This window comes from Zosterops lateralis (genome assembly GCF_965231275.1).
Source record: "Zosterops lateralis genome assembly, chromosome: 3".
In the NCBI taxonomy this organism is placed as follows: domain Eukaryota; kingdom Metazoa; phylum Chordata; class Aves; order Passeriformes; family Zosteropidae; genus Zosterops; species Zosterops lateralis.
This window is the reverse complement of record NC_139764.1, coordinates 80,803,627-80,859,007: the sequence shown is the minus strand read 5'-3', so window position 1 is coordinate 80,859,007 and position 55,381 is coordinate 80,803,627. Positions and strand designations below refer to the sequence as shown.

General features: G+C 39.4%; 1 protein-coding gene across 1 annotated transcript; it reads left to right on the top strand.

Annotated features, from left to right (window-relative positions):
- Window positions 1-9,360: 9,360 nt before the first annotated feature.
- TTK (TTK protein kinase) lies at window positions 9,361-37,081 on the top strand. Its single transcript, XM_083858122.1, has 22 exons — window positions 9,361-9,564; window positions 11,152-11,296; window positions 11,571-11,796; window positions 15,916-16,022; window positions 19,636-19,779; window positions 22,920-23,028; window positions 23,144-23,219; window positions 23,302-23,399; window positions 23,940-24,039; window positions 24,745-24,868; window positions 26,202-26,383; window positions 26,504-26,640; window positions 28,053-28,179; window positions 29,264-29,356; window positions 31,068-31,225; window positions 31,311-31,462; window positions 32,626-32,750; window positions 33,068-33,148; window positions 34,407-34,583; window positions 34,910-35,000; window positions 35,236-35,333; window positions 36,413-37,081. The coding sequence occupies exons 2-22, from the start codon at window positions 11,152-11,154 to the stop codon at window positions 36,500-36,502; spliced, it is 2,640 nt and encodes an 879-aa protein (XP_083714248.1). The 5' UTR covers window positions 9,361-9,564; the 3' UTR covers window positions 36,503-37,081.
- Window positions 37,082-55,381: the final 18,300 nt, after the last annotated feature.

The following is a 55,381-nucleotide window of genomic DNA, read 5'->3' as shown; positions in this document are numbered from 1 at the left end:
TTAGTGGTCAGCATTATTTACAGTTTTAAAGATCAAACCTCAGATTTAAAATTTCACTAAGGAATTGAATAGCACCCAGTGTAACAAGTTTGATAGGTTTTATTGCAGTTAATCTATATTACCTGACATTTTTAGAAATATTCAAGAATGCACTAATATAAAGTGTTCTGCAGTAAACATGGGAATTGTACCATGCTTAGCTTCTATAAAATGGACACTCAAAAGGGAATTTCTGACAGATAAATACACATGTATATATATTTTTCTTCTGTTCTTTTTACATGGACGTTCAACAGAACCTATGGATCCAGCATGACCTAAAGCTGTGAACCTGCACAAGCAGCATTTTACAATTTCTCAACTCTGTTCTTTTCTAGTTATTTCCAGCCCACATGAATCTGTAATTCAGTTTGGTCATAAATTAAATAAGCTGCTGAACAGCACCAGCTGGATCTGATGAAATCAGTGTGTACAGATAGGTATTATCCTCCTACTGGAGGTACCACAACTCTCATATCATCACGGATTTCCTGTGTGGCCTCATACATGCATTATAATGGCCAGATAACAGAACAAAACATAGAACAACTCCAGCTGAAAAGTCGTCCATGGAAGATTACTAATTATCAAGTGGGCAGGTAAGCAATCATCTTGTTTGTTGTATTCAGTGTCAGCCTGGTTTACAGAATCCCCTGAGAGAAGTCCTGAGGGCAAAGGAGCCCAGGATGGTTGGACATTCTTCAAGGAGGAACTCTTATAGGCGTAGGAGCATGTGCCAAAAGATGAGCCAGCAGGTAAGTCTGGCCTGGCAGAACAGAGAGCTTTGGCTGGAACTCAGGGTAAAAAAGAGAGTGGATCACCTTTGAAAGAAGGAGCAGGCAGCCTAGGAAACACTATAGGGATGTCACAGGGTTATGCAGGGAGAAAATTAGAAAGCCAGAGCCCAGTTACAAGAACTTAATCTGGCTACTGACATAAAAGACAATAAAAAATGTTTCTATAAATATACCAACAAAAGGAGGGCTGAAGAGAGTATCAAAGAATCTCACAGAATGGACAAAGTTGGAAGCAACCACAGTGAATCATCTCATCCAACCTCTCTGCTCAAGAAGGGTCGTCCTAGAGCACTTTACACAGGATTGCATCCAGATGGATCCTGAGCATCTCTGGTGAAGGAGACTCCACAACCTCTCTGGGCAATGTGTTCTGGTGGTAGTCATCCACACAGTGAAGAAGTTCTTCCTCATGTTTTCCATCCTCTACTAGATGCAGGGGGAACACAGTGACAAGGGCTAAGGAAAAGCCTGAGGTACTAAATGACTCCTTTGCTTCAGTCTGCAAGAGTAAAACCAGTTGTTCTCTTGGTACCTAGCCCCCTGAGCTGGAACACAGGGACCAGGAGCAGAATGATGCCCTGTAATCCAAGGGGAAACAGCAACCTGCTACACCAAACAGGCACTCACAAGTCTATAGGGCCAGATGGGATCCACACAAGGATACTGAGGGAGCTGGCAGAGGTGCTCACCAAGCCACTTGCAGTAATTTAATTTATTTATTATCCATGTACTCCAGGTGTTCTGGAGTTCCAGTGCAGTCTGAATCACTCTGTGGCAGATGGTAGGGCTGTGTTTCCACTCCCAGAACAGTCGATCTCAGGTGTACTGGATGCCCCCCGAGCAGTGTCTTGCACTCTGCTCCCAAAGCACTGAGAAAAACACATTAGCAATGTCAATTGTGAAATGCTTGTTGGCTGCTTTTGACTCCAGTTTGTGTGGAAGTTCCAGCATGTCCAGTATGGCAGCACTGAGTGGTGACATGATAGTCTATTGTTTGCCTCCTTTCTCTGTTAGACTTTCACATTGTCCATATGGGACTATTAAAGGGTGAGTCCCACTGATCACTCCTTGGCTCAAGGAGTCATTTTATGAATCAACTCATGGATGGGAATCAGGGAGTCTCAGTTGGTGTGATAATACACTGCCAATACACTGCAGTGGTAGGAATCAGCACCTGCTGCTCTTCAGCCTTCAGCAATGCCACAACAGAAGGTTCCTCTGAGAGACCTGGCAAGGTTGACAGCTGCTTAATTTCCTCCTTCTCCAAGGCAGCTATACTGAAAGCCCACCAACACTCTTTTAGATCTTGAAAACACCCTCTCCAGAGATGTCTACAGGGCAGATGCATGGAAGCCTCTGGGCCAGTCACAGAGGGGAGGGTTTGCCACTCATTCTCAGTTAGACTTAATTCAACTTTCAATACAGATACTGTGATCTCCCATTACTCCGGAAATACAAGTAATCTGATAGTATTAGGGTACACTGTGCACTGGTATTTACTAGAGCCTGTAGATCTGATGTACCAGGTCATTGGGATCCACATAGTCCAGTAAACCAGGCTGTCCCCTTCTTTCACCTGTTTGCAGGCAGGGCTCCTCTAGTATGGTCATAGACATCTCCGTTGACTTGTAAAATCAGAATTAATTTCTACAGGATCAGAAGTAAGACCAACCCTTCCACTCTGACTGGGGGACTGCCCACTGAAGACTGAAGCAGCAATTTTCCTGGAAGAATCCCCATTTGTGATTGCTTTTCTCTGCAACCCATGTATCCATGCCTCTAGAGTTAAGGTAGATTTTCCATCCCATTCCCTCATGTCCTCTTTGTGGTCTCGCAGGTAAAACCACAGCATATCTTGTGGTGTACACCCTCTATATCCTCCCTCTTGAGCAAAAGAATGCTCATGGCTAATAGCTGAGATACTGGTCTTTACAGGTGAGGAGTAGGACCTATCCTCTTTTTGTTGCTGGAACTCCTGGAGCAGCTTTTCCCACTTTTGGACAGGTTTCTAACAGCCAAGATATAAGTTCATAGGAAGGAAGAAAGATTTTCTTCATATTGCTGGAGTTGGTGAGCCACTTAATCTATCATGGGCGCCTCTTTGTCTTTCCAGATAATTACTGCCAATGAGGTGGCATATGCAGATAGTGCATTCTGTAGAAATTTCTGCCACATGGGTCATGTACATTAGATTTCATCTTGAGCTGTGGGTGACTGTATATTGTTTGCGTCAGAATAAATAATCTCTAGCATGGCTAGTTCCTGAAGGTACTGGATACTTGTCCTCATGGTGGTCCACTTGTCTTTCTTGAAGGGATTCCTTTCCTTCATGCCTGAGGAATCACCTCCACCACAGGCTGAGACTTGTGTTCCCCTTTCCATCTGCCTTATCAATACTCCCTTTACCTAGAAAGTGATCCCAGCTGCTTGACTTTCTTACCCTCTAACTCCAGGCTACTAGATCCATTATCCCAGCATTGGAGAAGCCAAGTGACAATGTGCTCATCTGGATGATGGCCGAAATCTTTTCACACATCCTGTGGATCATCATGGAGGATCAAGGGATTACCTCTTGTTCTGCTTCTTCCTCCTGTTCTTTTGGCAACCCTGCTTTGTCCTTTACTAAGTGAACTTTCATGTCCATTTCTTCTTGTGTACAGGAACAACTGACACTAGCATGGGTTTGTTCTTAAGTTCAGCTGCAAGTGCCTGTCGAGGGAGTTGGATTAGCCGTGGTGTCTGTACCCAGGGCTGGGGTAACCACAGTGCCTGTTGTTTTCTTCTCTGACCCAGGGACTTTTTCTTCCCTGTGGAGTGCTGAATAGTGATGAACAGTGCTTGGTAGGTAAAAAAATTATCATAATTAATAGTTTCCAATAGATGGCTCCCAAAGTACAGTGGTGACGGTGACACTGAGTACAAATACTAGATTTGTTTCATGACCAGCAATTCTGCCATACTGTAACCCAGTCTTACAGCAATGTAATACAAGTACAGCAATGTGATAACTTTAGCCCAGTTCCCATGGGTGAGATACTTCAAGTAAGGTATAACAGCACAACTGAAAGAACAAGCATGCCAACTTTGAGAGCAAATAAATCAACATTGTGCCCAGTGACTGTTAAACTAATATAAAAAATGCTTATAATAAAATTGTTCTAACACATTCTAGTCAGATTTTGTCACTATCTCAAGACATCATGTCCCATATTGGGAGCTAAAAAGAACTGTTAAGGACTGTTATAGTTTAACCACAGCATCTCCCACCGCTTCCCACCCCACCACTGGTGATATGAGGAGGAGAATCAGGAAAAAAAAAGGTAAAACCCATGCATTTAACTGATATATGTACAGTTAAATAATTTAAGTAAAATGAAATAAAAATAACAATATCATTTTAATGCAAAAAAGGAGACAAAAATAAACCAGAGAGAAATAAAACCTAAGAGGACAAAATGATGCACAATACAATTTCTCACCACCTGCTGACCAATGCCTGTCCCATCCCTGAGCAGAGATGAAGCCCTTCCAGACAACTCCTCCCAGTTTATATACATGGCATGATGTTCCCAGATATGGGATATCCCTTTGGCCAGTTCAGCTCAGCTGTCCTGCTCATGCTCCCTCCCAGCTTTTTGTGCACTCCTTACTGGCAAAGTATGAGAAACTGAAAAGACCTGTACTTAGGGTAGGCACTACTGAGCAACGCACGAAACATCAGGGTGCCATCTACACAATTCTTCTACTAAAACCAAAACACAGCACTTTACCACCTATTAAAAAAAGAATTAACTCTATCCCAGCCAAAATGAGGACAATGTGGCACTTAGGGACATGACTGAGTATTGCACCTGCCTTTCTCTGTCTCAGTCTCCTTCATACAGAACCCACCTCTAATTCCTTTTTCTCTATTGGTCCCAGTTTTGATAAATCTACATTTACATCTAGTGTGGTTGGCACTGTTACCCAAGTGATCTCATACTTCTGTGGTGGCGGTATTCTTGATGTGCTGATGTAGGTGCTCTTTGTGGTGTATGATCCTGCTACATGAAAGATTACCTTTTCAAAATATTCCACTTAAAATACCTGGCTGTCCCTCACACAACTCCTCCATAACAACATGTGAGATCCAGCCCACCTTCACAGTTTGATCTATAGCTTTCATCAGCTGCTTACAATGTTATGCTGAGCAATTTTTCATTACATTCTCTGTATTTCCACCTCCCTTCAGTCAGCCTAACCTCCATCCAGGCTGCAGTCAAGAGCCCAATCATTTGCTTGCAGCCATAACACCATCCTTGTATCAAGTTAATCAGCAAAAATTTAAAACCACCAATATAATACACACATCACTGTTACAGACAATCCCTGAAGCATCCTTCCTGACATGAACAGCTTGAACACTTTTTATTGACACTTGCTTTTTGAATCTGTTGATTAGGCAGTTTCTACATCAGTATTTTGCATGCATGAAAAACTGTGCATTTTATAGACCTCCAGCAGAAACTGGAATCAGACAACACAAAGAAACCCCAAAGAGCAGTGGTTCTCATTATTTTATTGATTGAATATACCCATCAATATAGAAAAAAAGTTTACTTTCCAAGTCCAGTCACAAAGAATGCGTCCAATCCGTAACTGAAGAAATGCCATGGGATGAGATCCACCGATACACAAAAACAACAAAAAAATTACACATAAATCTCAAAGTAGTCAGTAGTGACAAATAGGTAGTAGGTCATGGAAACGTAACATGTAGAAGGACTGGGAATACTAGACATCTGGTGATTATTTCTGCTGCTCAAAATGTTAGTAGTTGTTACTTACTCATTGCTTTCAGAACAACTTAGTTGTTGAGGTGACTCTGTCATCTAGAATGTTTGTTGGCTTCTTTTTATGGACATCCATAGGTTGTAGCAATGCATTGCGAGTCAGGAATAGTCCAGATACTATCAGTAGATGGTGTCCATGAAATACTCAGCAAAGCTTTCTCCAAATGCACTTTCCACCAAATCAGCTACACTGAATGTCAGTCAACAGTTGCAACCAAAGACCTACCATCTTTTTCTTTCATATATACCCTTCATAGGCTTCAGACATTAAACCTCAAATACCAAATTGAGAGGATCAGCTAGTAACTGCCAAATTTTCAAGAGGAAGCCCTCTCTCTTACATCTATTGCAGAAAACACCATAGTGTGGTAAAAAGATTTTACCAACATTTGAAAAATCCTTCCTGACTCACCTGCACCTTTGCTACATTTAGATTTGCAATACCATTATCCAAACTGATATGAAACCCTACCATGTGATGAGGTATTTAAAACAGTCAAACAAGATTCTTCTGACAGTGACTCTTTACAGAAGACTGACCTCTCTCTGCTTTTGGTGGTTATCCAGTCTAGTACTTTTTTGAGCAATTCACAATTCACTTATTCATTCAAAGTGGAATTACCTTTAAGTGGAGACTTCAGTTCATATACCTCTTAAATTCCCTATGTATCTATGATTTTATATTAAATAACATGAGAAGCATAAACATTTAAAAGCAAATGAAGACTGGTTCTACCAACCATCCAAAACCCATGCACATTTTATGCTTTGCTGAAGAATACTAAATGGAGGTTCCTTTATTTTTTTTTTTTTCTATGAGTATTACAACCTTTCTTTCTCTGACTCTTTTTCTCTCGTTTGTTTGGGGTTTTTTTTCCCTCCAAGATCTATCCCATCTTCTTTGTCCTATTTATTTTGGTTTTGCAAGGAATCTATAGAGTATCAACACCTACAGAAATTAAATGACAGCTCCTTATGGCATTATTCACTTACTAAAAGAATACAGCTTTTCTCTCCTTTAACACCCATCAAAACTCCTGCTAATAAAATAATCTACCTCTGTGTCCCTCAAGAGAAGCCAGATTCAGGGCAGATTTGTGCAACTTGTGCTGTTTCTTTACATTTCCACTAGATTACGATTCTGGTGGAATGCAAGACCACCAACCCACCAAAAATGTGCATACGCAAGGAGGAGTGAGGCAATGCCAAAAATATTATCTCACTTAGCCTTAGCTGAGAATTAGAATTGCTCTTTATTTAGTAGAGAAACACAGGGACCTCCACGGGATCACTCATTACATTCTAAAAAAAGTGTTTGGACTAAATTTCCCTGTTGAAATCTTTGTGTTGAGTGTTGACTGAGCCTGTATCACTAGATTAGATGAGATGAGATACTTAAAATGTAAATACATAAAGAAGAATGAGATAAATTTCAATGAAAGGCCAGTGTAGGTATCTTATTATTAGGTATCATGTGTGACGTCTAGGGCAAGCAAAAGATCAGCAACTTACCAAATCAGTAAGACATAAATACACATCTGATTTTTATAATGGGCTATCAATCTTGAAAATATAATAAGCATAATATTGAATACATTATAAGCACCCGAAGAACCATACAGCTGCAAAGAACACAAATTACTGCCTACACCCAAAAGGCAAACCGAGAGGCCGAACTGTTCTGCTTAGTACTACAATCCAAGAAGGGGACAGCCCGGAGAAGGAGCTGCTTTCAGCAGCCTCAGGCACACTGCAGGTACGGGATCGGCTTATGAAGGACCCTCGGAAGGAAAGGAAGCGGGAAGATGTAATCTTAAGGAGCTGGTCAGGACACACAGCCCGGCTATTCCGTTACAGCGAAATGAAGCTGCAAACTATAACCGGCTATGGCCAAACGAGGAAAGCATTTTCTGACAGATAGTTTAAAGAAGACAGCGCTACCCCACCGCCCTACTCCGCACCCGTAACTACAAGCGAGCCGCGGCCTCCCCAACGCGCCTGCGCACCCGCCCCTCCGCTCGGCCCCGCAGGGCGCTGGGACCTGCGGCCGCCGCGCACGGCCCAGACACCGGCCAATGGGCGGGCGTCCTGCCCGTGTTTCCCTGCTGCGACCAATCAGCGCTCGCTTCCTCTCGCCTTCCGGCCAATGGGAAGGGCGCTCTTGGGGCGTCTCTCACATTCAAACCGGGGCAGCGCGCGAAGGCGCTCGGTGGGAGCCGCGTCCCGGCCCCGCAGCGGCGGCGGCCTCGGTGAGGCCTCGGTCAGGGCGATCGGGGGCGGGTCAGGGCGGCCTCGGTCAGGGCGATCGGGGTGGGGGGTCAGGGCGATCGGGGAGGGGGTCAGGGCGGTCGGGCGGGGGTCAGGGTCAGAGGTCAGGGCGGCCTCGGTCAGGGCAGCCGGGCTGGGCCGGGAACGACAGCGAGCGTGAGGGCAGCGGGCCGGGGAGCAGCGGAGTGAGGGGGCCGGGGGGCAGCGGCAGTGCCGGCCGGCGGTGAGGCCGAGGCGGAGCTGGGCCGGGCTCCTCGGTAGCTCCGGGGCTGCGGCTGCGCTGGCCTTCCGCCCTGAGGGCGAGGAAACTTGGTTGTGTTTTCTCACCTCCCTCGCCGCCTCACGGTCTTTGTTTATGCCACATTGCCTCAGCTGCTCCGCTGCTGTTCAGTCTCTCTCTTACTTAGGCCTATTTTGCATCTTGGACTCTTATCCTTTCTGTGTCTTACGTTAGAATTGAATATTCTTCTATTTTTTTTTCCTCGCTAGTGTTGCTATGTTTTCTAAATCGACGGCACTTTTTCTTAGTGTTGAGAGTTTTTGTTTTCCTTTTAAAAACTCCCTGATTTAGGACTTGTGAACAAGACAGAAGAAAGATTATACACTTTTATACATTGTATTTTTTAAAGCTTGGGTAGGTACTTCAGAAACAGGTGTCATTTTACCTCTCCTCCATAGAGGACATAAACAGAACAAGTAGTGTAATACAGCAATTACAGTATTTCAAAACTGGATGCTGTTACTTATTATCAGTGAATATTTTTGAGTGTGTTAGACTTGGAATCTTACCACCAACCTGTGCTGCCACTTTGTCCATTTACTGCTCTCAAGTCTCTGTCCTTTGGCTCCTTGTTTAGTGGGCCTGTATGAGGGGTTGAAGTTACTTCAACTACTACTCTTTATATAGAGGTAGCTCTTCCTGATCTTTGCATTATGTGTTTTCCTGTCCCTAACCTTCTCTCCTGTGGGCATTTCTAGCTCTCAGGTGTGCTGCAGTGTAGCTGTTGTAGTTATAACCTCAGAAACTATTCGGTGCCTCTGTAACGTATTCGCTGCTGTCAGACTTTAAATATATATACACACACACACTCTGGGGGAATTCATGGCAGATGGTTTCTTTAAGAGTAATTGTGCAGTAGGTTAAGAAAAAATGAACCTCTCAATCCTTGCTTGTGGTTGAACGTTGGCATGAGTAGAAAGATTGCTACTAAATCATGACAATATGTGGATGAATATACCTTTAGTGTACTTTTTAGTCTCTGAATGTCAGAGCAAGCTGACACATTTGGAAGTGCTTGTCCCCATTCAGAAAGTTGTCTTTGAGCTTTTATCTTCTGTTTTTATTACTAACTGGGAATAGTTTTATTGATTTTGATGAAAACTGTATTTCTGGGATATGAAGAGTAGGAAAGCTTACAGGGTAAGCTTTCAATGTTTAACCTATCTATTTTTGATATACAGGAACTTCAGGATGGAGAACATCATTTCTTGCCTTTGGGTTCTTGGCATCATCTGAGGCAGTCTGGGCCTCATCCATCTTAGCTTTTTGACAAGGCATATCCATTCTTCAGGAGAGTTTTTCTCCATTACACATTGAACCTTGAACAGTTAAACAGCACACCAGAAATGTAAGTTTGATGTGTATTGTTGAGACTTAAGATCAAACTTAGGCAGAAATTTATTTTTCTGTTTGTCTGCTGCATTTGGGAAGTTACCACTGCAAGAAGAATAATGAACCTTTAACACTGGTGAGGAAAGTATAAAAACTGTGTTTAAGAAATCCAAAATCCACCTGGGAATTATTAGCAGTTACAGTTGTAATGAAATATTGTGGTATTTCTGAACATGAGGTGATTTTCTTTTGGTTGTCTCAGTGCTCCAGGTTCTGGAGAAGCTGACTTCATCCATACTTTGAGGGAGTGGGTACAGTTGAAAATCAGATCTCTGAGTGTTCTCAGCCATAAAGAGGTGATTTGGAGTATCTGATTTTGTGTAGCCCCTTCTACAGTATTTTTAAAAGGCAAAACTGCAGTGCATACTAAAATTTTCCTTATGAAGTAAGTAAGTATTATCTGTAGAATGGCACATGAACAGTATTTGCTATGGTAATCCTCTATGTAACTTTTAGCAGTGTGAGCCCCAAAAGATGGGACAGTTTACAGATCCACTCTCAGAACAGCCTAAATTGGCTCTGAGGGAGAAACAGTTATTAAAGCAAATTCCAAACAAGCATGGAAGTTAAAATCTATTCAGTGTACATTTTTGAATGTAAATGAGGGGGGGGTCCTTTATTTGCAGCTTTTTGTAAATTTGTTATACACAAGTATAAGAGGAACAAAGACCAACATTTCACTGTAAAACTAAATTTAGTCTTTCTTTGAACCTATTAATCTTTCTGGAGTGCATTACATTCCCTGTTTCTGGCCCCAACTTCACAATAATTAGGACATTAAATCCCCTGAAAATGCACTAAATTCACCACAGTTTTTACTAGAATTCTCATGTTCATCAGATGCATGGAACATTGACATGGGAAAAACCGTTGTAGCCAGAAAAAGAAGAAAACCTTAGGGGTGGTTTTAGTTTATTTTAGCAGTCTTGCTCTGCTCAGATTGTCTAGATTCTTGTCTCTTATGTGTTATCTCAGCTGGTGATAAACTGTCAGAACATTGAGGATTTGGCAGAGGTTTCTTATAAGAAGTCTTTGACTCTCTAAACCTCCTTTCAGAAACTGAAAAATAGGTGTCACTTGTCTTTGTCCATTGAACAGAGGAGAATGTGAATCCTTTCCTGCTTAGCCCACTGTGAGAACTAATTGCCATAACCTGTGGCAAGGAGCTTGGATTAACACTGTGTGCTAAACTAAAGCCAGCCTAATTATGAGTACAGAATGTGATTTAATGCAACAGACTGGAAGCTATTTCAGGCAACACATCCTACTCCCCATTTTATTCCAATGCTGAATATACCTTATTGGAAAGGGCTACTGTGAAGCATGGATTAGGATTTGGGTGCATCAGTTAAATACCAGTTCATTTTATTTGTCCAAGTTGTCTTCTGCAAAGTTTCCTTGTATAACTATATTGACAAAGGCTTAATAGAATATTACATAATGTGGTCGAGTCTCAAGTTCCAAATTATGCATGAGAGGCTTTCCCATGGTAATTCCAATCAAAGTGATCTACAACATTGGTTTTTAAACTTGTGCCTTGCAGATGGAGGAGACAGACCTAAGTGAAAGAGGATTGCCACAGATTACATCAATCATGAATAGAGTCAGAAACCTGAAAAACAAATACAGAAATGAAGAGAATATCACAGATGAATTTAATTATACCAAAATCTCAGCTGATACAACAGGTATTTGGTTTTGTTCTATTTGGTTTTATTCTATTGCCACTTACGTAAAAGATCTTAGCCTAGACTGAGTGAAAGAACCATTAACTGAAGGGATTTCAAGTTTTAGTGTTTCTTCAATATTAATGACCACAAAGTTAATTTCATTTCTCCTTATTTCTTAGCTCTGTTGCTTTAATCTTGTCTAAAAATAGTCAATAACTGTCTTGCACAAAAGAAAGTGTTTTCTCCTGTACATGTTTGCTGCTGTTTTAATCAATCATCTTGTTTTTGTCAGATAACTCTGGAACTGTCAATCAAATAATAATGACAACAAATAGTCCAGAAGATTGGCTATGTTTTTTGCTTAAGCTAGAGAAGAAGGGTGTTCCTCAGATGGATATTAGCCTACTCAATAGACTCATTGGTCGTTACAGTCAAGCAGTGGCTGCATTACCTGCAGAAAAGTATAGTCAAGATGAGAGCTATGCTCGCATCCTTGTGAGGTTTGCTGAGTTGAAAGCGTAAGTATAAATTTTCAACTGTTTTTTAATTAAGATAAGAATACCTCGTTTCATTAGTGTTTTCTGCAACAAATTGTCATTTTGAGTGTGATGTTTTCTTTTTGGTTCCTTGAAGGTGAGTAGCTTTGCTTAGTCACCTTATCTGCTGTTTCCACAATACTTGCATTTTTTGTGTATGCTAATAAACATGATGGTTTAGAGCTATTTGATTTAGAGATGTTAACACACTACATCTTTTCATGGTTCTCTATGTAAGGTACAAGGGAGAGTAGCATGAGTTCCTTTTTTGAGCTTATTTTAGTATGCTTTTTCTCTTACTAGAAAAGACTCATCACAAGTTGATTGAATTAGCTGCCTTAGGATAGGAAGAATGTCTCAGAACATCATTCTTTGAAAATTAGTTTTGATTGTGGTCATTTATTGTTTTATTCAGTACAAATCTGAGCAGTGTGGTTCTTCAGATGTGTTCAGACATAATTTGGGGCAGGGTTGGTTATAATTAGAATTTTTAAAGAGGGGATTCTTTTGTCACTTGAAATATCATAAGAGCAAATATTTTGGTTAAGAGCTGTATTTAAACAATGCAGCAGTCTAATAATTAGAGCTGAGTGGGTGATCTTCCAGTGAACATAGCAAATCTTTTTCATGTATGTTCTTCCCCTGTTTGACTTTTTGGCATATGGTTTCATCTTGCAGTATGATAAATGTCTGCTTCTCTGTACTGCCATTTGCATGGATCTTGCTGCATCACTGGTACTAAAAGCATACAGTGGAAGTAATCTGTTGAATCTCCTGTTGAGAAACAGGAGTGAATAATGACCCTGTGAATCTTTAGTATCTTGAAGAGGGAAGGTGTTTTTGTATAAGTAGAGTAAAGAATCTCTTCCAGAAAATTTAAAGATCCATTGCAAGATGGTGTTCTTATTCAAAGATTGCTTTTCCTCAGAGCAGAAACTGTTATATAGGCTTCTGGATCCTAATTTGTGGAAGTTGTTTTCCAGAATAGTGATCAAGTCACATTTATTATCTCATTTTAGGAGAGTTGAAGTTTAGAAAGGTCAAAGTGATTAGGGAGGTAGGAAATAATCTATTTTCACTTGATGTGTAGAACGTGGTTTGAAAGGTGGATACTTTTAAGGTGTGTGCAAGAGCTACGTTCAGTATTCTGTATGATGTATTGCAGAAAGCAAAACCAAAGGTGCTGTCAGTAGCTTTCTAATGCATTAATAGTATGAACAGTTCTAGCTGTGGTGTCTCACTGAAATGTCTTCAGTTTCACTGCTACAGCCTCTAGTGACCTTCCTGGGAGAGTAGTCTGTCTTGTTTTGCTATTAAAATACTCTACAGCTGTACTAAAATAACTTCTACTTTAGTAGCCAGCATTACAGAATCTGTCTATCTCACTCATTAGCTCAGGTCTGCTCTTTTGTTTTCTGCTATGTATTTTTTAATTGACAAATATCGTCAGTCATATGTTTCCTGACATGTCTAATAAAAATTTATTTTAAAAAGATGAACTACCCACTCCAAACCCCTTTTAAAAAATGTACCCACCAAAATCTGATATAGCATCAATCCCACTGAAACTTCACTATAAGCACCTCCCTAAATGATGATTCCTCATTTGGAAATTACTGTCAGATACTATTATTCTTAATCATTTTTATAAGCTAATACTGCCTTATTCAGAGTAGCATATAATCAATTATTTATACGAAACTACATCTGTAATCTCACCAGCAATGAAATTGCTTTTGGCTGGTTGGACCTAAAAACCAACAGTGTTGATTGTCTGTAATTTTTGGAGATTAAGTTAATCTCCAAATAAGTGGCTCCTTATTCGGATCATTTGTTTTTGGCATGTTTACTTACTGCTTATAACTTATTTTCATTGCTCATAATTTTTTTGTTTGAAATTTCCCTGGTGTTCTACATTTGCCTTCTCTGTTCCTGGCTGTCGGTTTGTCCGGTACTATATATTTTGGCTTTACTTGGTTTTAGCTTCTGTTAAAGAAAGTGCTCTCATCTCATGACTTTGCAGAGTGCTTCTGGGTTTTTTTTAGCTATTGCAAGTAAAGCAATACTGATACTGCAAGTTAAGTGACACTGATGGGTGCTCTGATGATACTACCTTGAGTGGGAGAAGAAATGTGCTTTTCAGTAGAATTGTTTGCTGTTCTCCCAAATGTTTCACCTAAATGAGGTGGAAAAGCAAATCAACATCACAAACTTTAGAAGCAGTACCTACTGCCATCAACACTGTTCTGATTGTAGAGTTGTAGAATGGATCTGAAAGATCATCTAGGCCCAGCCCCTCCTGCTGTAGGCAGGGACACTTCTCACTAGACCAGGTTGCTCAAGGCTTTTCCAGCCTGGCCTTGAATGCTCCCAGGATTGGGGCATCCACAACCTTCCTGGGCGATCTGTTCCAGTGTCTCACCACCCTCACAGAAAAGAATTTCTACCTAATACCTGGCCTAAACTTCCTCTTTCATTTTGTACCCACTTTTCCTAGTTCTATCACTAGAGTTCCTGACCAACAAGTCCTTTTCCAGCTTCCCTGCAGGCCCCCTTCAGTTACTGGAAGTTTGCTATGAGGTGTCCATACAACCTTCTCTTTTAAAGGTGAACAGCCCCAACTTTCCCAGCCCATCCTCATAGGAGAGGTGTTCCAGCTGCCTGATCATCTTTGTGGCCCTTGTCTGGACTTGTGCCAACAGGTCCTTGTCCTTTTCATGTTGTGAGCTCAGTGCAGTGTGTCATGTGGGATCTCCCAAGAGCAGAGGGGCAGAATCACCTCCTCCAACCTGCTGGCTTCTCTCCTTTTGATGCAGCCCAAGAGTCTGTTTGGCTTCCTGGGCTCCAAGGGCACACAGCTGGCTCATGTTGACTTTTTCATCAGCCCTCACCCCCAGGTCTTTCTCCACAGCCTGCTCTCAATCACATCTCTGCCCAACCTTTAGGTGAAAAACTGGATTATTCCATTCTTGGCACTGGACCTTTTTTTGTCCTGGTATCTTTGGCTGCAGTCTGGCTGTGCCAATACCTTTTGACCTAGAATGATACCAGGGTTGTCTAAAGAGCCCTTGAGTGTGCTCTGACACACAGACAATCTGTATGGTACATCAGCAGTGCCAGGCCTGCTCTCGTGGAGTGCTTCTGACTGTAGCACAGTGCCACCAAGCGTGTGGCACTTGGTGCCTATTGGTAGTGTTAGGTCTTGTTCTGTGTGTTGCTGCCCAAGCTGTTGCTGCTTTCTACAGGAACTTCAATTTTACCTCTTTGAAAGTGAATGTAATACATTACAGCTTTATTTCTCTGGCTCAGACTTTGCCTGCAGATGGGTTATCCTGTGCCTGTGCTATTGCTTTGGATGATCAGAGCTGAGTTCAGTAAACCTACATGACTCTAGTAATTGCCTAAACTATCAGAAACTTCTTTGGTTCAAAATTCCACAGAATTCTACTGAAAACATGCTCTATACCTATTGTATTTTTCTGTACTTTTATTTCGAACCATGGTTGCAAATCTTTTGCTCTTCCCACGTCTTAAGTGGCACCTTTTCATACCTATTGAGCTGAGTTCCCTTAAGAGGGAACTTAGGAAAAAATTCCTTTATCCCTTGGTTATGGATGTTACTGATAAAAGTGTTAAGGTCCCCTTTTTTTAATGTCAGTTGAAATGTAACATTAATGTATTTCGTAGTGATGTAGATTTAGGCCTTTTGTATCTTGACTGGTATTTACATTGGCTGTAGTTGCTCTCAAATATTTAAATGTTGGTGTGCTGTGTGTAAACATTAATCTGCTCAGCAATCTACAGTTGAATGTGATGCTAGGATTAAAATTTGCCCAAAGTAAATGAACTATGAAATGTGAAGGAGCTTAAGGATTGAGTCCTTTGAGTTTTGGCAAGGTTCAGCTTGATATCTTTCAATTATTAGAATTTAAAATTCTTTGCTTATTTGTAGTGCACTGATTGCTCTAAGAAAGAGGAAAATCTTTAGCCTATGGGTGGGTTGCTTTTTCAAAGTTATTTAAAGACTTCATCCAGCACATAGAACTTCATCCTTTTCAGGCTCTTCACCTTGTATAACTAATGAATGTGCTGTCTTTACAGTCTTCAAGACCCAGAGGAGGCACGGGACCAATTTCATCTGGCCAGACTGAACTGCAAGAAATTTGCTTTTGTGCACGTGGCTTTTGCACAGTTTGAGCTGTCACAAGGTGTGTAAAAAACACTTGGTTGGTGTTGCTGTTCTGTGTAGTTCTCGGTTTTGTTATTTTAAACTTCTGCTCCCGTACATAATTTGTAAGGAAACTGATAGGTATTGAATCAGGAAGAAAAAAGTCTGGATTTTTTTAAAAATTGAAATTTACTGAGGACAGGTGTTCATTTTTAAAATGAAAACATGCACACAGTTCATTTTTTTTTTTCTGTTTTAGAAATAACTTTCAAACCAGGTGAAAATTGTGAATAGTTTTTACTTTTCTAATTTAGATCTTGCAGTGGAAGGCTTTGAGTTAAGGCTCTTCCTGCAATGAAAAGTGAGGCTCGGATACTTTGCTTGCTTTTGGAAGAAATTCTGTCTTCTTCCAAATGGCATCTGTAGATTGTTTTTTTATTAATCCAAAATACACTGTCAGTGTATTTGATTGACCTGGTACTTGTTAGCAAGGCTGTGCTGGTTGCCCACAGGCTTGTAGTTTTGGATGTCTCTTTTGTTTCCGTGGGTGATTTGAACAGTCACCTATGTCACCTTGTTTATTTCTTCCTTTGACAGTTTGCTCTGTGTAGAAAGACAAGCACATTCCATGAAAGCTGTTTTCTTGTTTGAATGGAAAAGACTTGATGGATATATTTTAAGATTTTTGTGACTTGTTTTCCTTCATTTTTTTTTTCAGTATCATGCGAGTTGTTGTATACTGCCCCTTATGAGAAATCTCCCCAAACTTAGCTACACTAAATAAATTAATGTCTAGTCTACACTCTAGATTCTAAATACATTTTCCTAGTTCTTCCTTTCTTTACTCCTGCTTATTTTCCTCCAATAGTGGTTTTGTCTATAGATTTTTTTTCCTTCAGTACTACTCTTTAACTGTATTGTAGGATATAGTTTATATGTTCAAAGTATGGTGCATGAGGCAGAGCCATTTTGTTAAAATCAGTAAGTAGATACTCATTCGTCATCTCAGATTTTCCAGTTTTTCTTAACTGATAAATTGATTGTCATTGAGGCAGGAAAGGCTGTGAACCAACTGCCCCCCCAGAAGTACATGTTATGTTTTATGAATGACTCCTGTACAGGATAGGGAAAAGAAGATGATAATCTGCATGTTTGTCTTGAAATTACACAGTTTCTGTGTTATGCATAAGTCAGTTATTTGACCAGTCTTGTTCTAATATAAACTTGTGGTATTGAACTTCTAAACAGTAGTAAAAAGAAGCTAAAAATTTATTTTGTGAGCACTGGATGTTTATTTAAACAGCTAATTAAACGCTAATACTGCAATAACAAAGATATTGTTAAATAAGTGTAATAAAACCTATTGTGTAATTTAATAAAGTGTAGAAATGTTGCTACAGGTTACCAGTGACTAAACTCATCCTGTAGCTATGGGATGTGTTCATGCAATAGTTTATCTTACTTTGACAGCAAGTAATCAACCTAAAATGAAGTCCTAATCCCAAAGGAAACAAGCCATTTATGATCGGCTTTGTTCTATCTGCCCTGTGCTCTCTGATTGGTATCTGTGACCCTTGAGCTGATCTAGGTGTCCTTTGGTAATGTGTGTGGAGCTACAGTGTCCCTGCCGGCTGTTTCAAAGAGGATTAGTGGAACATGTGAGTTGTAAATTGTTGCTTAGGAGAGCTGTTCCTTTTTCACTGTGTCCACTTAGGCTAGAGGGAAAGGAGGAGGGTAGTGCTTTGTTGCTTCTTCATCCCAGTGATTTCAGCAAGTGCTTGGCACACACCTGTCAGTATTTTCTTTTGCATTAAGAAAAACTTAATTGCACATTCTCTTCCTTAGCTCACGGTTTTGCTCAAGATAAAAGCTCAAGTTGAAATTGTGAAATTAGACTTGGCAATTTGATGTTGATTTCTTAATAATTGAATATTAGTGATCTGGAAATGGAGTGACACAACAAAGGTGCCACTCTGTTCTTTGTGGCTTTTTTTTACTTAAATACTCACTACACTTTCATTTAAATATCTCAGATGAGGATCTGTCTTGTCTTTACTTGGGTGCCTTGGGTGGTGTGCTTGAAGATGATTTGCTGTGAATTGGTCAGAGCTCATGACCACAGATAAAACTCTACTCTTGACTTTTTCAAATCTTATGACAAGGTGGTTGATTCAGGCTTTGGGTATGTGATGAAGTGGACTAATTGAAACTCAGAAATAGTTCTGGCTTTATTTTGTGTCTTGGATCCTCATTCTGTTAAGGGGGACGAAGCAGTTAATTTTTCATATAGATGTTTTGGTGCCATGTTCTTTCTTACTCAATGAGGCACATGATACTAGGAGGAATTACTTTCGAGTAGCAGGTCTTGTTGAAGCAATGTGTTGTTACTAAATATAGCCAAAGGTAGAATCACAGAATGCTGGTTAAGGGTTCTTAGAGCCTATCCACTTTGCAAATTATTTATGAGAAAAACCAATATGTGACTGTATGATTAAAAAACAAATTCTAACAAATTAGCACAAAATTGATTTAAGTGAAATTGTAGCTCAATCTAATTTTCTGTAATTCTCTGTAGAAATCTAATTTTGGTGTTTCCTTGCTTCAGTGTTTGACATCATCCATTTAATATTCTTAAAATAGGTTACTTAAAGCATAAGTTCCTGATACCTACACTGCACTTCCACCAGCCTGAACTACAGGCAGCAGTGATGTCTAACTTCGTTTATGAGTGGAGTTTTGAGTGCAGGGGACATGGTGCTGCTCTTAAGTATACTATAATACATTATATTATAAGAAATACTTAAGCACATGCTTATGTGGCATGAATGTAAAAGCAAAGTGGTTTGTTTTGCTGCTTTGGAATGGAGGAAGAAGGGCATTTGGGGTTTCAAGAGCATTGACAGCTGTAGCAAAATTTTTGCATCATTTTGCCCAGATGTTCTTTAAACCAAATTAAGTATTGTGGTTACAGTACACGTTTTTCCTTATTTGACTTTTTCTTATAGATGCCTGTGTATGTGTTTACATATGTAAATTGACAGCTTCAATGTATTTTGTTAACACACTCCATTTCCCATCTGAGCTGTCTTCAAAGTTCTGTTTATAGCATTTAGTAACATCTAAAACTGTAATGAAAAAATATCCTTGCTTTTCTTTTCTCTTTTCTTAACTGTAGGGCTGTCCAGAGTAGTGGTATTTTATTTAACAGCTGATTTTAAATTTCATTTCTATTAAGTTTATTAAGGATGTTTTATAATATATACATAATAAAATTTTCCCCTGTTCAGATTTAAATGGAAGTCCATAAAGGTCATATTTCCATGCTGATAGTACAGGAAAAAATGGATTTTAGAATTAGTAAAATTTTCTTACAGTTCCTAAAACACTAGAAAATTACTGAGAATGCCTATTTTGTGACTCAGTGTTCAATTTATTGTGAAAAACTGACTTGTGTAATTCGCTTGAAACTTTCCAGGCAGGTGCTTTAAGATGGCAATGTAAGAGGAGGTGTCCCTAATGAACAATGGCTTCATAGCACTATGCAAAGTGAATAGAAAACAACAAGAATGTAACCATCTCATTAAAAAAAGTCTTGCCCAAGTGTAATTTTTTTTTTACTTCTATGATTTCTAACTCTGCTTCTTACCACTTAGAAAATGAGAAGAAGTGTAAGCAGATCCTTCAGAAAGCTGTGGAGTGCTCTGCTGTTCCCCTGGAGTTGTTGGAAACTGCTCTGCAAAACTTACACTTGAAAAAAAAGCAGTTACTTTCAGATGAGGAAAAGGAGAACTTTGCAGGTAATTGCAGTTTCTTAAAATACTGGTTGTTTGTGTGTTGTGATTGCAGACTGGAAAGAAATCCCTAGTGTTTGTCCCTTCTAGATACAAACTCAGAATCTCTATTGCCCAATAAACAGATATATTTGTCTATACTATGAATCTTATTTCTTCAGTGCTTGTTTTCATTTTCAGTGCAGTGACTGTAGTTTGCAGGAGCTGTGGGATGGTAGAGTCTGTAATTCTGCAGAGGGTGTTTGACTGTCATAGGCATTTGTGTGTAATAGAGACTTACAGCTCTTAAGTGTGAGCTTAGAACTACTGTTGGTCAAGAAGAAATAGGACTGAAATACACCTCCAAACAACCTATATATGTGTAGTTTAGTCTCTATATCTTATGACAGACTGGGGAAGCTTTGATAGTCATTTCAGTGAAGTCAAATCTAGGAAAGAATTCATTTCAACTTTATTTTGGACAAACCCCATATGTTTATCAGTATAAAGCTGAAATCCTTGGCTGTATCATAAATCCTAAGTGATCCTTATTGCTGGGTATATAACTTCAAAAAAGGAACAGTTATTTCTTGAGGTTTTCAAGAGATAAATTTCTTTAGAGTGGAATTAAGCAAAAAATATATGGTTTGACTTCAGCATTGAATTGTATGTAGCTCTTTCAAGGGTCATGTCTAACACTTCCACATTTTTACATTGCATGAAGACAGAATTAATGTAAAATAGGTCTGATTTAGTTTGCTTAGGGATATGTCTTCAGGAGTGGTATTTGAGATTTGCCTGGCATCTATTGAATCAACCTTTGACTGAAACACTAGCAGGGATGAACCATTTTAATAGTATTCAGCTATGGCATTATTTTTAATAAATTTTATTTTCTGTCTTATTCTGCTTATCATTAATTGGATATAGACATCATAAATGTCATTGCTGATGTACTGTGCCACAGAAGAATATCTTTAATGAATATTTAAGGTATTCCTTAAACTGAGGAATACCAATATCCTTTATGGATTGTACAATTTGTCACTGATATTCCCTTAGCTGCACAGGTAAGGGAATACCTGTGATAATGCATGGCAAAACCCTGCCTGCCAGTTAGAAAGTGGTGCACTTTTGGGGCAAGAGTAGGCTCATTTAGTTTTTCATAAGAGTTTGTAATTAGGTATTTGAAAAATGCTAACTATTAATTTAGTTATTTAAAGTTTAAAAGGTAAATAACGCCTGACTTGAAATATCTCAAACTCTGGGACTAAATCACTGAATTTGGCTTTCAGGGAATTTGTGTGGTGCTCTGGAGCAACAGAGGCTATTTTAGTGTATTGGTATTCAGGTCTTTTCTGTTTTGCATTACCATTTGAAGAGCTGCTTTTGAATTTTTTTATTTGAAAATATGAATGCTGTACATGTAAAGCATTTGTTCACAGCTTTAAAAGATTGTACAGAATGCTTTTGACAGCTACACGCAGTTAGTGTTGTGATGCAAATATAAACTATACATCAAGTCTAGAAACCTTTGGTTTAATTCCTTTTTCTTTCATTCATGCACAGCAATCCAAAGTATTTGACATACCAGGTGCAATCAAACACATTTGGTTGGGAAAAGGTAGTTTATTATTTAAGAAAAGTAGGTCACAGGACCATTTTAGAATTGTTTTGGGTGAAAGAGAACCTTAATTCCTGGGGTCCACTTGTGGTCAGGAGCATCATGAGAAGCAGATAGGCTGTCTTAGAATGTGAAGGAATGAAAGTATTGTAGATCACCAGCTGGATGTGAGAGTCCAGTGCCCAGCTTGGTAGTAAAAAAAAAAAAAAAAAACAAAACAAAAAAAACCAACTTTGTTGGGGAAAAGTGTGGGATGCATTTGTGAGATGGTGACAATAAAATCACCTGGGTTGGTAATAAAGCTACACTGTACATTGAGGCACTTGTTTTATTTGCATGAGTGGTTTGGTCTATTGGCATAAGCAGTTTGTAAAACAATAAGTACTAGAAATAGCCAATACTGCACTGTTCATCTACCATAAGTCTTTGGCTGAAAGTAGAAGAGAGATATGGGAGAATTCAAAAGAAAAGTAAAATCCATTTTAATGAACTGATACAAATTTAAAAATGTTAAGAGAAGTGCTTTATAAAACAATCCTTAAATTGTGGTTTCTTGGAAGGCTTTGGATAGCTGTGAATGTTGTGGGTCAAGTAGATAATTTCCTATACTGATGGAACACAAGGCCTATGGGATGTGAAAGATCATATTATATAATATATTAAAATCTCTGAATTATTTGGGTTGGAAGGGACATTGGAGTTTGTCTATTTCCACCCCGCTGCTATGGACAAGAACACTTTCCACTAGACCACGTTGCTCAAAGCACCATTCAACCTGGCTTTGAACACTTCCTGTTGCCTTTTGCTGGGTTTTTTAAATACGTTCTTTAGTGTCTGTCTTTTTTTAAAAAAGTGTCTTGTAGCATTGAAGAGATCTTAATGAAAATAACCAGATAATAATTTACATTTTTTAAGAAGGATTTGTCAGGAAAATAACTGAATTCAAGAGATTATTTATCTGAAGGTGCTTAAAATAGCTTGTACTCAACATTGTTCCCTAAGTAAAAAATTAAACTGTTGTAACATGTATGTTCATTAAGGTGTTGATACATTTTTATTAGTATATTGAGTTCTTGTGGTTTCTTTGTCTCTGAGAAGTGACCTTCCTTTTACCTGTAGGGAAAAATAATGTGGAAGACAGTGTTGTTCTGAACTGTTTATTTGTGGGTTTGAGGTTCTATAATGACTTTTCAAATAACTTGATTTCTGGTTGTGTTTACCATAAAGTGTATCTGAAATATATATTTTCACAAAGTTTATTAAGTTGACTTTTCATATTAAGATTTATGTACAACTTCTTAATCCTTGGGCTAAATCTTCAATAATCAAACAAGATTTTCTTCTGGATTAAGATGGGGCTGGTGCATGGGCCGTTTGCTGTTGTCTGCCTTGATACTCCCTGACCTCACACAGCTTGTATGACCACTCATAAATTTGCTATCAGTGAAATCAGCTGGTTAAATTAAACTCAGTTAATTGCTTAGAATAATTTAGGTGAATTTGTCTGATATGATTTGAATGATTCTACCTATTTTCCCTACAGTATCAAGCACACAGGAGTCTGGACTCCAGAATATAGGTGGAAATCGCAGGAGCTTAAAAAAGAATGATTCTAGTGAAAATTCTTCTACTGTTACCAGATCTTTATTTAGGTAATGTCTTAATTTCTTATTTAATGTCTTATAACATCATTTAAACCAAAACCAAACACACATGCTACAGTGCTGTGTGTTTTGTTTTGTGGATTTTTTTGCTTTTTTCTTTTAGGGAAGAGAAGTCACAGGAACTGGGTGCCCTAGTTAATTGCCACAATCCAGTGAGACCACTAAACAAATCTAATCAGGTAAAACATGTAACATTTTCTTTAAAATCTTCAACTCTTTATTCTGCTTTACACACCTGATAACTTTTGAATTTGGTCTAAGATTTGCCCGTTTGGGAGGATTCCTGTTACCCTAGTATCTGATGATGGTGATGACATGGAGGATTCAGATGTCCCACTCACAGCTAGTGTTACAAAGAGGTATGGCTATTGGGTTTACCTACAGAACAACAGATTTTAATACTCCTTTTCAGTGGTACTTTTATTGGATACTGGAAATGTCAGATGTCTCTATCCTTCAAGTCAAATTTAATATTAACAAATAGTCATTATAGTTGCAGCAGGTACTGCAGTAACCTACTTCTGATCTTGCTATGCAGGTGCTTTGTACGAAAGCACATAAAGATGAAGAAAAAGCATGTTCTGGCTAATCAGTAAGCTCAAAAGAAATGGAAATTAAAGTGGAAATAAATTTAGTTCAAAATATCTTTGTTTATTTAGTCCAGTTTTTAAAGTAAGAGATAAGACAGTCTTGTAACTTTCAAAATACTTTTAAATCCTCATTTTTTAGGTTTTCTTTGTATTGTTTGTCACTTTGCTGTCCAAGTCAACCTGTTTTCTGTATATTTCAAGCTTGTAGCCAAAAGTCTCCACATAACTTCTTTTTTTATCTGATTCACAAAAAAGGCCATTGCCACACTGTGTTGGCATGTGATGTAATTAGGAATGTTACTTCAACAGGCAAATGTCCAGCTCCAAACAAACAGCCTTTATTGCACCTTTTCCACCATCAGAACTGAAACCTTGTGGGCGTGATTCATACAGCCTGGGAGATGTGCAGGTAACTTAAATATTTTTTAAATATATAAAAGGAACTCTAGCTATCTTACAATAATAGTAAGAAAAACAACACCTTTTTCAATGCAAGAAAGAAATAATGTGGGGTTTCCCTTTAAGTGTTCATTTGTGGATAGAAACATACATTGTGGCTTTTAAACTTGAAAGCTGTTATGCATAATGGGGTATTAAAAAAGAGTTTTATCTGCACAGTACATCTGATGGGAGCATTGGGAGTGGTGTTAGGAATATCATTTATGAAGATAAATAGATTTCAACTTGACTACCAGGACCTCTTTCAGTTGTAGTCATTAATTTTACCATGGGAAGTACTCTATTTAATGAAGTTCATTCAACTAAGTTAGTGTTCTATGGAGCTATAAAATACAGCTTTTGATAGAGATTTGTTTTCATCAAAAAACAAGTCTTACATTATTATGTGTTACATTTTCATGTCTTCATCCCCTAAAAGAAAATTCCAGAATAGAAAGCATTTAGTCATTTATTATAGAAACTGGATTATGGAAATTCAAAATGCTGATGGATTTAAAAATAGCATCAGTAATACTTCTCTGTGTAACCTGCACAGCTCCCTGAAGCATGTTTGTTTTGTAGTACACCTGCCATTTAATTACCTTAAGGAAATGTCCTTTGGATACTACTCTTGAGTTTTCCTTTGATTCTTTAAGATTCTTTTAATTTTCTTTAGTCCTTACAAGAAAAAACGGCTTCACAGTTGCAGATGTTGGATGAGGGCAGCTCAGAAACAGCTACCAATTCAACTGTAACTCTCAAAACAAAAGTGGATGCAAGTCTTGTGACGAAAAGAGAAGGTAACTATTAATGTCATCTGAGTAGTTTGAAATAGAATAAGCATTGAAAATGTTCTGTTCTGTATTATTTTTTAAAAATGCATTGCTAAATAAAATGTTTTTCAAAAAGAAGTTACTGCGTTATGAACTTTTGGATAATTATTCTTAAAGTTCTTTTAAAAACAGCCAGTTTTAGTGTATTTCAGAAATACATACTTCACTAGATATTGGGTTATCAATACATGGATTTTGACTGTTCTGTGAAGTCAGCTGGAAAAGGGATGGCATGAGGTTGTTACATGTTTCTTTCTGGAAAATGTTGTAACCAACTTGGATTTATAGCAAGGATTTCGGGGCTAGTAAAATCGAGAAGGCTGCTACTAATTATTTACCAGCTTCATGGAATATGGAACACATGTACTAACCTCCTATGGTTACTTGCTACTTCAGTGTTTCATCAAAAAGCTGGTTCCCTAAGTGGCTTTCTCATCCTGCTGAAAACAATTAGGTGAAAATGTCTAATATTGTAAGAGTTGGGTTTGGGATTGTATAAGTACGTATGTACTGTAGGAAAGAAACATTTCAGTTGAAAAATGGTGATTTTTCAACTTCAGTGTCTCCTAAGCCTTTCAGTGAACTCTTCCCATTGACTTACATTGGGAACAATTTGGGTTTGAGGTCATACTTTCCTTGTTTGTGCTTCATTCACGTTTCCAAGTGAGATGATGGTTGAGGTAGTTCAGTCCTTCAGCAACTGAATTGGACTAGGGTGCTAAACATGGATGCTGCTTTCTAGTAATTTGAAAAAAATCTTTTCAAGCTTGTGAAGGAACACACTTAAGCTGTGCTGTTTGCAGCCTGCACTGTCACATCCCACCATTTCACTCTTGTACTACCTGTGCAAAAGCAACCAGGAGACAGGGTGCCAAGTCCCTTTAGGCCTCTGGCTTCATTACACTGAATTATAGGTTGCCTGTTGTCACAGACAACAGACTTCTAATTTGGAGTATGGTAATAAGCTTATCTTCAATGCTTTATAAACCTGCTCAATATCCTGGGATGTTGTAGTGCCATTTATGAAGGTACTCCTATTGCGTATGTTGGTGAAGGAAACAGTTGCATCTCCGTTACTGTTACAGTATTATACTAAGAGTTTGAAGAAAGTTGCCATTTCATTACACTGAATTGAATATGGAGCCTGAAGACTTCATTAGTGTTTAAGGCCTAATTCCAGTAAATCATCTGTGTTTGTTTAGAATGATATAGAAAATGAGGTAAAATTATTCTAGAAACTTTTCAACTGTTCATTTTAATGATTGGTGGCTTTTGGTTTTTTGGGCTTTTTTCCCCCCAGAAAATAAAGTTCAGCATCTGGAGCTGAAGATGCCAGAGCCCAGGAGTCTGGAAAGTCAACAGCAGCAATGTAGTTTTGGTGAAAGTTATAGAAAGCAGTTGGAGCAGATTAAACAAAACTGTGTAAATGCCAGAAAAAAAATGCCAACTCAAGAAGTGTTGCAGAAAAGCTGCTATGGAGAGGTAAAGTAACAAAAATAGGTACTACATGTGTACTAGCAGCAGCCTTCTCATGTTGAAGAAATCATTTTTGTGTTCTTAATTGTGGCTCCTTGTGTGATAGATCTTCTTTGCCCTTTGTAGGGAAAGCAAGCAAGCCTTGAACAGTGTGGTCGTCCTGTTTCAAGAGGATTGTCACCACCAGATGGTGGCCTTAAGAAAAGTGACCCATTACACGTTTATGGAACCCCAAGCACCACATCTAATGATTATATGGCCTGGTAAGCCTGCTGTAACATGGTAGTTGATCTCTGGAAAGACTTAAGCAGATTTTTACAGGGTTTCTTAAATTTTTCTGTTTAGATAGCAAACATTCCAAGTGCTTCTGTGAAGGGCCTGACTTTGAAATTCAGATTGCATTTAAGTACCTTTGCCTTTCAGGCAGCTTTTCAGCATATTTGAATGTTTGCCATCAAATCAGTAAGTCCTTAGTAGACCATGTACCTTTTTCACCGATCCCTTCTACATGACACTTCCTTTTGGATAACTTTTTTTATGTGGCTGACAGGCTTTTTAGATTGATAATTATATATCAAATTAATTTTCCATGATGAAAGTGTCTGAGGTTTTTTAAAAGCACTTCAAGAAATCCAGAGGCTTGCAGAATCAAGCAATTATGTTAGGAAATTACAGCATTTGTTTATCCATGTTACCTTAAATAAGGCATAAACCCCTATGCCTGTGTCGGAAAAATCTTTCTAATTATGTGATTACTTACTGTTTTCATAGGTCATAGGATGAATCATATAGGTCAAGGTTATATGCCCAGTAAGCACAGTCCTGTTGGTAGGACCTCTGTCTCTATAGCTGTAGAATTCGGTATATATGTAGGGCATGAACCACATAATTTCATGAAGGAACTTGATAATATTCCTTGATTAGATTCTCTTTACTTAGTTTGTATGTACATGGTAATTATGCAGAATTGCTGAGTGCTTCTGTATTTAAAGAAAACCATGCTTTGGACTGGTTTTGTCTTTTTTTTTTTTTTTTTTTTTTTACTTATGTGATTTTACTCTACCAAATAAGTCTTAGTTATGTACAGTGGGGAAAAAGAAAAATATTTTCGGAAATATAACTAAATAGATGGTAGGCACATCAGGAGAACAAATAAAAAATACCACTGGATTTTTTGTAGTCTTTAGTTTTCTTAAATCTGTGATCTTTCTGCTCATACACAGTGTAGCTAAAGCTTTCAAGGCAATAATGAGGGTTTTTGAAGTTGACTGTCTCAATATGCTTAGTTTGAAAATAGGTAATCCAAAATATTTCTAAATAAATCCCAAACTGGAGAAGAGGAACTGGCTCAAATTCTATTATAGTCAGCTCTTCTAGCTTTATAGTTCTTTCACTTTTCAGTTGCTGGGAAGTGCCAGCTATTGTCTGAAGATAGCGAGTTTGTGTTTTTAAAAAGTATTTGCTAAATAGGTTATCATTTCAGTTTATTTCTCAAAGGACTTCTAAAGGAAGAAGTGGTCTTCTTAATAATAATAATTTTTGAATGAAGTGGAGGCTTGGGCTCTTGCTAGTCAATAGGGTTTAACTTTCAAGGAACACTGAAGATTTCAACTTTGTTGTTAAAATTATCTTAAGAAAATACAACTAATGCAGATATCATTCATATCTTTGTTAGTTTCAGCACACCAGTTGTAAAGGACAAGTTTCTACCAGGATGTCAAATTTCTACTCCCTACAGCCAGTTCCCTTATTATTTACCACATACTCCAGCAACTCCTTTTCAAAACCAAGTTGGCTTGCAGGTAACAATTTTGTCATTTTTTCAGTACATGTTTTCATTGGGAACTACTTTAGGTAAGATAATGTGCATATATATATTTTTAAATCTGAATTCTGATTAAAACAGATTACTGTTCATCTTCCTGGGTGAATAATGGAAAGTAGTCTATTATTCCCAAAATAATTTTCTTCATGTGTATGTCTGAATTTAGGTGACATAGGTCAGGTGTTGAAAAATCAGTTCAATTTTGTCAAAATGCTGGAGCCTTTGTCTGCATCCTAAGCTTTTTCAGATCCTACTTAATGGCAGAGGAAAGAACTAGAGCCTCTATTTTTGTCCTGTGGTGCTACCCACTACAGTACAGTACCAATAAAGAGAAGCAGTATGTGTTGAAAACCGTGAGTTTGAGGGAGGTAAATGATTGTGTTTCTCCTCCATTTTTTTGTTAGATTTCACAAATTTTGATACATTTGTTGTGGCCTGACATAATGTAAAAATGTGTTACTTACCTTAGATGTGTTGCACATTCAGGCAGGAACCTTCCCAATTCTAGATAAAACTGGGGGATAGGTTTAAGCTTCCTATGAGAGGATAAGTATTGATAAATCAATAAATCAAACTTGTGGTCTTTCTATGGCTTGGTGTAGCAGATATAGGCAATGCAGGCTGTTTCAGCTTCACACTACTGCAGGCTTCTAGCTAGTAATTAGCTTCAAATAAAATGGTAGATGATTTCAGTTAAGCTCTTAAGTTTCATGCTGGGACTGAAAGTCTCTTGGATAATGTAGTTTCTGATGTTTTATGTAAAGAGGGAGGTGTCTCTAATGACCTGAGAAGCCTTATTAAAGAACATCCTTTCCTTGATTTCCAGTATGAAGAGCATTGGTACCTTTTGCAAGAGTTCAGTGATGTCACATGCCAAATAATGATCAGTACATGGGGATCTAGCTTTCATTTCAAGTTTCTTTACTGCTTCTAAACAACTTTATCTTCTTCAGAAAGAGCAAGACAACTTAAAGCGTTTTAACTTAATAAAAAGTAGAGGTCTCTTAAGTTCTGTTGCATGTACCAATATTTATTTCTTAACCTTTTCTTTGTGTACACAGGTTCCAGGTTCTATACCTTCACATGAATGCCTTGTCATCAATGGAAGAGTTTATACAGTGTTAAAGCAAATAGGTAGTGGAGGCTCAAGTAAGGTAAGGTGCTCCTTTATCCTTTTAGGCAGTCACTCATTTACACAGTAGTTGTTCTATTGTAAATACATGTTGAAATCATCTAATGATTGCAGTGTTAACATGTACACTGTGTTTGACCCAGGGAATCCAGAACTTTGCTGGTTTTGGGTGATACTTAGACTTTTTGCTCTTGAAGATAATTTCTATGGTAGAGTAAGTGTTAAAATTCCTGGTAGAATTAGCTCTTCTGTTAAGAGTTGTGCTGCATTGTGTACATCCTAATGTTGTTTAGAGCAATGTGATTACACTGTTGGGAAATGGGTGACTTGTAAAGTTGATTGAGAGCCTGAAGGAGACAGCCCATCTTTTAACTACTTCTGTAACTTATGTGAGAAGTGAAGTTGTAGCTATGTCTGAAGTGGTGAGTGAGCTGCTTTTTACATGGAAGTTTGGGGTCATGGGAGCTTGGGAAACAGTATTGGCAAAATCTCTTGGCATTGTTATAGTGCCTTACTTTCTTACCAGCATAAGCAGTTTAGCTGGTTGTTGTGGGGGGCTGTGTCAAAGGCCTTACAGAAGTCCAGGTGGAGATGTCACCTATCTCTTCCCTTATCCACTGGTGTAGTTCCTTCCTTTCTGAAGGCTACTGGGTTGGTCAGACAGACTTTCATGTGGTAAAGCTGTGCTGGCTCTCTCAAATCACCTCCCTGTTCTCCATGTGTTTAAGCATAGCTTCCAGGAGGATGTGTCCTAAGGGTATCTAATTCAACTAATTACTTAGAGGTCTTTCCCTTTGTGAATCCATGTTGACTGTCTGATCACTGCATTTCAGTAGTACCCAGTAGGATATTCTGTAACTTTTCCAGCAGCTGAGGTTAGGCTCACAGCCTTGTAGTTTCCTGGGTCTTTCCTCCTATCCTTGTCAACTGGACTAATAGCCAGCTTCCACTCAGCAGGGAACTCCACAAATAAGAGGTCTCTGTGTTGCCAGGGTATGGTTATGGAATGAGGTAGGATGGTGGGGACCTACCTCTGTGTGTCACTTTCTCTTAGTCTGCTTAAAACAAGGCCAAAATAGAGCATATTACACATGGGTTTTTGTATTTAAATATCGCCAAGGATGGAGAATTCATAGCCTAGCTGGACAAGCAGTTTTCCTGTTGGAATTCTTTCTTAACAGTGAAAAAAATCAAAATAGCCAATTGTAATTTTCTTTGTTGTTAGCTATGTCTGTTGCATCTCATACTTTGATGGTTCAAGAGAAGTCTGTCATACCTTCCCTTTAACTAGCAATAGGATTTAAAACAGCAATAGGATTTCCTGCAGCCTTCTCATCTTAAGACTGACTGAATGAGACTTCATGCTCCCAACCTCTTCTAATGTGCCATGTGATCTAGCCTCCAAATGATTTTGGTGTGACAAAATGATGAATGTGTGAGGGCAGATCAAACCTGTATCTCTGGGAATGTTATTTTGTAATCTTTATCTTAGGAATTCTGCAGACTCCTGGTGAAATATAATGTGGCACCAAGATAACCTCTGATAGAGGGTTGTTTCTGTTTTAACTGGTGTTGTCTTACTTAATTTTTTTTCATGCTGACTTGTATGAATTCTTGCTATTGTTTCTTCCTTTTGAAAAGGTAGACTTGGTATTTTGGCTGAGTTGAGGTGAGGGACTATGGTAAATCAGAATTAGGGATGGACGAATTTATTAACTGATACTGTTTTGCAGGTGTTTCAAGTACTGAATGACAAGAAGCAGCTGTATGCTGTCAAATATGTCAATCTAGAGGAAGCTGATCAACAGACTGTTGAGAGCTATAAGAATGAAATTGCTCATTTGAGTAAACTGCAGCAACATAGTGATAAGATCATCCGCCTTTATGGCTAGTGAGTAAATACTAACTTTATTTAATTGGTATTTCTCTATACAAAGATATTTCGTTCACTTATAACATACATATTTTATTTTTAGTGAAATTACTGATCAACATATCTACATGGTAATGGAGTGTGGAAATATTGATCTCAATAGCTGGCTTAAAAAGAAAAAAAGGATGGATCCACTGGAGCGAAAGAGCTATTGGAAAAATATGCTGGAAGCTGTTCACACAATCCATGAATATGGTATTCTTAAATAATTCTAGGTATTTGTATAGGATATATGGCAGATAATATGAATCTGGTTTAATTTTGGAGGTGGTATTGTGTTGGTGTAATCTTAGTGATCTTCAAAGATGGGTATTTACTGTATTTAGAAAAAGTGAAGCAAAAAACCAAGAGATAGAGATAGACTTAGCAAACTCAAGAAAGATCTCAAATATCACTGTTTATGTAATGCTATTTTTTTTCAAGAGCCAGAAAATATTTTCTGTTTTAGACTACATGGTATCCTCACAATTCCACTTGTTCCGTTAGACTCAAATTTTAGCCACTCATTCTCTCCAGGAATAGCTTTGACATTAATGACAGCTCTGCCATCTTTACTTTGGCAAAGTGTTTCAGCTTTTTCCTAGAGTTCTTCAGGCGTTCCTCTCATCTTTACCTGTATAATTAAAATGTATGCATCTATATTCTGTTTGTCTGTATAGCATAAAGGAGAGGGCAGATTTGGATCTTTTCCTACATAATAATGAAATTGAAGACTAGTACATATAGCAGAAAGCATCACCTATTTTCAGGACTAGAGCATTCAGTAACAGAGCAAACACCAAAACCTACTGAAATTCAGGGTATATACATACATGCGATGTTTTGAAAAAAGACATTGATTTTTGTAAAATATCAAGATAGATTGGTTGATTATCTAGATAGTAACCAAAATTCATGCTAAATTGTGCAAGTAGAGTTTGTGAGAAGTCAGTTGTGTATACTCCTCCGTGAATGGTACCTTTAATCAGACTAAGCAATAAAATTTTATTTTAAATACCTGCTTAGCTAATTAAAGAGAACTACAGGCATGGACAGGCCACTGAATTGCTCCAGAGCAGCAGTTCAGTGTGGCCATGTGCACACAGAGCTGGAGGGTCTGTCCCAAAGTGAGACAAACTGTGCAACTCAAATTGCTTGGGGCTGTTGTGGAGTAGCTGCAGATTTGAATAAGTAGTAACTCTAACTCTAAGCTCTTGTGGGTCTTAACTGTTCAGGAAGAAATGAAAGCACTTTTATGAAATCTGCTGAGTCTCAGAAAAAGCCAATCTGCACCTTCTCTCTGTGCAAGGGTTATGGGAGTTGAGTAATGCTAAACCTTATGGTAGTAATTTGTATTTACTTTAAACTCTTTTTTACAGGCATTATTCACAGTGATCTGAAACCAGCAAACTTTCTGATAGTTGATGGAATGTTAAAACTAATTGACTTTGGCATTGCAAACCAAATGCAGCCGGATGTGACAAGTATCATTAAAGATTCTCAGGTGAAATACTTCTGGAAAACTCATGTCCATTTTTCTGTGAAGTGCTCTAGTACCTGCTGATAATTTAGATTGTAATAATTTAATCAATTACTATTGAAATTTTATGCTGAATGGTTTTATATATGTATATTAATATTCATGCATATTGATTTTTACATGTTTTTAATGAACAGAATAATAATGGCCTTCAGCCTTAATACAAACAAACCTTCAAGATGCTTTTCAGTGTTTTGGGACAGAAATCTAAGTTTTTATTAAGTGAATTAAATTTAATGCATGCTTTACTTAAAAGGATATTTTTTCATTTTTGTGGTTAGGCTGGCACAATGAATTATATGCCACCTGAAGCAATAGAAGATAGGTCTTCCTATGGAGAAAATGGCAAGTCTCGTTCTAAGGTAGTATGATCTTTTCCTTCTTATATCCTTCATGCTGAGAAGGAAGTAATTCAAACATATCTTCAGGTTTGGGGTTTTTTCAAAATCTTCCACTGAAACTTGAACATAAGAAAATTTATTGTATCATGATGATGGTGTGCAGAGTTGGAAAGTTATGCCTAAATCTCCCTAACTACCTAAAAGCATTTGGCAGATGGTGTTTAGAAAAATGTAAGTGCTCAATTAATGAGTAAAATTGAAAGTAAAACAGAGTCACAGGCTTGGGCAGTTTAGGGCCACATGTATGAGTTCAGTGTATCCTATTAATTTTTCTATGCTACAGAGTATTGTGTATTGTAGAAAATTTTATAACATCACCAGGGCAATGGAACATAAATGATGAGAAAAGTACTGAAGGAAAGCATTTTCACAGTGGCAGTCAAACTTCCACTGAGGGATACAGGGTTTGGTGAAAAAGTATTTAAAATCCAAATGTACTTGAATGTACATGAAGATTAACTTTTTAACAGTTGAATGGAAGTATTATTATGTAATGAAATACAGTCTTTCTAAATGGAGAATAAAATATTTTATAAGTGGATTTCTTAAGGATGATAAGTTTTTACCTTGTTTTGTACTTTTAAATTGATACTGCATGCACAGTGCAGACTTGTTCATCTAAGCAAAAATCTAGCTACTCTGCTGGGAGTCAGGTTTTCTGTATGCATCTTTCTCCACTTCCCTCTGTTTCCCCACTCTGTGCTTCTCCTAAAGTGCTTCAGCTTCAACAGGAGAAGTGGAAAACTGTCCTGCAAGGAACAGCCTGGGTGTCATGGTTGAAATATGGATCTGAATCCTTTAAACCCAGGGGAATTGAATTGTGACTTTCCACTTTGGAGACATAGCTGTGGTCTCTCACTGTTTCCTGGATTTAAATAATTTAATATGCTTTTACATGAATTTATTTTTAAATCCAGAATTAGATTCCTGGAGTTTGACTTGTTAAGGACTAACTTTTGTTTTAAGTTAGTTCTTCAAGTAAGTTGATTTTCAAAAATAGATAATAGTTTTCTTATGGAATATAAGTGAAGGAAGCCACATCACTGTCTTATGATTATGGCATTAGATTATGGCATGCTGCCTTGGTGATTTTGTGTAATACTTAAAGATCTCTTATACAATGAAAATTGTAGAATTACATAATAAATTGACTGAAGGGCCAGTTTCTTAAGTAGAGAGTAACTTTTTTTTTCTTTTTTTTTTTTTTTTTTAATATTAGATAAGTCCCAAAAGTGATGTGTGGTCACTGGGCTGCATTTTGTACTGCATGACATATGGAAGGACTCCATTTCAACATATAACAAGTCACATCAATAAAATGCATGCTATTGTTGATCCAAATTATGAAATAGGGTTCCCAGATATTGCTGAGAAGGATCTTCAAGATGTGCTGAAGGTAACTGTTCCTTTTGATTTAAATAATAATTTCTTTACTTAAATCATATTTTCTGAAACTGAATGAGTTGTGCTTGAGACACTTTTTACACAAATAGATGCTCACTGCTGCTTGTAGTAACAGGCCTTATTCCAAAAGCAGAATGAAGCTAGAGCTGCTTCATGTAGTTTCCATATGAAAGTCTTTTCAGCTCAATACAAGCTAAGTAAATACTGAAAGCAGTCTGACTTAAGTCCTTTGGTTCAACATCCAAAGTAAATACTGTCAATTCCTAGGACAATTTATAATTTATAGCCAAAACGTTCTTCCTATTTTTTCATTTGCAGCGCTGTTTAGTAAGAAATCCTAAAGAAAGAATTTCTGTTTCGGAGTTGCTGGTGCATCCCTATGTTCAAATTCAAAGTCATTGTCAAACAGGTACATTTATTTTAAATTACATTTTTTATTAAATAGTATTTGTAACTATGCTTTAAACAATGCTTTAATCTTAGATGTACTCTGAGCTTGTTTTCATGACTCAGTTTTGTTTGGTGCCTAAGTCTGCTTCAGAAAAGACTTCAATAGTTTAATTCTTAAACATCTTAAGAACTGTTCTGGTGATTTTTACACTTATAATGTATACAATTTCAGCATAACTATAAATTAACTGCAGGTGTCCCAAATGCAAAAGGAACAACAGAGGAAATGAAACGTATCCTTGGCCAGCTTGTTGGCTTGAATTCTCCCAATTCTATTTCTAGAGCTGCGAGGGTAAGTAAATTGTCTTTTCTATTTTGTACAGTAGTACATGCCCATGCAGACAAAGGCTATAATGTTGGTAGTGAAAGATGAAACAATACATATATAAACTCTTCAGCTGTAGATAGAAAAATATTGCATATCTTAGTGCTTTTATTTGCAAGGATGCAGAATCTCTCTACATGCCTCTGAATTGGAAGGGTTGAAAATTATGCCAGTTTTTTCTTTCCTTTCTACCTCCCAATGTGTCTGCTTTGCTTTTAAGCTGCCCCTATGTGAGAGTCTTCTAATTTAAGAACCCTCACTATGGAAAAATTACCTAAATTGATCTGTTAAGTGTGCACACTTTTGGGCTGCAACTGCTCCTGCTTCCTGGAAGTTGCTGAACTGTTAATGCAGTGCTGTGCGTAAATGAGTTCCTACGTGTTGAAGTATTGCAGACTCTTTTTATTGCCTGAAAGAGAAGCTTGATAAATCTTCAACTGTGCTCTTTCTACCTGTGTCTCAGAAGAAGTGATGGTGGTAAAGTATATGTAAGACTTTGAGAATGCAAAGCTTTCATGGGGAGGAAAGTAAATTCAGTGTATATTAAATCTAAAGGCGTTCATGCCTACACTTCTATTTGCACTTGATCTGTTTTAAATACAAGGTGAACAAGTAGTTATTCTTCTAACAAAACGCTGATGTGGCTGTTTGTGGGCATTTGAGTATCTCATGTAAAGCTTGGATGTCCTGAGTACACAAATAACTCTCTCCTTCCATGCTGGTGTTTCCATAGTGGAGACATTTAACAGAGTAAACTTGATTTTAGATCTCTGCAGCTCATTTTTCTGTCCTGACTTGTGAAGCTCTATAACTTTGCCCAAACTGCAAAGTCAGTTTATGTATTTTTTCTGGGCACTGTGCTGCATTAAAGCTGGTAGAACTAAGCTATCTTAAGTGTGTTTTCATTTTTTATTTGAAAGAGCAATTTTGGTATGGAATATTTCAGTATGTGATGATTTATTTCAAGTGGTCACATTATATAGTTTGAATCCATGTGCAGTACAACTGTGTTCACCTGAATACCCTGTGTGTTTGTTAACTTTCAGACTTTATATGAACAATGCAGCAGTGGTAAAACTCTTGATGTATCAGCATTTGCAAAAACTGGGAGTCAAAAAACATGGACAACAAAATGATGTACTACTGATTCAGGAGGCAACAGATGTCTGGTCTGTTTAAAAAGTCTTTTGTGCTGCTAGCTTTTAAAAGGACACTCAGCATAAAGTTTGCATTTTTATATGTTCATTGTGTTCTGATAATGTTTGCAGGTCATTAAAAAGAATTCAATTGGATGCTTTTCCTTGTGGGCTCTTTCACTCCTTGCATGCTGCTTGGGTTGAGCAATGACAATGGCTACTTGGTGATTATGGTCTGTGTTACTTATAATGCACTACAGTGTCTGGAGTACAAAAACTTGTATGAGAATCTTTTAAGATAAGATCTTATGAGAAGTAATATAAAAAAGTTCCCAAAAAATGCCAACTGATGTATGTGAAAAACATGAAATACCTTTTGAAACATCTTCTAAGGCATGAACAGTGCTGTGCTGTTCTGTCCTTTACTAACAAATACCTTGTGTCCAGTTTGGAAGGACACAAGGAAATGAACACTCGGTATAAACCACCAGTTACAATATTGGTAGATGCATGTAAATGTCACCTGGTTTTTGAGCTGTTCCTGTGGTTAAGTGTTGTGATGGAATCATCAGTACCGTTATGAACTTACATGAATAAAATGGCTCTTGTTGTATTAAAAATGCTATTGTAAGTGTAGTCTGCTTTTCAAATTTCAAAATAATAGAAAATCTTTCAGGATTCACAATGGTAATAAATTGCTAATTTAATTTTTAATATTAAGCATTCTCTAAAATGCACTGAATGTAAGAAGTGGATTTTACATGGTGGTTATTTGCTAAGGTTTTAACTGAATTACATTTCTGGTTCAAGTGTATGTTCATACCTGCCCTTCCTTGTTTTGGGTTAGTTGTGATTCTACACATTACACAGAGAGAGTGATCAGGAGTGGGATGGGAGCTATTCCTGATAAAGAGGAGAGCTGAAGCAGGGGCAGAGAATGTATGCTCACCCCAGTGTTGGAGCACACACAAGAACAGCACACTTCCTTTCTAAGAGCAAAACTGGAGTGATAAACTTAAGGTGTTGTTTAATATCATGACAATGAGATCAGGGTGTGGAATCTCAATTAGTCATCTGTCAGGATGGGGGTAGTTGTCCCATATTTCTAGTGAAAAAGGTTTGTTCCCCATAATGGTCTTGTTCTTGCTCATTTTTTTTAAAGACTTAGTGCTGCTGCTGCAGAAGTTGAATGGTATTTCAGATATAAGAAGTACATATGCTAATTGTACTCCACCTTTTGTTTATAGTTTGTTATATAGATGTTAAACTTCTCCAAATCAAAGTCAATGAAGAAAAAAATTTATTCTCCACATTTCGTATTCTAAACAGTTTGAGAGACTGGTATGGTACCTGAAGCACTTTGGCTTTCTCTGGAGGAGGGGGAAAGAAGTATCAGCCTCTTCAGAGAAAAACCAGTAAAGAAAATCTTTACTTTGCAGAGATGTCTTTTCATAAATTGAAAAGTTTCCCAAGTACTTGTCTAGATTACAAATCTTGAAAAAAAAATTGTTGCAATTATTCTAATGTTACAATTGTTAACTTTTGCTGTTTTGCTTCTCCAGTTTGTGTTGAATATTGAGAAGCAGTGCTACATTACTGCACAGCAGTGCTGCAATAGCTACAGCTATCTTTCTTTTGTAGTGTATGGTTTATCAAGCCTTTCTCATATTCCATGACTGCTGAAGAACTCACAGGAAATATAACTGGCATGAGAGGGAGCTTATGAAAGAGCCCTGGGGCTGATGAGAGGCAGGGTTTGTTATCAGTCATTCCTTTTAAATATTTTTTTCCATTGCAGATGGGTAGTTGATTTATACTCTTTCACCACCTCAATGACATGCTGCAGGATGTCTGTCTACCTTGGCAGCTGCCACTTACCAATCTTCAATCTATTCCAGTCTTTTTGCTGCCTTATAGACAACTATGTCCCTTCTCAGGTTCTGCCGATGTCTTAAAAGTATAAGTGATTTACGGAAACATTGTTTGATTAGTTTTAAAGGAAAAAAAAAAATCTTAAATGTTGGGTAACAGATAACTGCTAGGAGCTTTTTCAAGGTTACAAAATGTCTATCCTGCATTACTGTCACCCTCATGGCCGCATTTCATGGCATTGTATATAATGGAGAGAGAAGTTGGGTGGTAAAGCAGAGTATGTCTTTGTATAAGTTGTTACTGGATGCATGTACAGTATAATACTATCAGCCAATAGTGAGATACCACAGCTATGCAAAGTGTACAAAGGTAAATGTGAACACTTCAGTAAGTTCCCTGTTGTAATTCTTGTTGGACAAATGGGTTTGGGAATATACAGCCTTCAAATCTAAAACTGTGGTCCAAAAGTTCTGCTCAGCAGCTGACACTATAAAAGAAACCTAACTGCAGAAGGGTGGCTTCCCTTTTCATTTATGAATGAGTATAGCATGACTCAGTCTCCAGCTCCTCCCTCATGAGGGTAACTGGGGGTGGCAGGCACTGCACTCTCCTCTCTGGTGGTGGGAGCTGAGGGAATGGCAGGAAGCTGTGTTGGCAAGGTTTAGGTTGGATATCAGGAAAAGATCCTTCATCCAGAGGATGGTTAGGCACTGGAACAGGCTCCCCAGGAAGTGGTCACAGCATGAAGCCTGACAGAGTTCAAGAAGTGTTTGGACAATATTCTCAGGCACATGGTGTGACTCTTGGTGTTCTGTGTAGGGTCAAGAGTTGGACTTGATGGGTCCCTTCCACCTCAGGACATTTTTTGATGCCATAATTCTGTGACTCTGCCTGAAATCTGCTCCGTAAGGTTAGCTGGAATTCATACACTAAGAAGAGTTTAAGTTTTGAAGGCACTGCTCATTTGTCAGTCTTGTTGTGACAACACCTAGAATTGAGTCCTTGACAAATACAAGAAAAGGAGGCTGTTTGCTTGCATATACCTCTGCTCTAAGGACACTTGATCAAGGAACAAGAAAAAGCTTTTCAGAAATCCATCACCATGATGCTGGAGGAGTCAAACTCCTGATTCCCATCTAGTCTTGTGGAAGGCAGTCTTGAGGTGCTACTGCTGTACATGTAGCTGTGCAGGAGGGAAATAGTAAAATACCTAATAGCAGAAAATGCAGAGCAGAGGATGTGAGTTAGTCTGAAGGTAAGCTGTCAAATTGTCACTATTTTGGTCCCTCCTGTGGATTTCTGTTCTTTTTTTAAGTACCTGATAATGGTCTCATGCTAAACAGTTTTAACTAATTCAAGGAGTGGTGATAAGTATCAAATGAAAAATTCAACTGTTGAAGAAAACTTGACTTCTAACCTAGGTGTGAAGTCTAGCTTGCTCCTTGAACTCCTCGGCAAGGATCTCTGGCTAATCCGTGCAGATGCCAATTATGACAATTCCTTGCTTCTCTCTTCCAGTTGTTTACACTCTTATTGCCTAGCTGCTCACACAAAATGGAGTTCTCAGCAGCAATGATAAAACAAATAACACTTTTTATCATATTTCTCTCTTAACAGTCTAACTGCTAAGGCATGTCCTGTTTCAGCTAAGGGTAAACTGCTAATATGAGAGTATTTCCTTTCTGCTTGATGTATATATCTCCTCCCAGCTTGGTTATCTGTGCCCACCTGCCTGGAGCACACAAGGCTTGTCAGTCTGTCAGGGAGCTGGTGCAATGTGCCCTTGTTTGCTTACTGCTTCACATAAAGTAATCAAGATAAATCTTGTGAGATAAAGGCCATAAAGAATGGAGCAGGCAATGCCGTGTGATTTACTTGTAGGATATAGAGGTGTACACCTGTATAGACCCAAAAGAAGTCTTTATGGAGCCTGTCCATACACCTTCATGGGAGTTGCTGAAATGAAACCTGAGATAAAAATCTGACTCCTCACCTCAATTCCTTCTCTTGGCAGGTAGAATATTCACAGCTAAACAATGATGCAATTTCAAGATTTTGGCTCTAATCAGATGAATTGCTAAAATCCAGGCAGATTTTGCAATGAAAGCTATGACTAATTTGATGTGGAATAGTGGTACCACTGTTTTGAACCCTGAATAAACACAAGGAGTAGGTCAGTTTTAAACATCTGTCCATTGGTCTTAACTCTTATATGTTGTAAGGATCTCTGGCTTGTGTATGCTATGTGTAAGTGGAGGCATGCTTTGAATTCATCTTTGTTACGTGCTCAGTGTCTCTGTTTTTTCACCTATTTTATGTCACTGTTAATTGTATTTTAATTGGCTTTTAAGTAACTATATTTAGGGAAATTTGTACTTGCTTCCCTTGTAGTCTTGAATAGACTAAATCTTAGAAGTCCTAAATGATTCTGTTAGCCTAGCACTGCCAAGTCACAGATAAAATATTTCCGTGAGTCTTAGCTCTTTACATTCCTTGTCTTGTTTGCTTAGAGCTTGGTAGAAAGCTGTTCAGTACCACAGATCTGTACAGTGCTGCTTGTGTTCAGTGACTTATTGGGGCATAAAACTCTTCACTGTTATTGCAGAGTGGCATTGTACTTTGACATATTCTTATCAGACATAAAACTTGTCACCCACATGTGTTTGGATGTTCATGCAATGGGACACAGTTCTGTGCAGTAGAAGGCAGTGCAGTCCCCTCCACAGTGGTGGGGAAGTTCTGGGAACTGCAGCAGCTGCCATGTGGTGGAGGGACTCTTGAGGCATCCAGCAGGAAGAACTCACCAACATTTCAGGAGGGTACCTCAGTAATGAGAAGTGCTGACTCTTCAGCAGGTCTTGGGCACCTGAGTGAAAGGTGAGTGTGCCTAAATCTTTGTCTGATCTTTGGACTTAGCAGATGTCCAGCACTACAAAGGTAAAGACACTTCCTAACTGCAGTGATGGGTGCTGAGCAATGCAAATATGAACAAAGCACTGGTTTTAGGGACAGCAGATGAAGCTTCAAAGAAACCACCCTGGCTTTTGGCTTGCTGTTTGCCAAGGCTTAGAGAATGCTCCTGTTGCTGCTTTAACTTCTCATCTGGACAGAAAAGCCAAGTCATGTGCATTGATGTTCAGAGCTGAGAAACTTGGAAATTTTCATGTCAAGCCAAGGTATTAGTCCAAGGAACTACTTGAAATTGATGTGCCAGTGGCAGCTTTTTCGGACAGTTGATAAAGCTCTCCAACCCAGGCAGCTTTGACTGCTAGAATCTAAAGGAGTTTGTAAGAGCTGTGTGAGATGTTGCCCTGTGTGATTTTTAGATTAGCCTTAGGAACACAGAAAGGGAAGGTAGTAAATATGATACTGGTCTCCATGCATGTTGAAACTTGTAAATTAGACTACCAAATATGCCTTCCATAGTAAATAACAACACAAAGGAATTCACATGGGGAAAAAAGTATCCTAACATCCATACAACACAAGGGGCCTGTGGAGTGGTATTTGGGGATGGTCCTGTATTATGCATAGTTCTCTGAAAATGTCTGCCCAAACCTTGTACCAAAGGAACCAATTAGAATATTAATTATTGGGAAAGGAAGAGAATGCAAGAAGATATTTGTGTGCTGCTATGTAAACATATTTGGTTTGAGTGCTGTCTGCATTCTGTGGAAAGGTTTAATAAAGCTAGAGAATGTGGAGAGAACCAAGGCAAGTGTCCAAGGAGATGGAAACGACTTCCATATACGACTAAAAGCTGTATGACTTCCTTGGGGAAACTTTCACTCTTGCTGGCTGCTGGATAGGAGGAATCAGCATTGCGTAGGGCTAGGAGCTGATGAAATGATCAAACTTAGAAACGGATGAAAGGAAGTTCCTAGGGTTTAGTATGCAACATGTAAGTACATCTGAAGTATTGTGGAAGCCAAAGATACCAGGGTGTTCAAAAAGAGATTGGATATATTCAAGGAGGTCAAGGATGATCCTTGGCTTACACTTACTGTATGTGAGTGGTGAGATGTAAGCTCTGGCTTGGGAATTCCCCTTATATATCTCTGATCCCAAGTGCCTGGAGTTTTGCCAGAAATGGAATCACTTACCTTGCTGAAAGTGTTCATAATAAGAAAATTTAGCAGGCCACACTGCCTTGTGCTCTGACCCCTGTGACAATAGATTCCTTAATTGGTTTGGTTTCTTTGGGTCCTAGATACTTGATTTCCGTATCTGTGCCTGTCACTGTGGGACCTTTTGCAAGAAGCATTCAAATGTATTTGCTCCATCAGTGTCAATGGAAGGCGATCATGTTTTAGCAGGCACTGTGTACCAGCAGCGGCTTGGCCAGAGCTGTGCCATGTTATCTCGCTTCCCACCTGAGCCATTGCCTCAAGGAGTCAGGCAGGTTTTGTAGCTTTGCTGTACCTTCCCTGCTGAGATCATACACTGTACCTCAGAAGGGCACCTGGAACCTGGGATCATGGCAGGCTGATGAGCAAGGCTACAAGAAAGCAAGCAGCACAAGGGTAGTCAACTACAGCACGTTGTGGTAGAAGCAGGGTTCAGATCTGCTTGTCAGAGGTTTGGTCCTACAGATTCAACTTTAGGTTCTGTATACATGCTGTGGCTTTCTTAACTCTGCTTGTAACCATGTCCTGACCTAGTTGGCACCAGGTGCCACTTCACACGCTGCCTGCTGATAACACCAGCAGCAATTCCTGCCGGCAGCTTAGGTCGGCGCAGGTCGTGATGTTTCAATAACTACTTTGGCACACTGGTGGGTTTTTGTACATGGGTGGGTCCTGCAAAACTTGTTTCGCTAGCGCTTCTTTTTCAGAGTTCCCTGTGTGCTCAGTCTTCCCACAGCACCTTGCCTCACACCTTGCTATATGCATGTCCTTACACCCTGTTTCAAGGCAATAGCTGGAACCTTTCCAGTGGTGGTTTCATGGGGAAATGCTGGTTCAAGGAGCTCACACTTTCCTTTCAAATTCTGAGTTTCACTTTAGACAGGGGCCTGGTATCATTTGGGTAGATTACTGCCATAATTCTGAAGATAAGGCCTCCATGTCCTGGAATGTAGGTCTTTCCAGGATCTGGAATAAGTGCTGAATAATAACGAGCCCAGAGCATTTGCTGTTCACTTTGTAGTCTGTCACTATATTGGAGTATTAAACCTTGTCCTTTCAAACTCTGGCCAAGGATCTTTTTGAGTTCAGGAAGATTCTGCTCCATGGATTACAAGTGAAAAATAAATTTTCCTACATATCGGGTATCCTGGTTTTGATCATGTTGGAAAACGTGTATGTTCTCAGAAGGGAAATGCAGAAAGACTGGCTGTGTAATGAGTCAATCCATAAACATTGCTAATGCATGAGTTGTGCATCCAAAGCTACATCCAAGCACATTTTCCATAAAAGCTTATTCATTGTGTCTGATTACAGTAAACAGGAGCCACAACAAGTGGATGCATAGTCATTCTATTTACTGAAATATTGCATCTTTCTCTCAATTTTGCAATTATAATAACTTGAAGTCTATTTGAGATATGGTATCACAGAGGTTAATTGATTTTTATCTTAAGCATCTCTTAGAACATCATAGCCTGGTAGGGAAATTCTTCATTAAGACAGGCCAAGCATAAAGGAAAGATGAAGATATGAATGCAGGACTATATGAAGCATCTACTTCTATCTAAAGGAAAAAATTCTATCTACTGTAGTTCTTGGTGTGAAAAGATCCAGTTAAAAAACCAAAATACACAACAAAGCAAAAAAGCCCAGCCAGAAAGAGGGAGGTGCTATATCCCCATTGTTCTGCCTTGTGAGCTATTATGAGCCTCTCTGGGATAGTGTCTGCTCTCCTGCATTCTCCCAGACTTCCTTCTTTGTGGCTGAGTGAGTCAGACTTTTCTGTAGAGCATTTTCCTGACCCACCTACTAAACTGTCTGCCCTTCTGCACATCCTGGTTGGCCACATTCAAACAAGATGCATTGAAAATGAAAAAATTTCAGAAGTCTCACCAGGTGCCTTTTTAGAGGAAAAAAAGTATCTTTTCAGTGAATACTTTAAGTCCAATCCCTAGGCAGCACTTTTTTTTCATGGTTTAAGCAGTTATGCTTCATAACTAATAAAAAAATGACTAATGCAGAACTCTTCTGACCCTCTTTTTCACTTCCAACAGTTAGCTTACCACACACAGTGAAAGGCTTTGGCTCTAGGTACTTAACCTGCTCTTTGTATGATTGATGTTATTGGGAGTTTTTTCCTTATCACCTAGACCCCAATGACTGATCCTGAATTGAGGATTATAAAGGTAGAGGTAATAATAAATTTTATTAGAATATTGGTGGTGTCATTAATTATCTGTGATCCTTAAATTTTGAAGGTGCTCCAAAAGCCTCTTTTCAGCCTACTGGAATGGGTCTTGCATTGAGCAACTCAGGCTTCTGATTTCTTTCTGACCTGCAGGATAACATCCAAAGTCACATGATGAATGTGAATGTTAGAACTGTATGTTCTTAGCAGTCTTAATGGTTCACTTTCCCCCCATTTCAACCAGTAAAAAGTTGTGCCAGAAGAAGCATGGGAAGATACATGCAATGCAGTCTGATCTCCTGCCTGTCATAAGGAAAGAAGCTATTTAGTAGAGTCTCATCATTAATACTCGAGCTGTGTTTTGTGTCAATTTCCATATTATTGTTACTTTTTTAATTTGAGACATACTTTTGAGACCAAGCTAGTTAGTCTTGCATTGATCAGCACATTTATTGCCTTTTACTAGTCTTGTAGATCTTCAACCATGTTACATTCACTTCAAAATGAATCTACCTAAGCTGCAGTTTCATATGCCAATTCTTTCAAAGTTACTGAACAGCAGCCTCTTGGGGTTAGAATCAAGGTCCATGGTCCCTCAGAGCTTGTCTCTGGCCAGTACTGGATGCTAAAGAAAGAGTGGCCTGGGGCAGGTGTGCAGTGATGCTTCTGATATGGTGATCAGCAGCTTCCTTTGGCTGCAAATACAGCTGCTCTTCCAGTTCCAGGACAACGGAGTTGTGCAACACCATGCTCAGTTTCAATGGCTACCATGCCTTTGCTCCAAGGAGACATCATAGTCTTCACTGAAAACTGAGGCAGAGAATAGATTTCTTTTGGTGTCTTCTGTAAATTTAGTTATGTGTATACTGTCCTCATTTTCCCTGTTTCTTTCTATGCAGGAGGACATCCTGTTCATTTTGATTACCTTTTAGATGAAAAATATTTTTTTGAGAAGTTCTAAAACTCTCCCCCCTTTTTTGAAATAAAGTTCTGAAATGTTATATCTGGAATTCATGCTTTTTGAGTATTTTAGAAATCAAAAGCTGTATTCCTCAATCTACATTTGTTTGTCCTGGCACTTTGACTCTATGATCACTTTTTGTTTCCAAAAAACTATCTTGCAATCCTTCTACCCTCTTTGTTTAAAAAAGTGAAACCTCTTGGCTTTTGGACTTTCGGATTTAGGAGCTATTTGGTAAGGAGAAATGCCTCTCTCTAGTTTGTTTCTTGAACTTTTTATTCTTGAGGTTGCTAGCCTCCCAAAGGGTACCGTATATGGTGATATTAAATCTGTTTTAGCTTCTATGTCTCTGGAGAGTAGCTCTTTCCTGTAGGCAGAGCTGCTGCCCAGGGTGGCAGAGGTGGATGTCACCTGCTGGCCAGAATGGTCAGAAAGGAATTAGAAGCCTGAGGATCTTGGTCTGAGGCAAGCCCATAAATGAGTGCTCTCCTCATGTGTCTGGTTTGATGTGGCCACAGGCCTGCCCTGGGAAGTGCATTTCAGGCTGGGCCAGGACTGGTGCTTTGTGAGCACTGAAGGCCAGAAGAGATTTCTTCAGCAGAAGGATGTTCTGCTGAGTCTTCTACATCCTGAACTCAACTATTTGCCTTGGTCAAAAATGTTGCCTTTTAACTGCTTAATGTTTCATTTCTGCAAGTAACCTAATGTTGTATTTCAAGTTGTTGTTATTGCAAGTAACTGCTGCTTACTGGTTGCCCTTGCAAGCTTTCAATGTGAGCTGTGACTGTATCCAAACCAGGTGTGTACCAGTGGCAGCCAGAGTGCAGGTTTGCTTCCTTCAGCTATCCCAGTGCCATGGTCAGAACAAAGTGCCAGGAGTGGGCAGGTTTCTTTTCATGCTGTCCTGGGGTTTATTATGAGGGATGATGCTACAGAGCAATATGTCATTGTCCTGTCAGTGTCAAACTGATAGTGGCATTGGTCAAAGAGCTGCTATGACAATGTCAGCAGTCCCTCCTGCTCTCTGCATGGGCCTCTATTTTTGGCGTAGAACTGGCAGGAGTTGACAATATCCTCAGTCCACCTTCAAGATAATATTAAAAGTCTTTCAGCTTTCTTAAATCTCTCTCTATAAAAAACATTTTATTAGTCAGTCTAGGTGCCTTTAAACATGTTTCTACCTGTACTGACGGCTTCCTCATCTGTCCTTAAGAGATTATGAACAATCTTTTGTATTCATAGCTCTACCTTTTTTTGGTAAGGTTTTGTGTTGAGTTATGCTCTTGTAATGGTTGGCTGAGCTGTACAATACTGACATGCCACTGGCTCTGCACTATCATTTAACTCACTTCTGATGGATCCTCTGGGAAAAATATCTGCACTCACCAGATATCTCCCAGGCTGGCATTTGATTTGTGGGTTACCTATGTTGATTTAAAGCACACAGAGCTTTTTGACTATGTCTGAAAAGCATGTTTCTTGAGGACAGGGATGGCAGATGGTTTTTTGTCCAGAGTCAAACACTGGTCTTCCAGTAGTAAGTCTAAAATTTGCAGTGACATTAGGCTGTGATCAAATCTGCTATTTCTGCTCAAACATGCTGCTTGCTGGGGTCTGTTTGTGCCTGGCCCACATTAGAGAAGCCCCGTGTCCTGCTGGTGTTTTAGGAGTGCATTGCCCATGCACTCCTTCAGTGACTCACAGGTATTGTAATCAGGTTCTTTAATTAACTCCTTTGAGAGTTAAATCTTTAACAGATTTTTAACAGCAGCTTGGATACTTCTGCATAGGAATACTCTAAAGCAGCTGATTCAGAGAACTAAATTAGGTAAGCCATTTCTGAGTTTAGTTCACTACTTTAATAAGTTTTGTACTCATTCCTGCTTTTCTGGACAGTTGCTTCTGTTTGACTCTGATTAGCCATGATTCCTCTATGCATGTAGGATGTTCTTTCTAATCAGTATGGTTTGAGGAAGCTTTTAGTCTTGTATTGCGAATTCTTTCCACAGCTGCTCACAAGACTAAGTTATGCTTAACTAATCTGATGGCCTTCAATGGTGAAATGACTGGATCTGGGAATGAGGGGTGAGCAAGAGATGATATTTCCCTTGACTTTAGCAAGACTTTTGGCACTGCCTCTCATAAAACTCTTTGTTGAGTTTTCTGCATGTCCTCATTGAAGACAAAAAGCTGGATAGTAGTAAAAGTAAAGTCTTTTATTGCATGGCTAAATCAGTCCCATGGAGGCAAAGTTATTGCAGTCCAAGCCAGAATGCAGAGAGCCTTCTAACATAGAGTCCTTATGTTCCAAGCAGAAACAGCAGCCACAGCACCCATATTCGGTGTTCCCTGAGTGTCTTATCAGTAGCATCTGCAGTAGCAGCAACAACAGTGACATTTGATCAGTGTTTTTTGTGAGGCTCATAGCATTGTCAAAGTAGTGCATTTTATTCTATTTTTGCCCAATCAGGTTAAAACATGAAGTTTCTACATCCTTGCTGGGCCTATCCTAAGATTGATGTGTGACAATATTTGTAATTTCTTACACAAACTCTAGGCATATAGCTCTATCTGTTCTATCTAGGAATGCTTAGCAAGGTTACATTGTTTTTGTTATGTCGAGGACTTAATTTTCTTTACAAAAAGCAATGCCACTGGAACTTTAAACTAGGCTCTAGGGCTTCTCTTACTAACTAATAGAGACTCTTATTTGTTTAAGGAGCTCTACTTATTCAAAACTAAGCTTGCATTTCTACCTCATGTCTATGTATCTTAGTTTCTCTGAAGGTTCTAATTCAGTCCTCACATTTCTGGACACTCCTGGGCCTGTGTGGATGATGCCTAGAGAGATTTTGCATCCCGACAACTCTTGTAACCAAGGCAGGATATTAGAGATTGGGAAGGGTGGATGGACAGTTAGAAGGTGGGTGAAATGCTGGCTGGATGACTGGGATCAGAGGGCAGTGGTTAATGAGTTGCATTTACAGACCACTGCAGTTCTCTACTTGTTGCTGGGGTGCGTCCTATTCTACATCATCAATGGCCTGGAGGAGGCAATGCAATGCACCCTCATCAAATTTGCAGATGATTAATGCTTGAGGTCAGGGATGCTTTTCCCAGGCAGGCTGGAGGAATGGATAAACAGGAACCTCATGAAATTCAGCAGGGGCAAATGTCAAGCCCTGCCATGGGCACCAGGACAGGCTGAGACTGCTGGGGAGTAGCTCTGTGGAAAGGGCCATGGTTAGGCAGTGAGCTGGGCATGTGTGTGTGCGCCTCAGATCAGCACCTACAGAGCTCTTCCAACGAAACCTTTGCCCGTGGAGCGTTTAGCTGAGGTAAATGAGCTAAACACTGCTGTTATATTTTGCATCATTCCCCCATGATTCAAGTTCTCTCTAGCAGTAGCATGATTTGCCCTGTGACTTCTGAGCAGTAAGCACAGCCATGCTCACTGTATAGTCTTAAAAGTTAGGAATTTTAAAAAATTATGTGGCTTGGGTGTCAGAATGTTTTTATTACCTTTCCAGCCTCTCGAGGTCTTCCCTGTCTTCTTTAAGGGTGGCTGTCAGAGCCTGTGCTGCCCCAATGTCTTTGTGCTGAGACAAAGAGCACAGTAAATGGGAAGAACAATCATGAGGACGAGGAATCCATACACGGGTAGCTTGCCACCAGTGAAGCAGGAGGTAGGAAATGGGGTATTTTACATCTGCTGGCACTGAGAAGTGGTTAGATGGCACATCTAGGTAGGGGCTGATGTCAGGCAATTTGGTATCCACTGCCAATTTCCAGAAGGCCAGCAAATTGCATCTGGTGAGGGGAATCAACCTCGAGGGCATTTGGGGTGGTTGGACGCCAAACCATCTCTATTTTCAGCTAATTCCTTGGAAATATCATGAGGGTAGTGCTGTAATCTATCTCCTTTTTAATTTTTTTTCTCATAAATCAAATAATTTCTTGAAAAATAAATTTCTCTTAAGTGAGAAACTTTTGGTCTGGCAGTCTTAATGTTGAAGCACATTTATTCCTCTGGCATGGCAAAGAGCTCTTGTGGTGGGCAGAGCTTTGTTCGCAGGCTGGGTTTGCGAGGCAGGGAGCAGGGACTGCGATGTAGCACATTTCTCAGTGCTCTGCGTCCACTTGAGGGCACCACAGTATTGCTGGTAGCAGCGATTCTGTTAACTGCGTGGGGGACTGTACCCTGCACTTTAAAGGAATCCTTTCGGGAAAAAAAAAAAAAAAAAAAAAAAAAAAAAAAAAAAAAAAAAAAAAAAAAAAAAAAAAAACCAACACAAACAAACAAACAACAAAAAAAAAAAACCCACAAAACAGCAACAGCACAATTTCTTTAAAACCACCACCACCACATTGTAAGAATGTGTATGTCTGCTCTGCTTGATCTTCCCCCGGAATGCGGGCACTTTGCCCCAGCACACCAGACCCTCTTGGAGTGCACACATTATACCAGGCCTTTCCCTGCCAGGAGGAACATGTGCTTTGTGGGTGAACAGACTCAAATGGACAACAAATGAGGAGTAATTTAGTTCTTAGCTCTGGTGAGATACCGGCTTTTCTGAGAGAGCCAGAGCAGTGACAATTAATTTATTTGAAAAGGGGCTGTGAGCCAAAGGCAGATACTGTGCTCAGCATGGGGAGTGGGCTGGGCATGCAGCCCTCTGCACCCCCCCTCCAGCAGGCAAAGCCACTGCTACCACTAAGCTGCTGAACCTCTTCTTCCTTCCTTATCACGTTCTCTGTGCCCATCCCATGCTTTCTGTCCCTTCAAGCACGGCTTTTCTGATGCTGTCATGTTTTTTAGTGCCCTCTGCAGCAGCCCCTGCAGGCAGGGCACAGTCCAGGTTTGGGTGCAGCTGCATTCCCTCAGCCAAGTGAGTTCTTTTAACAATGAAGTCCCCTTTGTTTGGCTGAGGGGGTCCCCCCAGTATCACACAGCTCTCTGGAGAAGCAGAGGCTGAACAAGCCCCAGAACAAAAACGCCCTTGGGTCACCCTGCATACTCTCAGACGTGCACCCCCTTTGGCTCGGTGGCTTGAAGGAGAGCAATGCTGGCACTGGTTGAGGGGTGGTTACTTGCTGGTTTTAGAGGGTGGTTTCTGAATTTTCACAGTATTACTAAAGTTAGAAAAGACCTTTAAGATTATCGAATCCAACCGGTAACCCAGCACTGAGAAGTCCACCACTAGGCCATGTCCCTAAGTGCCACCTCTGCAAGCCTCTCGGGATGGTGATTCCACCACTTCCTTAGGCAGCTGATTCTAATGTCTGACCACCCTTTCAGTGAAGCAATTTTCCCCTAATCTAGCTCCTCAGCAGAACTTAAACGAATTTCCTTTCATCCTGGCAGTTGTTACATGGGACAAGAGACTGATCCCCCGGGCCACAACCTCCTTTCAGGAACCTGTAGAGTTGTAGGTTGATAAAAGGTGTGCTCTGAGCCTCCTTGTCTCCAGGCTAAATGCCCCCAGCCCCCTCAGCTGTCCATTACAAGACTTGTGCTTCAGACCCTCCACCATTTTGTTGCTGTTCCCTGGACATGTACCAGCCCCTCAGTGACTTTCTCATAGTGAGGGGCCCAACCCTAGACACAGCACTCGAGGTGTGGCCTCTCCAAGTGCTGAGTATGGAGGACAATCACTGCCTGGTCCTGCTGGCCACATTATTGCTGATACAGGCCAGGATGTCATTGGTCTTGGTCACCTGGGCAGACACTGGCTTGTGTTCAGCTGCTGTCAACCAGCACCCTCAATTCCTTTTCCTCTGGGCAGCTTTCCAGGCACTCTTCCCTCAGCCTGTAGTGCTGCAGGGGGTTGTTGGCACTCAAGTGCAGGACCTGCCACTTGGCCTTGTTGAATGCTACAGTTGGCCTTGACCCATTGATCCAGCCTGTCCAGATCCCTCTGTAGAGCCCTTTTTGGCAGAGAGGGTTGACTGAGGATCTGACTAAACCAGAAAGAACCAATGGGTGGTCTATTCATGCTTGGGCCAATTGCTAATGGGTCAGGAGTCCTTCAAAGCATTGTAAAGAGCTGCTTGGTGAAACCTCCTGAAGGGTACTTTGAATTTAAGCTTATTACCTCAGAGGAATAAAAAGGAGGTGTGTGCTGCTCAGCAAGTGTTGCAGGCCTTGGAGTTGTGCCCCAAAAGTTTCTCTTTGCATTTCAGAGGCTGGGCCACTGCAGGCTTGTCAAGACATGCATGGGCTCCCAAATATATAAAACTTCAGTAGGAGAGATCTGTGCTACAGAGCAACAAAGAATATGAAGTGATTTAATTTGGGGCTCAGTCCAGGACTCCAAAGGGCCCTGGCTGGCAGAGTGCCAGGCAAATAAACAGGAAAAAAATGGGTTTGAGTCTCAAATCTACCATCAGATTGTGTGAAAAACTGTGTCTTCTCTGAGCTTTAGCTTCAGTAGCTGCACACTGCACTTCTTTATGCTCACATTCAATGGCCTAAAATGTAGGGGTGGCATTGATGTCTAGATTTGTTATTTATGGCCTCGTTGAGAACCTTATCTTTCTCATTGACTCATCTCTTTCAGAACTCCTCTGCAACAGATGAAATTTCACCCGATAAAAAGACTTTGGGCAGGCTGGTGTTGGTCTAAAGGGTGGGAAAAATGAATGCCTCTTGTCTCTGGGTCAGCTGCTTCCTTGCCAATTATTATCTCTCTTTTAGCTTAGTTGAATGAGGTTGGTGATCAGGCTATGAGATTTGGGACTGCTAGTCATTCTGCTGAGCTTGTGCCAGCCAGGAGTGAGGTGCAGCCTGCACTCCCCACAGAGGTAGCAAATCAAACAACAGCTGATTTTAATGAACCGTTTGAAGAAAAAACATTGATAGAAATAAATCCCTGGATTTCCACAGTGAGAAACCAGAAGTCTCCCTGTTGCAGAGCTGTTGTACTGAGTGAGCTGCGTGAGGGTCTCCCACTGTCCCAGCCAGCCCATCTACTGGGACTGTCTCTTGCTTCTTGAATCAAAGTGTGGCCTGAAAGCCCAGGCAGGGATCAACTCCACAAGTAGTTTTATCTCTTTCCTCTGTCAGACCAGCTAACCAACCACTTTTCTGGAAAGAAAACAGAATTATGTGCTGTGAACATTGACTCCAGCAATAATTCCATCACCCTTTTTAAACAGTTTGGTGTAGGTGTCAGAAAAGAATGGTTCCTGTTCTCTGGCATCTAAGAGATTACTATTTAACAGGTGTCTGCACAGTTCAGAAGGGCACTGAGAATTAGGCTTGACTATACTTTTGTGGTATATTTCTACTACCTTTGGAGGCCCTGGGCTCTTCAATTCTCTGTATCTACTCTCCCTTTGAGGTGATAGGTAATTCAGTTCTACTTCTAAGTCTTCAGTTCCATTCTCTTCCTGCCCAATTGCTCCATCTAGGCCACAGGGAGCATCTGCATGCAAATCACTCTGTCTCCTGGTTTTCTTTCATATAAATCCATTATCTTGGCAGCTTCTAGTACTTTTACACCTGCCATGGTTTAACCCCAGCCAGCAGCCAAGCCCCACGCAGCCACTGGCTCACTCCCCCACTTGCAGGATAAGGGAGAGAATTGGAAGGTTAAAAGGTAGAAAACTTGTGGGTTGAGATAAAGATAGTTTGATTGGGAAAGTAAAAGCTACTCACACAAGCAGAGCAAAGCAAGGAATGAATTCAATGCTTCCCATGGCAGGTGGGTGTTCAGCTATCTCCAGGAGAGCAGGGCCTCATCACACTTGAGAGTAGCTTGGGAAGACAAACACTAGCACTACAAGCATCTCCCCCTTCCTTCTCCCCATCTTATATACTGAGCATGAAGTCATATGGTCCTGAGTATTCCTTTAATCTATTTGGGCCACCCGTCTGAGCTCCTTGAAACCTGCCAGGCACCCCCAATCTCCTCCCCAGCATGGCAGTACAAAAAGGTAAAAAAGGCCTTGGCTCTGTGCAAGCCCTGCTCACCAATAACAAAAACATCTCTATATCATCAACCCTGTGTTCAGCACAAGTCCAAAACACAGCCCTCTATAAGCCACTTGAAGAAAGCTAACTCCACCCCAGCTAAAACCAGCAAAACACCTCATCTTCTCCCGTGCATGTTTTTCATTCAAGTTCTTACTTAACCACAGGTGGTCCCCTTGATCTCTGCTGCAGTGAGACACAATTTTCATCTCTGTGTCCACAGAGCAGTTTTTGCAAACCTGTTTTGTATTTCTAGTTCTGTCTCATATAGTGGCACACAGGGAGGAAGGTGCAAAGGACTCTGTTAATAAATTTAAGTAAGGTTACACAGTTTACCTTTTCTTTTTTTCTGCCCTATACCTCCTGTGAAGATAAATGAGGAAATTAATATTAGAGTTACGCAACACTGGAGAGAAGTGCCTGCTTGTGTTTAAACACATATATATGTAAATGATTTTTTTAAAAAAACCCCCAACTTTTACATCTGCTAAGTGAACATTAAAGTACTGGTTTCATAGTGTAAAGTAAAGGCAAAGCCAAAGCAGTCCAACTTGAGACTCAATGTTGAATAATACTCACTGCATTGTGGCTTTACAGGATAAACATGGTCATGTTAGACCAGAGATTAATGTTTTCCATTAATTTTACTTGTTCCATAAACAAGACAGGACTGTTATTTTTTGCTTTTAAAGCAGCATATTAACAAGCACATGCTGCTGCTGGATCCCAATTAAAGGTTAACTGCAGTCAGCTGTCATATTGGTGGCTTATCAGTTATTTTCTATCTGTGAAGTCAACCTGAATATAATTCTCTGTCCTTGGATTTTGCAATTACATCTGGGCAGTTTGGTTTACCTTTAAGATGGTTAAGGTGAAAATAAATGTTATACTCATGGAGGTGACTGTCAGCTCAAAAGTCACTGAGTTCTCACAGAGACTCACCAGGTGTGTGGTCATCCTGTCTGTAGCTAATCTAGCTGTGCATTTAGGGACTCAAAAGTGTACCTGCATTTGTCCAACAATGGAGGGAGAAAAGAAAATAGGAAATAGGCAATAGGGTGGCAGAGCAAAGCTTCACAATACTCTACAAACAGGGAAGTATTTTCCTATCAGAGCTGCTCTTGTTTTGTGTACTATCATAAATAGCACCTGCTACGTGATACACATACACGAGGGCATATCCCAGAAACCATCTTGGAAATAATGATATTTGTTTGTCAAGGTTAATCTGCCTTCCTTCTTTACTTTCACATTTAGAAATCTTCTGGGATTTGAGAGCAATAAGCAAGAATGCACCTGTAATTTGCTGGAGCTTGTTTACTTCTTATATTATTTTTTTTGTGATGAATCCAAAGAGGTCAAGGTCCTTTTGTTTTACCTTCATTTTAACTTCATTTTTGCCCCAGATTTTTAGGGTTTAAAGGTGACACTCACAGTCACAATAAACCAAACATCCCATGTGGATTGTGACTCAAGAGAAAACGTGTGAAATTAAAATTTTAACAGGTTTGTTTTCTTCTGTGTGTTCCATTCCTACATTTGTTCTGAAAAACAAATCTATTCTTTGTGACACTTTATAGTTTATTAGTAAAGTGATGTTAGCATGACAGCAGAGCAAAGGTGAGTGCTGCCCTTTCCAAACTCTGCTTGCAGAAGTGTGGGGGACTGGGCAGGAGCACAGAGCTCTGAAGGGGTGATCTCCAACCACAGGATGGGACCTGTTGGGCCAGCTTAGTACAGCTTGTCCCAAAAGCCT

What these genes read in the sequence shown, in the direction of transcription:
- TTK (XM_083858122.1), top strand. Translation starts at nt 11,152, where the DNA reads ATGGAGGAGACAGACCTAAGTGAAAGAGGATTGCCACAGATTACATCA. An exon ending in ATCTTCAAGATGTGCTGAAG is followed by an intron (nt 34,584 to 34,909) that starts GTAACTGTTCCT and finishes TTTCATTTGCAG; the next exon opens with CGCTGTTTAGTAAGAAATCC. An exon ending in CTATTTCTAGAGCTGCGAGG is followed by an intron (nt 35,334 to 36,412) that starts GTAAGTAAATTG and finishes GTTAACTTTCAG; the next exon opens with ACTTTATATGAACAATGCAG.